Below are 72,089 nucleotides of genomic sequence, written 5' to 3'. Positions count from 1 at the left end.
AAATAAGATTTTATTTTGGTTTTATTTGCTATTTTATTTGAATTTAGGAAAAATGCGTGTTTTTCAAAATTGCATTCATCCTGTGCGTCTTGATTTTAGAAGCCGGGGAAATTTTATTTCACGACTTTTGGAGTCCGTTTAGTATTCCTTTTGTTTTTTTTCTGAGCGTAATAATTAAAAAAATGTGAACCGACCTATCGGGCCGTGTCCGACCCGGACACCTGGCCTGGCCGGCCTTATAAGCCGGGGGGGCCCAGCCCGAGCCGCCCCCAAACCCTAGCGCCTCGCCCCGCCGCCTCTGTCACCGCCGCCGCACCGCGCCGCCGCCGCCCTTCGCCGCCGCGGCGCCGCCCGCCGACCTCGCCGCCCGCCTGAGCGGCGCCGCCGCCGCCCCTCGCCACCCGCCAAAGTCGCCGCTCGCCGGAGGTTGACCCCGTCCCGCCGCCGGTTTTTCTTGAAAAACGTTCGGTTTTCCGTTCGGTTTTTCGTTTCGTTTTTTTTCTAGATCGGTTTTTTTTGGTTTAGTTAATTAGCGAGCGTTTGTTCATTTTAACGAACACGTTCATCGTTTAGATCCAGATAATGAACGTTTGTTCATTAATCTGTTCGTCGTTTTCTTTTTCTCGGATTAAATCCGCGATTTTTCTGATCGCGATTCTTGATCCGATTTTCGTTCTAGTATAACTTTTCACTCGTTTATCGGAATCAGGCGATTCAAGCGCCTGGAGTTTCGTCTCGAAACCATCTTTCCGTTTAACCAACTCAAACAAGTTTTTTCCTCTGTAAAAATTGCCCTAGATCCAGAATAGTAAACGAATCCTATTTCTTTTGCCGTTTGTCTTTCATTGCTTCGTTCGATTTGATTCTTTTTGCCAACCGGAGTTCTTAAGTTGAACTATCTGGTTAGATCTCTTATTCGAGTTTTACCTATGCATTAGTTGAGTACTTATTGTATGCTTGTTTGTTTGCGATAGAGTACCCGGAGTGCGCCGCTTGCTACTTTGAATCGCTAGGTTTCCCGGATCATCAGCAAGGCAAGTAACACTTTGATCATACTTCCTATTACCCAGTTTTTATTGCATTAGACCAATCCTCACACATTGCATGATTAGGATCTAATTAAATTGTGGGTCTGGGAAGTAGTTGAGGTAGTACCTATTACCTGTTTATTATCAAACCTTTGGGAGTTACTTCTACGTTTGCTTATTATGCCATGCTATGCTAGTAGACGTGGATTGGGTGAGTGAAATCCATGACAGATGTGAGATTGTTAAATTAATGGTTTATCTAAGGTGGCAACTTAAATACATATCTGGGTGGATTGAGGCACCTGGGTATTCCAGCGATTGCCTGTTTTTCTTTTGGACCGCCACCCAGACTCAAAGGGATCATGAGATTATTCATGCTAGAAACTTCCATGTGCAGCCACAAGCTACTATGGGCTCTAGCATAGTTGAGTAAGTCGTGCGAACTCTTACAGTGGTAGACTAGCAGATGCAGGGGTAAGTAGGTGTAACGGTCTACCCGGTCGTAAGGTGCTAGCGCTTCTGAAAGACTATGTCTCGGTCATCCGTTTCTCAAACACCTTGTAGTGTGAGAATCCCAATGGAGGAGATCGAGTCTTGTGGGGAAAAGTGCGCAAACCTCTGCAGAGTGTATAAACTAATCATGGTTAGCCGTGTCCCAGGTTATGGACATCTTGAGTATCTAGTACTTGGATTATCAAGTGAATCTCATCATGTTACTCTAATTAATTTTGTTGGGTTTTAATGTTGATGCTTAATTGGGATTGAGAGGGTGTCTACACTCTCAATGTTTAACAACTACCATGATAGTTAAATAAAATTTATTCCTTTGTAGTAGGGAAAAATTGGCTTTACGCAAAACTGTAACCATAGAGCTTTCCACCAGCCAAATATGCATATAGTATAGCCTATTTCTTTCATTGCTCTCTATGTGTTACATTGCCAGCATATTCCATGTGCTGGCCCGTTTCGGGCTGCAATGTTCATGTTGCAGACTTTTCAGACGACGAGTAAGGTGCTTTTAGGTCGTGGTTATATACTCAGTGATGCCGTTGGAGTTGATGGACTCACTTATCTTCCAAGCCTTCCGCTGTTATCGTTATTAGATGGCCTTAAGCCATATTTATTGTAATAAGTTCTCTTTTGAGACACTCGATGTAATAAGTGTGTGATTGCTACTCTGTTATAAATCCTTCAAGTACTGTGTGGTGTCAGCATTACTGATCCAGGGATGACACCTGAGCACAGAGATTGGACCGTTTGAGGTCTGGTCGCTTCAAGTAATGTATGGAGGAAACATCGATTGCACCAGCAAGTCAATTTTGCTTACCACCCCAGAAGGAAGAAGGATCAAGTATGTATCCCGACATGTGCTAAAGAGGACTCAAGTAAATTGCTTAACAGGAGTTATGCAGGAGGAAGTACCAGTAGTGAAGGATTACCCTGATGTATTTCTAGAAGAGTTGCCAGGCATGCCACCGGATAGAGATATTGAGTTTTTGATTGAGCTTTTGCCAGGCACAGGGCCAATATCTAAGAGACCATATAGGATGCCCGCAAAAGATTTGGTGGAGATTAAGAAGCAGATTAAGGAGTTACTGGAAAAAGGTTATATTCACCCAAGTTCTTCACCTTGGGGGTCGCCAGTACTTCTAGTGGAGAAGAACGATGGATCGTTAAGGATGGTTGTTGATTATCGAGGATTGAATGAAGTAACCATCAAGAACAAGTACCCACTACCGATGATCAATGATATGTTTGATCGATTGCAAGGAGCTAAGGTATTTTCCAAGATCAACCTGCGATCAGGATACCATCAGTTGAAGATTCGAGAACAGGATATACCTAAGACGGCTTTTACCACCAGGTATGGGCTGTACGAGTATACCATTATGTCATTTGGTCTGACTAACGCACCTGCATATTTTATGAACATGATGAACAAAGTATTTATGGAGTTTTTGGATAAGTTCATCATAGTGTTCATCGATGATATCCTGGTTTACTCGAAGAATGAAGAGGAGCATAAGGAACATTTGCGTTTGGTACTTGGTAAGCTCAGAGAACATCAGTTATATGCCAAGTTTAGCAAATGTGAGTTTTGGTTGAAGGAAGTTGGATTTCTCGAACACGTTATATCTGGAGAGGGTATAGCAGTAGATCCCACTAAGGTTGACACTGTGACAAATTGGGAAGCCCTTTCTTGGACTCGCAGGATACTACCGGAGATTCATTGAAAATTTCTCGAAGATTGCAAAGCCTATGACGGAGTTATTGAAGAAGGATACCAAGTTCATATGGACCGAGGAATGTGAGGCCAGTTTCCAAGAGTTGAAGAAACGTTTGGTTACATCACCAGTGTTGATTTTTCCAGATCAGACCAAGGATTATGAGGTGTATTGTGACGCTTCACGTCAAGGACTTGGAGCAGTGCTTATGCAGGAAGGAAGAGTTGTTTCCTATGCCTCACGACAGCTTAAGCCTCATGAGTTAAATTATGCCATGCATGATTTGGAGTTAGCAGCCGTAGTGCATGCATTGAAAACCTGGAGACATTTTCTCATTGGAAATCATTGTGAGGTGTACACGGATCACAAGAGTTTGAAGTACATTTTCACTCAGAAGGAGTTGAATCTCAGACAAAGGAGATGGTTGGAGCTCATCAAGGATTATGATATGAGATTGCATTATCACCCCGGAAAGGCTAAGGTAGTAGCCAATGCGCGGAGTCGTAAGAGCCTTGTCAACACACTAATGATGGGAGATTTACCAAGGGAGTTAGCCGAGAATCTTCGTGAGCTATGTTTGGAGATAGTTCCGAGAGGCTATGTAGCAGCATTAGAGATTCAGTCTACGTTGATGGATAAGATCAGAGAAGCCCAGAAGACTGATAAGGAGATTTCTTCTATTAAGGAGAAAATAAGAAAGGGAAAAGCTAAAGGATTTCGTGAGGATGAGCACGATACCTTATGGCTTGAAGACCGTGTTTATGTGCCTAATGACTCGGAGATCAGGAAGTTAATTCTGCAAGAGGCCCATGATTCACCATATTCGATTCACCCAGGAAATACCAAGATGTATTTGGATTTGAAGGATATTTTCTGGTGGACCGGAATGAAGAAGGATATTGTGGAGTATGTAGCAGTTTATGATGTATGTCAGAGAGTAAAGGCAGAGCATCAGAAGCCAGCAGGATTGCTACAGCCATTGGCGACACCCGAATGGAAGTGGGATAAGCTAGGCATGGATTTTATCACAGGATTGCCCAGAACACGTTCAGGCTATGACTCGATATGGGTTGTAGTCGATCGTTTGACAAAGGTAGCTCATTTCATCCCAGTGAAGACTACCTATACCAGTGCCAAGTTGGCAAAGATATACATGACCAGGATCGTATGTCTGCATGGAGTTCCAAGGAGCATTGTATCAGATAGAGGAACCCAATTTACCTCAAAGTTCTGGAATCAGTTGCATGAAACTTTGGGTACTAGGCTAGAGTTCAGTACAGCTTTTCATCCGCAGACAGATGGACAAACCGAGAGAGTCAATCAGATTTTGGAGGATATGCTGAGAGCTTGTGCGCTAGATTACAGATCTAGTTGGGATGAGAATTTGCCATATGCAGAGTTCTCATATAACAACGGTTATCAATCCAGTTTGAAGATGGCCCCTTTCGAAGCCTTGTATGGAAGGAGGTGCAGGACCCCCATTGTCGTGGGATGAAGTTGGAGACCGCCAGTTGTTTGGACCAGATCTAATTAAGGAGTCTGAACAGAAAGTAAAATTGATTCACGATAGGCTCAAAGTAGCCCAGTCCAGGCAGAAGAGCTATGCAGATTCTAAACGCAAGGAGACAGTTTACGAAGTCGGAGACCGAGTTTATCTTCGAGTATCTCCACTCCGAGGAGTTAAGCGTTTTGGAGTTAAGGGAAAGTTAGCGCCACATTTTGTAGGACCATACAAGGTTTTGGAGCGTATGGGAGAAGTAGCCTACAAGTTGGAATTGCCCAAAGGATTGTCAGGAGTTCACGACGTGTTCCACGTTTCCCACTTGAAGAAGTGCCACACAGAGGTGGCTGATATACCGCTGAGAGACACAGTGCCGCTGGAAGCGATTCAGTTGGACAGTGATTTGACCTATGAGGAGAAACCAGTCAAGATTCTTGAGTATGCCAGCCGAGTCACCCGCAGCAAGGTTATTAAGTTTTGCAAAGTTCAGTGGAGCCACCACACGGAGGATGAAGCCACCTGGGAACAAGAGGAAGATCTGTTGAAGGACCACCCTCACCTATTTTCTAGCCAACCCGAATCTCGAGGGCGATATTCATCTTAAGGGGGGTAGGTTTGTAACATCCCAAATTTTCAATTTGGAATGTTATACACTAGATCACCATTGCATATCATATTTTATTGCATTTTGGTTGATCCTAGAAATTCTACGCAACTCAAGGACTCTCGGAGACAGTTGGGGATTTCGTTATTTTCATATTTGAGTTCTCTCAAATTTTGAAAATAGGATCATTTTATTTTATTTATTTTATCTTCAATTATTTCATTACAAAAATATGAGAGAGGGAATAAAATGACTTTCCCAAAATAAAGAAATATTGAGGATTTAACAAAAAAATCAAATAAGATTTTATTTTGGTTTTATTTGCTATTTTTTTGAATTTAGGAAAATGCGTGTTTTTCAAAATTGCATTTAGGCCCCAAATAAATGTTCATCATGTGCGGCTTGATTTCAGAAGCCGAGGAAAATTTATTTCAGGATTTTTGGAGTCTGTTTAGTATTCCTTTTGTTTTTTTCTGAGCATAATAATTTTAAAAAAACGCGACCCGACCTATCGGGCCGTGTCCGACCCGGACACCTGGCCCGGCCGGCCTTATAAGCCGGGGGAGCCCAGCCCGAGCCGCCCCCAAACCCTAGCGCCTAGCCCTGCCACCTCTGCTGCCGCCACCGCCGCATCGTGCCGCCGCCCGCCGGAGCCCCGCCACTGCCGCCGCTCGCCGGAGGTTGACCCCGTCCCGCCGTCGGTTTTTCTCGAAAAACCGTTCGGTTTTCCGTCGGTTTTTCATTTTGTTTTTTTAGATCGGTTTTTTTTGGTTTAGTTAATTAGCGAGCATTCGCTCGTTCATTCGTTTTAACCAATGCGTTCATCGTTTAGATCCAGATAACGAATGTTCGTTTGTTAATCTGTTCGTTGTTTTCTTTTTCTCGGATTAAATCCGCGATTTTTCTGATCGCGATTCCTGATCCGATTTTCGTTCTAGTATAACTTTTCGCTCATTTATCGGAATCAGGCGATTCAAGCGCTTGGAGTTTCGTCTCAAAACCATCTTTCCATTTAACCAACTCAAACAAGTTTTTGCCTCTGTAAAAATTTCCCTAGATCCAGAATAGTAAACGAAGCCTTTTTTTGCCGTTTGTCTTTCGTTGCTTCGTTCGATTTGGTTCTTTTTGCCAACCGGAGTTCTTAAGTTGAACTATCTGGTTAGATCTCTTATTCGAGTTTTACCTATGCATTAGTTGAGTGCTTATTGTATGCTTGTTTGTTTGCGATAGAGTACCCGGAGTGCGCCGCTTGCTACTTCGAATCGCTAGGTTTCACGGATCATCAGCAAGGCAAGTAACACTTTGATCATACTTCCTATTACCCAGTTTTTATTGCATTAGACCAATCCTCACACATTGCATGATTAGGATCTAATTAAATTGTGGGTCTGGGAAGTAGTTGAGGTAGTACCTATTACCTGTTTATTATCAAACCTTTGGGAGTTACTTCTGCGTTTGCTTATTATTCCATGCTATGCTAATAGATGTGGATTGGGTGAGTGAAATCCATGACAGATGTGAGATTGTTAAATTAATGGTTTATCTAATGTGGCAACTTAAATACACATCTGAGTGGATTGAGGCACCTGGGTATTCCAGCGATTGCCTGTTTTTCTTTTGGACCGCCACCTAGGCTCAAAGGGATCATGAGATTATTCATGCTAGAAACTTCCGTGTGCAGCCACAAGCTACTATGGGCTCTAGCATAGTTGAGTAAGTCGTGCGAACTCTTACAGTGGTAGACTAGCAGATGTAGGGGTAAGTAGGTGTAACGGTCTACCCGATCGTAAGGTGGTAGCGCTTCTAAAAGACTATGTCTCGGTCATCCGTTTCTCAAACACCTTGTAGTGCGAGAATCCCAACGGAGGAGATCGAGTCTTGTGGGGAAAAGTGCGCAAACCTCTGCAAAGTGTATAAACTAATCATGGTTAGCCGTGTCCCCGGTTATGGACATCTTGAGTATCTAGTACTTGGATTATCATGTGAATCTCATCATGTTACTCTAATTAATTTGTTGGGTTTTAATGTTGATTCTTAATTGGGATTGAGAGGGTGTCTACACTCTCAATGTTTAACAACTACCATGATAGTTAAATAAAATTTATTCCTTTGCAGTAGGGAAAAATTGGCTTCACGCAAAACTGTAACCATAGAGCTTTCCACCAGCCAAATATGCATATAGTATAGCCTATTTCTTTCATTTCTCTCTATGTGTTACATTGCCAGCATATTCCATGTGCTGACCCGTTTCGGGCTGCAACGTTCATGTTGCAAACTTTTTAGGCGACGAGTAAGGTGCTTTTAGGTCATGGTTCTATACTCAGTGATGCCGTTGGAGTTGATGGACTCACTTATCTTCCAAGCCTTCCGTTGTTATCGTTATTAGATGGCCTTAAGCCATATTTATTGTAATAAGTTTTCTTTTGAGGCACTCGATGTAATAAGTGTGTGATTGCTACTCTGTTATAAATCCTTCAAGTACTGTGTGGTGTCAGCATTACTGATCCAGGGATGACACCTGAGCACAGAGATTGGGCCGTTTGAGGTCTGGTCGCTACATCACCGGTAACAAACCACAAGTTGGATACTTTCGAGTATTCGGCTCAAAGTGCTACATTCTTGATAAGCATTGTCGTTCTAAATTTGCTCCTAAGTCTCATGAAGGTTTCCTACTTGGTTATGGCTCAAACTCTCACACATACCGTGTCTACAATAATTTCACCCGAAAGGTTGAAGAGACAGTAGATGTGAAGTTTGATGAATCTAACGGCTCGCAAGTAGAGCAATTGCCAATTGATGTAGGAGACAAAGACCCTTCGGAAGCAATCCAAGACTTGTCTATTGGCAAGATTCATCCAACAGAGGTGAAGGAGAGTACCTCGTCCATCCAAGTGGAAGCTTCTACCTCACGACAAGGTGAACCAAGAGTTGATACGGAAGCATCCACAAGTGGGACACACCAAGATGAAGAAAACGAGGAAGTGCACCAAGATGAACGCCAACAACCTCCTCCTCCACCACGACAAGAGAACGACAACGTCAACAATGAAGAAGGCCAAGAAGAAGAACAAGATGAAGAAGATGTTCAACCAAGATCCAAGCAAAAGCTTTCACGAGTTCGAGCAAGAATTGCTAAAGACCATCCCGTCGAGCAAATCTACAATGATATCCAAACCGGGAGAATCACTCGCTCAAAAACTCGTTTAGCTAACTTTTGTGAACACTATTCATTCATCTCTAGCATTGAACCTATGAAGGTTAAAGAAGCTTTGGAAGATCCGGATTGGATAAATGCCATGCATGAAGAGCTACACAACTTTGAGAGAAATCAAGTTTGGACATTAGTTGAGAAGCCCGACAACAACCACAACATCATCGGTACCAAATGGGTGTGTCACAACAAGCAAGACGAAGATGGACAAGTAGTTCGCAACAAAGCACGTCTTGTCGCCCAAGGCTACACTCAAGTCGAAGGTATGGACTATGGTGAGACATATGCCCCCGTTGCTAGACTTGAGTCCATTCGCATCTTACTTGCCTATGCTAATCATCATGATATCACCTTGTACCAAATGGACATTAAAAGTGCTTTTCTAAATGGTGAAATAGAGGAGGAAGTTTATGTTGAGCAACCTCCCGGATTTGTCAATCCTAAGAAACCTAATCATGTTTACAAACTTCACAAAGCTCTTTATGGTCTTAAACAAGCTCCTAGAGCATGGTATAAATGCTTACCAAGTTCCTTATTGAAAAAGGCTTTGAAATTATAAAAATAGATTCTACTATATTTACTAAAAGGGTTAATGGAGAACTATTTGTGTGCCAAATTTATGTCGATGATATTATATTTGGATCAACTAACCCTCATTTTAGTGAAAAGTTTGGAAAGCTAATGTCGGAGAACTTTGAGATGTCGATGATGAGTGAACTCAAATTCTTTCTTGGTTTGCAAATCAAGCAAACTAAGGAAGGTACCTTTGTCTCTCAAACGAAGTACACCAAGGACTTATTCAAGAAGTTCAATATGCAAGAATGTAAAGGTATGACTACACCCATGCCTACTAGTGGACATCTTGATTTAACCAAAGATGGTGAACCGGTTGATCAAAAGGTTTATCGCTCTGTGATTGGTTCATTGTTATATCTATGTGCTTCACGTCCCGATATTATGCTAAGTGTGTGCATGTGTGCACGATATCAAGCCGCTCCTAAAGAATGTCATCTTAAGGTCGTGAAAAGGATAGTGAGATACTTAATCCATACACCAATTTTTGGCATTTGGTATCCAAAGAGGGCCTCCTTTGATCTTTTTGGCTACTCCGACTCGGACTATGCCGGTGACAAGGTTGATAGAAAGTCCACTTCGGGTACTTGTCAATTTCTTGGTAGATCTCTTGTGTCTTGGTCTTCCAAGAAACAAAACTCGGTATCCTTATCCACTGCCGAAGCGGAATACATTGTCGCTGGATCATGTTGTGCTCAATTACTTTGGATGACCCAAACTCTTAAAGATTATGGCATATCTGTAAAACATGTTCCATTACTTTGTGACAATGAAAGTGCTATTAAGATTGCTCGCAATCTCGTGCAACATTCTCGAACTAAGCATATTGAAGTTCGTCATCATTTCATTCGAAATCATGTTGCCAAAGGGGACATCTTAAGCATGTTCGCACCGAAAAGTAGTTAGCTGATATATTCACGAAACCACTTGATGAGAAAGTGTTTTGCAGGTTAAGAGGTGAATTGAACATCATTGATGCTTCAAACTTGGAGTAGGAACTCCATTTGATACATGCAAGGCATGAGCCTATGACTAATCCTTGATATTTCTCTTATGTTGACTATCTTATGTCTTGGATATATTTGCACCTTGCATGTTATCTAACCCGTGTAGGTACTTGGATGAATCTAAATCTATGAGATTGCAACTCACTCACATCTTGAGCAATTTCTATATCACCAAGTCTCTACACAATGGTGGATGAAGACAAGGAAGCACGCAACCATTCAAACATATCCTTTGACAAATTTTATGTTGAGTTTCATGATTGTCATTTTGGATGCACAAGTGCTCTTCCTTGCAAAAACTAACCCATGTAGGTAGATGAACTCCAACTCCAAGTGGTGCTCCCAACTCTTGATGAGCTACATCAACCTTGAGCAACCCACACAAGTTCAACTACATGATCATGATCAACGCCACCACCCAAGGTATGTTATTCCATCTTAGAGAAGCTTTACTCCAAGTCATGAGTCAAAGCAACTCGACAAGATGTGAATACATCAAAAAGCTTAAACAAAAAATGGTAACCCCATTTTGAGCTTAAACGATGATTATGACCTATGATCAAGTGATCTCACTTGACTCCTAAGTCAATATACTCTAACATAGGTGACTTTGTCGCCGACCAATTCTAGATGAAGTTCTCTTGTGTTCTTTTCTGTGCTCTTGGATTTTTCTCATGCATATTTGTTTCCCTCTTCAAAAAAAAACTTCATCTAGACTCCTTTTAGTTTCTTCTCTTTTTTCTGTTCTGCATTCCTTGCATCAAATTCATTGCAAATCTTTCAGTTAATTCCTTGCAAATCCTTGTGAGATCTTACTTGTCTAGTGAGCTGAGGTGACAAGTGTTTTCTCTGCGATGAACTCGATCTCACCGGTATGATGCTTTCGGTCCAACCGAATCCTCTCGGTACAACCGAACCATACAACTTGGTGTCGCCGATTTCACTACAGGAAAGACATCTTGCCACTTGTTTCTGCATTCTTTTTGATCCAGCTCCACTCAATGAATCTTGTCCTTGACCAGCATCCCATTCAACTTGTTGCTTTGTTCTATGACTCAAGGACCAAACCCATCATGACAAAAATCCAGAAGAACCCTTCTTGGAAATTGATGTCAAAGGGGGAGAGAGAGATCACATCAAAGCTTAATCATATCTATAGGGGGAGAGAATACTCAAGGGAAGAAAGAGTAATCATCAAGGACCCCAGATGCTTGGTGTTCAAGAGGAGAGAAGTCACATGTCTTCAAGAGGGTAAAGACATGTTCATATTTGCTCATCTGCATTAGCTCTGTTTATTTCCTTTGAGCTCTGATTTTGCTCTGATTTTCTGTTCCCTATCTTCTCCCAGTATCCCATGCTAGATTCAGGGGGAGTAAGACATCTATGGGAAGGAAATCCTTGAATTTATTGCACACCTTTACCTTTGGGGACATGTCTATATCCAATGTGGTACTTAGTACTCACTCTACATGTCATCCCATTCTTGGTACTCTTGTGGTTTCTTTTGTTTGCTCTGGTCAGTAGGTGTATCTGTGTTATCTAACCTTGTTTACGCAGGTTCATCCCATCCTAAGCCAACTCAAGACCACAAGGTAAGTATATGCATCATAGTCATGTGTATGAGAAATTCTTGCTGATGTACATACTGTTTGCAAGAAGGACTCATGAGCATGAAGGTACATTTCTTATATTCACATCATTTTCTCTGATGCATATAGCCAAGATACATGTAACAAATTGCTTACTCTGTCATGTTTATGCATTCACATGCTCCTATATTCCATATTCACATGATTGTATACATGTAGGGGGAGCCTATGCATGTTACATGTCTTTCCAAAGCTTTACTTACTATTCTCTATATCTTTATCTAAAGCTTTGATGTATGTTGTCATCAATTACCAAAAAGGGGGAGATTGAAAGCACAAGTGCTCCCTAGGTGGTTTTGGTAATTAATGTATCTCTTGTTGGACTAACACTTTTACCTAGTATGTTTCAGATAAGTTCAACAATGAAGTGGCATGGACTAGAGGATGTGGAACCCCTTCAAGATGCTAAGGACAAAGGATTGGCTCAAGCTCCAAGCTCAAGACTCTACATTTTCTATTTTAGTGATCCAAGATCACATTGAGTCTATAGGAAAATCCAATACTATCAAGGAGGGATGAGGTGTTGCTTAATGAGGCTCTTGCTCAAAGTGCTTAGTAATATGCTCCAAAGCCCTCAACTACTTTCTCACATCCACATATGACCTAAACCAAAAGTCAAACTTGGCCCCACCGATTCTTTCTATTCGGCGCCACCGAGTTCAGATGTCATAGCCACTGCCACAAACCCTAGGCAAATCGGTCTCACCGATAGGGATCTCGGTCTCACTGAGATGGGATTGCAATCTCTCTGTATGGATCTATTACCAAAATCGGTCTCACCGAGTTTGCATAATCGGTCCTACCGAGATTGCAATGTAAACTCTCTATTTCCCTTTTGTAACATTTTGGTCTCACCGAAATGAGCGAATTGGTCCCACCGAGTTTACCTGACCAACTCCCTGGTTAGCTTATTACCAAAATTGGTCTCACCGAGTTTGTGTAATCGGTCTCACCGAGATTACGTTATGCCCTAACCCTAACCATATCGGTCCTACCGAGTTGCATGTCGGTCCCACCGAAAATCCTAACGTTCACTAGATTTGCTGAATCGGTCCGACCGAGTTTATCAATTCGGTCCCACCGAGATTGGCAAGTTGTGTGTAACGGTTAGATTTTGTGTGGAGGCTATATATACCCCTCCACCTCCTCTTCATTCAAAGAGAGAGCCATCAGAACGAACCTACACTTCCAACTTACTTTTTCTGAGAGAGAACCACCACACTTGTGTTGAGGCAAGATATTCCATTCCTACCATATGAATCTTGATCTCTAGCCTTCCCCAAGTTGCTTTCCACTTAAATCTTCTTTCCACCAAATCCATATCCTATGAGAGAGAGTTGAGTGTTGGGGAGACTATCATTTGAAGCACAAGAGCAAGGAGTTCATCATCAACACACCATTTGTTACTTCTTGGAGAGTGGTTTCTCCTAGATTGGCTAGGTGTCACTTGGGGGCCTCCGACAAGATTGTGGAGTTGAACCAAGGAGTTTGTAAGGGCAAGGAGATTGCCTACTTCGTGAAGATCTATCGCTAGTGAGGCAAGTCCTTCGTGGGCGACGGCCATGGTGGGATAGACAAGGTTGCTTCTTCGTGGACCCTTCGTGGGTGGAGCTCTCCGTGGACTCGCGCAACCGTCACCCTTCGTGGGTTGAAGTCTCCATCAACGTGGATGTATGATAGCACCACCTATCGGAACCACGACAAAAACATCCATGTCTGATATTGCGTTTGAATCCTCCAAACCCTTCCCTTTACATTCTTCCGAGTTGCATGCTTTACTTTCCGCTGATCATATACTCTTTGCATGCTTGCTTGATATGTATTGTGTTTGTTAAACTTGTGCCAAAACTCCACTTCAACTTAAAGAAATTAAGAACTGCATCTTTTGGTACTTAGTGTCTAATCACCCCCCCACCCCCGCCCCCCTCCCTCTAGACACCTCTTCTCGATCATTTCAGAACATCTTCATCCTACACCTCCCACGGATTGATAAACCTTAGGTCATCCACTTGAGGGAAATTTGCTACTGTCCTACATAAAACTCAGTGCTTGGAGGCCCAAACACGAGTCTATAAGAACAAGTTGTGTAGTAGACATCAAGCTTTTTTTGGCGCCTTTGCCGGGGAGGTGAGTGCTTGAAGGTATATCTTTAGATCTTGAAATCGAATCTTTTAGTTTCTTGTTTATCACTAGTCTGGTTTATAAAAAGAAAACTACAAAAAATATGGAATTGAGGTGGCCTCATATTATTTGTCTTTATCATGTCTTTCTTGAAAATGATGGAAAGGAAAATTATGCTCAATTGATAGAAGAAGAATTTTATAAAATGTTTGATAAAAAAATCTTTGAATGATGAGCATGATTGCAATGTTGTTAGTATGAATTCTTTGAATATTCATGATGCTAATGATATGCAAAACCATAAACTTTGGGAAGCTATGTTTGATGAAGATGATAATTTTAGTCCCCCAAGATTTGATGTGCAAATTTTTTATTGCATGCCTCCTATTTATGATGATTATAATGATGAAAGTGAATTTGAAGAGGTCATGACTTTATTTAGTGATGAATCCACTATTTTGGAAGAGGTTGCAATTGACTATGATGACAAAGTTGCTATTTATGATGATTATGGTGATGACATGTATGCTATAAAGAATAATGATAATCATGAAACTTGTCATCATGATTTTAATTTTCAATCACATGACAACTATTTTCTTGAGTTTGCTCCCACTAATATTGATGAGAATAAATTTGCTTATGTGAAGAGTAACAAAATTTCTATGCTTATGTATCATGAAAAGAATGCTTTATGCGATGGTTATATTTTTGAATTCATTCATGATTCCACTGAAATTTTTTATGAGGGAGGAACATATGCTTGTAGGAATTGCAATAATATCAAGTTTCCTCTCCATGTGTTGAAAATCTTGAAGTTTTGCATGTTTTGCCTTTCTATGCTAGTTGATTCTTGCTCCCATAATTGTTTGCTCACAAAATCCCTATGCATAGAAAGTGGGTTAGGCTTAAATGTGTTTCCCATGTGTTTCATGATGCTCTTGTTATGTTTCAATTCTTATCTTTCATGTGAGCATCATTGAAATCATCATGCCTAGCTAAAATGGCATTAAAGAAAAGCGCTTGTTGGGAGACAACCCAACATTTTTACCTACTGCTTTTGCATCTTCACATGATTAAGCTACTGTAGTAATCATGTTTTATAGCTTTAATTTCAACAAAGTGTCAAGTAAGACTTTTGGGATGGTCTATGGTGATAGTTGATTTGATATTACTGAAAAATAGAAACTTTTGCGCCTAGAAAACTAATTTTCATTTTTTACAGAAGTGTGATAAAATCCTGATTATTTTTGCACAAGATTGATATACAAATTTTCCAGGTTGTCCTAATTTTTCAGAATTCTTGGAGTAGCAGAAGTATGGTTGTTGTCCAGATCATTACAGACTATTCTGTTTTTGACAGATTCTGTTTTCAATGCATAGTTTGCTTGTTTCCTAGCTTCTATGGCTTATATTGCTCAATCTAAATTATGAAAATTATAAGGTATAGTAGGAATTGTGTGAGAATAATTATGAATCTTGTCTTTGACAGTACCAAAGTGAATGATTTGCTTTATCATACTGACCTATCTCATGAAGTTCCGTTAAGTTTAGTTGATTGAAGTTTTCAAGTGCTGGAGAGACATTAGGTAAGACCCCAAGGTCGGCGCCGAACAGATGGCATAAACCTTTTGGATTTGTGTCCACCGTGAGTACCATGAGTGCAAGAAATTTGTGCCATACCAAATGCAAAGCACGCGCGGGTGGGTGTCCATTTCAAAGTGATGAAGGGTGATCCAACAAGAGTGCAACAAGTTTTGTGCCATTCTTGAGAGCATCAAAGGCACGCTCCGTGAGCGGCATCGGCATGTAAGACATGGTATGCATGCGGCCCTCTTCGTTTTCATTCCGTTTTATGCTCGCATGTCCATTTGCACACTCATTTGCCCATATGCTTGCATGCTATCCATTTGTAGGCGTTCCAAGCTTTGGAGGTTTTGAAGGTACAACATGAAGGCAAGTCCTTTAACCTCTCGCATAATGGGGAGAAGAAGTTCAAGGCGCAATATGCCGCCCTCATGGCGTGTGAGGGGAAGAAAGCCGTGGAGGAGTTTGGAGAGGGCGAGAAGCCATGACCGAGGGGGGTGATCAATCCGACCCCGTGCCCCTCTACTCCAACACCAGCGCGATCGGCCGGCTTCTTCATCGACCCGGTGGCCGTCTGCCCGCCGGTCGCCCCGACCCAGCGGCCTCACGCATCGTCCGCGCGTCTGCCCGTCGGTCGCCCCGACCTGGCGGCCTCGCGTCATGTGGCGACCCTTCACCGCCGTCGTTCGCGCGTCGGCTCGCCCGTCGATCTACGTCGGCCGTCACCGCCCTGCTCCGACCAGGACTCCTGCATCACTCCGACCCGGCGGCCTGGCGCCATGCGGCGGCCAATCATAGCCGCCCTACCGCCCGCCGTCGCCGGTTTCATCTCAAACTCCGATGCCACCTCGCCTCCGCCGAGCGATGTCCCCGACCTCGCGTGCGATCGGATTGATCACCCGCCCGCCGCCGCGATCCGCATCAGCTACGTAGTGCGACCGACCTGGCCCTTCGGTTGCGCGTGCCTTCGCAAGCCATGTGAAGATCGTCCCCGAGTTCAGCATGCCTCTCCACCGATCGAGCATCGGGCTGCCGCTGTGTCGCCCTGACGGGCCACAGCGCCGCCGCCCTGTGGTTCTCCCCGTGGCTGCATCGACCCATGTGCTTCCGCTGCGTCGCCCCTTTGGGCCGTAATGCCGCGGCCCGCGGTCTACCGCCGCCCCAAGTACGTCTGTTCCAGGTCGTCTCCGTGGCAGCACCGACCCTCACGCTACCGCTGCATCGCCCCATCGGGTCGTAGCGAGTGTGGCACGCGGTCTCCGCCGCTGCCCCAGGCTGTCCCCGTGGCTGCACCGACTCGCGCACCGCTGTTGCGTTGCCCCTTCGGGCCGCAGCGCCATGGCCCACGGTCCACTCCGCCGTCACGCGTGTCGACCTCCCGTGGTATGCATCGCGCCGTCTCCCTTGGCACGGGAACGCCACCGTCCGCTCCGGTTTTCGTCACATTGTCAAGGTTCTTCGCCTACTTCGAGCACCGCCGCCGCGTCCCTAACCTAGCCTCCGCTGCTGTCGTCAGGCCGCCACCGCTCTTCTTTGGCCGTCGCCGCCGCTACCCCCGTAGCCGCCGCCGCACGTCCACCTCCTTCGTCTTCGTCCAGCACCAGCCCGTCGCCAGTGTCGCCATCATCTACCCCGACCACTTCGTCTACTCCAACAACCGAGAGCGACATCGGCCACGCGTCGATTAGCGCCGCAAATGTCGTCAAGTCTCCTTCTCTACTGGCTTCTCCAACTTCTTCGACATGGCATACAGCTCATGCAGGTCCTAGCCTACGCATGTCCGGTGCTGGCAACACCGCCGCGTGCCTTCGTCCACGACATGTCCCCGGGCCTAGCAAGCCTGGAGCGGCGCTTCGTCAACTTCGTCTTTGTCCATCTACGCATGCCTGGTGCTGGCAACACCGACGCGTGCCTTCGTCTACGATGTGTCTCCGGGGTTGCCAACCCCGGCGCGACGCGTCGTGATACGTCTGCAACGTATCCATATTTTTTATTGGTCCATGCTATTATATTATCTATTTTGGATGTTTAATGGTCTTTAATATACTCTTTTATATTATTTTTGGGACTAACCTATTAACCGAAGGCCCAGTGCAAATTGTTGTTTTTTTGCCTATTTCAGTGTTTCACAGAAAAGGAATATCAAACGGAATCCAAATGGAATGAAACCTTCGCGGGGATCTTTCTTGGAACAAACGCAATCCAGGAGACTTGGAGTGGAAGTCAGAGATGCAACAAGGCGGCCACGAGGAAGGAGGGTGCGTCCAGGGGGTAGGTGCTACCTCTTGAGCACTGTGTTGGTTTTTCCCCGAAGAGGAAGGGATGATGCAACAAAGTAGCGTAAGTATTTCCCTTAGTTTTTGAGAACCAAGGTATCAATCTAGTAGGAGGCTACACGCGAGTCCCTCATACCTACACAAAACAAATAAATCCTTGAAACCAACGCGATAAGGGGTTGTCAATCCCTACACGGCCACTTACGAGAGTGAGATCTGATACATATGATAAGATAATATTTTTGGTATTTTTATGATAAAGATGCAAAGTAAAATAAAAAGCAAAGTAAAAAAGCAAAGCAAATAACTAGTATTGGAAGATTAATATGATGAAGATAGACCCGGGGCCATAGGTTTCACTAGTGGCTTCTCTCGAGAGCATAAGTATTCTACGGTGGGTGAACAAATTACTATTGAGCAATTGACAGAATTAAGCATAGTTATGAGAATATCTAGGCATGATCATGTATATAGGCATCACGTCTGAGACAAGTAGACCGACTCCTGCCTGCATCTACTACTATTACTCCACTCATCGACCGCTATCCAGCATGCATCTAGAGTATTAAGTTAATGAAAACAGAGTAACGCCTTAAGCAAGATGACATGATGTAGAGGGATAAACTCATGCAATATGATGAAAACCCCATCTTGTTATCCTCGATGGCAACAATACAATACGTGCCTTGCTGCCCCTACTGTCACTGGGAAAGGACACCGCAAGATTGAACCCAAAGCTAAGCACTTCTCCCATTGCAAGAAAGATCAATCTAGTAGGCCAAACCAAACTGATAATTCAAAGAGACTTGCAAAGATAACTGTCGATGTCAAAACCAGTGGATCTCGGGTAGGGGGTCCCGAACTGTGCGTCTAGGCCGGATGGTAATAGGAGACAAGGGACACAAAGTTTTACCCAGGTTCGGGCCCTCTCGATGGAGGTAAAACCCTACGTCATGCTTGATTAATATTGATGATATGGGTAGTACAAGAGTAGATCTACCACGAGATCGAGGAGGCTAAACCCTAGAAGCTAGCCTATGGTATGATTGTTGATGTGTATGTTGTCCTACGGACTAAAACCCTCCGGTTTATATAGACACCGGATAGGGTTAGGGTTACATAGAGTCGGTTACAATGGTAGGAGATCTTCATATCCGTATCGCCAAGCTTGCCTTCCACGCCAAGGAAAGTCCCTTCCGGACACGGGACAGAGTCTTCAATCTTGTATCTTCATAGTCCAGGAGTCCGGCTGAAGGTATAGTCCGGCTATCTGAACACCCCCTAATCCAAGACTCCCTCAATAACCAATCATACATAAAAGAATTCAGAGAAGATTCAAATATTGTTCATAGATAGACTTGATCATAAACCCATAATTCATCGATCTCAACAAACACACTGCAAAAAGAAGATTACATCGAATAGATCTCCACAAGAGAGGGGGAGAACATTGTATTGAGATCCAAAAAGAGAGAAGAAGCCATCTAGCTAATAACTATGGACCCGTAGGTCTGAGGTGAACTACTCACACTTCATTGGAGGGGCTATGGTGATGATGTAGAAGCCCTCCGTGATGGATACCCCCTCCGGCGGAGCTCCGGAACAGGCCCCAAGATGGGATCTCGTGGATATAGAAAGTTGCGGTGGTGGAATTAGGGTTTTGGCTCCGTATCTGATCGTTTGGGGGTACGTAGGTATATATAGGAGGAAGGAGTACGTCGGTGGAGCAACAGGGGGCCCACGAGGGTGGAGGGCGCGCCTGGGGGGGTAGGCGTGCCCCCTACCTTGTGGCCTCCTCCCTTGTTTCTTGACATGGGGTCCAAGTCTCCTGGATCATGTTCGGTGAGAAAATCACGTTCCCGAAGGTTTCAATCCGTTTGGACTCCGTTTGATATTCCTTTTCTTCGAAACCCTAAAATAGGAAAAAAACAGCAATTCTGGGCTGGGCCTCCGATTAATAGGTTAGTCCCAAAAATAATATAAAAGTGGATAATAAAGCCCAATAATGTCCAAAACAGTAGATAATATAGCAATGGAGCAATCAAAAATTATAGATACATTGCAGACGTATCAAGCATCCCCAAGCTTAATTCCTGCTCGTCCTCGAGTAGGTAAATGATAAAAACAAAATTTTTGATGCGGAGTGCTACTTGGCATAATTTTAATGTAATTCTTCTTAATTGTGGTATGAATATTCAGATCCGAAAGATTCAAGATAAAAGTTCATATTGACATAAAAATAATAATACTTCAAGCATGCTAACTAAGCAATTATGTCCTCTCAAAATAACATGGCCAAATAAAGTTCATCCCTACAAAATCATATAGTTTAGTCATGCTCCATTTTCGTCACACAAGAATGCTCTCATCATGCACAACCCCGATGACAAGCCAAGCAATTGTTTCATACTTTAGTAATCTCAAACCTATAAACTTTCACGCAATATATGAGCGCGAGCCATGGATATAGCACTATGGGTGGAATAGAATATGATGATGGGGGTTATGTGGAGAAGACAAAAAAAGAGAAAGTCTCACATCAACGAGGTTAATCAATGGGCTATGGAGATGCCCATCGATTTATGTTAATGGAAGGAGTAGGGATTGCCATGCAACGGATGCACTAGATCTATAAATGTATGAAAGCTCAACAAAAGAAACTAAGTGGGTGTGCATCCAACTTGCTTGCTCACGAAGACCTAGGGCACTTGAGGAGGCCCATTGTTGGAATATACAAGCCAAGTTCTATAATGAAAAATTCCCACTAGTATATGAAAGTGACAAAACAAAAGACTCTCTATCATGAAGATTATGGTGCTACTTTGAAGCACAAGTGTGGAAAAAGGATAGTAGCATTGTCCCTTCTTTATTATATTTTTTGACCTTTTTTGGCCTTTCTCTTTTATTGAGGACAATGCTCTATGAATGATGGTCATCACACTTCTATTTATTTACAACTCAAGAATTACAACTCGATACTTAGAACAAGATATGACTCTATATGAATGCCTCCGGTGGTGTACCGGGTTATGCAATGAACCAAGAGTGACATGTATGAAAGAATTATGAACGGTGGCTTTGCCACAAATACTATGTCAACTACATGATCATGCTAAGCAATATGACAATGATGAATGTGTCATGATAAACGGAATGGTGGAAAGTTGCATGGCAATATATTTCAGAATGGCTATGAAAATGCCATAATAGGTAGGTATGGTGGCTATTTTGAGGAAGATATAAGGAGGTTTATGTGTGAAAGAGCATATCATATCACGGGGTTTGGATGCACCGGCGAAGTTTGCACCAACTCTCAATGTGAGAAAGGGCAATGCACAGTACCGAAGAGGCTAGCAATGATGGAAGGGTGAGAGTGCGTATAATCCATGGACTCAACATTAGTCATAAAGAACTCACATACTTATTGCAAAAATCTACAAGTCATCAAAAACCAAAGCACTACGTGCATGCTCCTAGGGGGATATATTGGTAGGAAAAGACCATCGCTCGTCCCCGACCGCCACTCATAAGGAAGACAATCAAATAACACCTCATGTTTCAAATTTGTTACACAACGTTTACCATACGTGCATGCTACGACACTTGCAAACTTCAACACAAGAATTTCTCAAATTCACAACTACTCAACTAGCACGACTTTGATATTATTACCTCCATATCTCAAAACAATCATCAAGCATCAAACTTCTCTTAGTATTCAAAACACTCATAAGAAAAAAAATTATTAATCTTGAACACCTAGCATATTAGGATTATTTAAGCAAATTATCATGCTATTTAAGACTCTCAAAATAATCTAAGTGAAGCATGAGAGATCAATAGTTTCTATAAAACAAATCCACCACCGTGCTCTAAAAGATATAAGTGAAGTACTAGAGCAAAACTATATAACTCAAATGATATAAGTGAAGCACATAGAGTATTCTAACAAATTCCAAATCATGTATGGCTCTCTCAAAAGGTGTGTACAGCAAGGATGATTGTGGTAAACTAAAAGGCAAATACTCAAATCATACAAGACGCTCCAAGCAAAACACATATCATGTGGTGAATAAAAATATAGCTCCAAGTAAAGTTACCGATATAAGTAGACGAAAAGAGGGGATGCCTTCCGGGGCATCCCCAAGCTTTGGCTTTTAGGTGTCCTTAGATTATCTTGGGGGTACCATGGGCATCCCCAAGCTTAGGCTCTTGCCACTCCTTGTTCCATAATCCATCAAATCTTTACCCAAAACTTAAAAACTTCACAACACAAAACTTAAAGTAGAAAATCTCGTGAGCTCCGTTAGCGAAAGAAAAACAAAAGACCACTTCAAGATACTGTAATGAACTCATTCTTTATTTATATTGGTGTTAAACCTACTGTATTCCAACTTATCTATGATTCATAAACTATTTTACTAGCCATAGATTCATCAAAATAAGCAAACAACACACGAAAAACAGAATCTGTCAAAAACAGAATAGTCTGTAGTAATCTATAGCTAGCGCAAGATCTGGAACCCCAAAAATTCTAAAATAAATTGCTGGACGTGAGTAATTTATCTATTAGTCATCTTCAAAAATAATTAAATAAATATCACCTTCCAAATAAAAATGGCAGTAGTTCTCGTGAGCGCTAAAGTTTCTGTTTTTTACAGCAAGACATCAAGACTTTCCCCAAGTTTTCCCAACGGTTCTACTTGGCACAAAAACTTATTAAACAAAAAAACACAACCTAAAAAGAGGCTAGATAAATTATTTATTACTAAACAGTAGCAAAAATCAAGGAATAAAAATAAAATTTGGGTTGCCTCCCAACAAGCGCTATCGTTTAACGCCCCTAGCTAGGCATAAAAAGCAAGGATAGATCTAGGTATTGCCATCTTTGGTAGGCAATCCATAAGTGGCTCTCATAATAGATTCATAAGGTAATTTAATTTTATTTCTAGGAAAGTGTTCCATGTCTTTCCTTAACAGAAATTGGAATCTAATATTTCCTTCCTTCATATCAATAACTGCACCAATCGTTCTAAGGAAAGGTCTACCAAGAATAATAGGACATGAAGGATTGCAATCTATGTCAAGAACAATAAAATCTACAGGTACATAATTACTATTTGCAACAATAAGAACATCATTAATTCTTCCCATAGGTTTCTTAGTAGTGGAATCCGCAAGGTGCAAGTTTAGAGAGCAATCATCAAAATCACGGAAACCTAACAAATCACACAAAGTCTTTGGAATCGTGGAAACACTAGCACCCAAATCACATAAAGCATAAAACTCATGATCTTTAATATTAATTTTAATAGCTGGTTCCCAACCATCATAAATTTTTCTAGGGATAGAAACTTCCAATTCAAGTTTTTCTTCATAAGATTGCATCAAGGCATCAACGATATGTTTAGTGAACACTTTATTTTGACTATAAGCGTGAGGAGAATTTAGCACGGATTGCAACAAGGAAATACAATCAATCACAGAGCAAATTTCATAATTAAATTCCTTGAAATCCAAAATAGTGGGTTTAGCAACATCTAGGGTTTTAATTTCTTCGATCCCACTTTCATCAACTTTAGCATCAAGATCTAAAAACTCCGAATTCTCGGAACGCCTTCTAGGTAAAGGTGGATCATATTCAGTCACATCATTATTAAGATTCATATTGAAAAACAAAGATTTAATAGGGGACACATCAATAACTTTTAGATCTTCATCTTTATTTTCATAGGAACTAGAAGAACACGCTCTTATAAAGGCATCTTTCTTAGCACGCATCCTAGTGGTTCTTTTTTTGCACTCATCAATGGAAATTCTCATGGCTTTGAGAGACTCATTGATATCATGCTTAGATGGAACAGATCTAAGTTTCAAAGAATCAACATCAAGATAAATTCTATCAACGTTCCTAGCCAACTCATCAATCTTAAGCAAATTTTCTTCAATCAAAGCATTGAAATTCTTTTGCGAAGTAATAAATTCTTTAATATTAGATTCAAAGTCAGAGGGCATCTTATTATAATTTCCATAAGAATTTTTGTAGGAATTACCATAATTATTAGAGGGATTACTAGGATAAGGCCTAGGATTAAAATTTCCTCTATACGCGTTGTTACCAAAATTGTTCCTACCAACAAAATTCACATCCATAGATTCATTATTATTCTCAATCAAAGTAGACAAGGGCATATCATTAGGATCAGAAGAAACACTTTTACTAGCAAATAATTTCATAAGTTCATCCATCTTTCCACTCAAAACATTAATTTCTTCTATCGCATGCACCTTTTTATTAGTAGATATTTCAGTATGCCATTGAGAATAATTAACCATAATATTATCTAGGAGTTTAGTAGCTTCTCCTAAAGTGATTTCTATAAAAGTGCCTCCCGCGGCCGAATCTAAAAGATTTCTAGAAGCAAAATTCAACCCAGCATAAATTTTTTGTATAATCATCCACAAATTCAAACCATGAGTAGGGCAATTATGTACCATTAATTTCATCCTCTCCCAAGCTTGTGCAACATGTTCATGATCAAGTTGCTTAAAATTCATAATATCGTTTCTAAGGGAGATGATCTTAGCGGGAGGAAAATACTTAGAGATAAAAGCATCTTTGCACTTATTCCATGAATCAATACTATTTTTAAGCAAAGACGAGAACCAAGCTTTAGCACGATCTCTAAGCGAAAAAGGAAATAGCTTCAATTTAATAATATCATTATCCAAATCTTTCTTCTTTTGCATATCACACGAATCAACGAAGCTATTTAGATGGGTAGCGACATCTTCACTAGGAAGGCCGAAAAACAGATCTTTCATGACAAGATTCAGCAAGGCAGCATTAATTTCACAAGATTCAGCATCGGTAAGAGGAGCAATCGGAGTGCTAATAAAATCATTGTTGTTGGTATTGGTAAAGTCACACAATTTAGTGTTATCTTGAGCCATCGCGACAAGCAAGCAATCCAACACACAAGCAAACAAAAAGCAAGCGGGCAAAAAGAGGCAAAAGGGAAAAGAGAGGGAGGATAGAGAGAGAGGGCGAATAAAACGGCAAGGATGAAGTGGGGAAGAGGAAAACAAGAGGCAAATGGCAAATAATGTAATGCGGGAGATAGGGATTGTGATGGGTACTTGGTATATTGACTTTTGCGTAGACTCCCCGGCAATGGCGCCAGAAATCCTTCTTGCTACCTCTTGAGCACTGCGTTGATTTTTCCCCGAAGAGGAAGGGATGATGCAGCAAAGTAGCGTAAGTATTTCCCTCGGTTTTTGAGAACCAAGGTATCAATCAAGTAGGAGGCTATGCGCAAGTCCCTCATACCTGCACAAAACAAATAAATCCTCACAACCAACGCGATAAGGGGTTGTCAATCCCTACACGACCACTTACGAGAGTGAGATCTGGTAGATATGATAAGATAATATTTTTGGTATTTTTATGATAAAGATGCAAAGTAAAATAAAAGCAAAGGAAATAACTAGTATTGGAAGATTAATATGATGAAGATAGACCCGGGGGCCATAGGTTTCACTAGTGGCTTCTCTCGAGAGTATAAGTATTCTACGGTGGGTGAACGAATTACTGTTGAGAAATTGACAGAATTGAGCATAGTTATGAGAATATCTAGGCATGATCATGTATATAGGCATCACGTCCGAGACAAGTAGACCGACTCCTGCTTGCATCTACTACTATTACTCCACTCATCGACCGCTATCTAGCATGCATGTAGAGTATTAAGTTAATGAAAACAGAGTAACGCCTTAAGCAAGATGACATGATGTAGAGGGATAAACTCATGCAATATGATGAAAACCCCATCTTGTTATCCTCGATGGCAACAATACAATACGTGCCTTGCTGCCCCTACTATCACTGGGAAAGGACACCGCAGGATTGAACCCAAAGCTAAGCACTTCTCCCATTGCAAGAAAGATCAATCTAGTAGGCCAAACCAAACTGATAATTCGAAGAGACTTGCAAAGATCACCAATCATACATAAAAGAATTCAGAGAAGATTCAAATATTGTTCATAGATAGACTTGATCATAAACCCACAATTCATCGGTCTCAACAAACACACCGCAAAAAGAAGATTACATCGAATAGATCTCCACAAGAGAGGGGCAGAACATTGTATTGAGATCCAAAAAGAGAGAAGAAGCCATCTAGCTAATAACTATGGACCCGTAGGTCTGAGGTGAACTACTCACACTTCATCGGAGGGGCTATGGTGATGATGTAGAAGCCCTCCGTGATGGATACCCCCTCCGGCGGAGCTCCGGAACAGGCCAAGATGGGATCTCGTGGATACAGAAAGTTTTGGCGGTGGAATTAGGGTTTTGGCTCCGTATCTGATCGTTTGGGGGTACGTAGGTATATATAGGAGGAAGGAGTACGTCGGTGGAGCAACAGGGGGCCAACGAGGGTGGAGGGCGCGCCTGGGGGGTAGGCGCGCCCCCTACCTCGTAGCCTCCTCCCTTGTTTCTTGACATGGGGTCCAAGTCTCCTGGATCATGTTCGGTGAGAAAATCACGTTCCCGAAGGTTTCATTCCGTTTGGACTCCGTTTGATATTCCTTTTCTTCGAAACCCTAAAATAGGCAAAAAACAGCAATTCTGGGTTGGGCCTCCGGTTAATAGGTTAGTCCCAAAAATAATATAAAAGTGGATAATAAAGCCCAATAATGTCCAAAACAGTAGATAGTATAGCATGGAGCAATCAAAAATTATAGATACGTTGGAGACGTATCAGTAGGCGCCCCCCACCCTCGTGGGCCCCTCGTAGCTCCACCGACCTACTTCCTTCGCCTATATATATACTCTTATACCCTAAAAACATCCAGGAGAGCCACGGAACCACTTTTCCACCGCCGCAACCTTCTGTACCCGTGAGATCCCATCTTGGGGCCTTTTTCGGCAATCTGTCGGAGGGGGATTCGATCACGGAGGGCTTCTACATCAACACCATAGCCTCTCCGATCATGTGTGAATAGTTTACCACAGACCTTCGGGTCCATAGTTATTAGCTAGATGGCTTCTTCTCTCTCTTTGGTTCTCAATACAAAGTTCTCCTCGATGTTCTTGGAGATCTATTCGATATAATACTTTTTGCGGTGTGTTTGCCGAGATCCGATGAATTGTGGGTTTATGATCAAGATTATCTATGAACAATATTTGATTCTTCTCTGAATTCTTATATGCATGATTTGATATCTTTCCAAGTCTCTTGGAATTATCGGTTTAGTTTGGCCTACTAGATTGATCGTTCTTGCAATGGGAGAAGTGCTTAGCTTTGGGTTCAATCTTGCGGTGCTCGATCACAGTGATAGAAAGGGAACCGACACATATTGTATTATTGCCGTCGAGGATAAAAAGATGGGGTTTATATCATATTGCTTGAGTTTATCCCTCTACATCATGTCATCTTCCCTAATGCGTTACTCTGTTCTTATGAACTTAATACTCCAGATGCATGCTGGATACTGGTCGATGTGTGGAGTAATAGTAGTATATACATAATCGTTTCGGTCTACTTGACACGGACGTGATGCCTATGTTCATGATCATGTCTAGATATTCTCATAACTATGCGCTTTTCTATCAATTGTTCGGCAGTAATTTGTTCACCCACCGTAATATATGCTATCTTGAGAGAAGCCAGTAGTGAAACCTATGGCCCCCGGGTCTACTTTACATCATATAAGTTTACGATCTATATATAATTCTAGTTTACTTTTTATTTTGCAATCTTTACTTTTCAATCTATACACAAAATACCAAAAGTATTTATCTTATTTTCTTTATCAGATCTCACTTTTGCAAGTGGCCATGAAGGGACTGACAACCCCTTTATCGCGTTGGTTGCAAGGTTCTTGATTGTTTGTGCAAGTGCTAGGCGATTTGCGTGTAGTCTCCTATTGGATCGATACCTTGGTTCTCAAAAACTGAGGGAAATACTTACGCTACTTTGCTGCATCACCCTTTCCTCTTCAAGGGAAAACCAACACATGCTCAAGAGGTAGCAAGAAGGATTTCTGGCACCGTTGCCGGGGAGATCTGCGCTCAAGTAAAGACATACCAAGTACCCATCACAAACTCTTATCCCTCGCATTACATTATTTGCCATTCGCCTCTCGTTTTCCTCTCCCCCACTTCACCTTTGTTGTTTTATTCGCCCTTTTTCCGTCCGCTATTTTTTCGCTTGCTTCTTTTGTGCTTGTGTGTTGGATTGATTGTTTGTCACAATGGCTCAAGATAATGCTAAATTATGTGACTTTTCCAATACCAACAATAATGATTTTATTAGCACTCCGATTGCTCCTATTACCGATGATGAATCATGTGAAGTTAATGCTGCTTTGTTGAATCTTGTCATGAAAGATCAATTTTCTGGCCTTCCTAGTGAAGATGCCGCTACCCATCTAAACAACTTTGTTGATTTGTGCGATATGCAAAAGAAGAAAGATGTGGATAATGATATTGTTAAATTGAAGCTATTTTTTGTTTTCGCTTAGAGATCGTGCTAAGACTTGGTTCTCTTCTTTGCCTAAAAATAGTATTGATTCATGGAATAAGTGCAAAGATGCTTTTATCTCTAAGTATTTTCCTCCCGCTAAGATCATCTCTCTTAGAAACGATATTATGAATTTTAAGCAACTTGAGCATGAGCATGTTGCACAAGCTTGGGAGAGGATGAAATTAATGATACATAATTGTCCTACACATGGTTTGAATTTATGGATGATTATACAAAAATTTTATGCCGGATTGAATTTTGCTTCTAGAAATCTTTTAGATTCGGCTGCGAGAAGCACTTTTATGGAAATCACTTTAGGAGAAGCTACTAAACTCCTAAATAATATTATGGTTAATTATTCTCAATGGCATAGCGAAAGATCCACTAGTAAAAAGGTTCATGCGATAGAAGAGATTAATGTTTTGAGTGGAAAGATGGATGAACTTATGAAATTGTTTGCTAATAAGAGTGTTTCTTCTGATCCTAATGATACGCCTTTGTCCATTTTGATTGAGAATAATAATGAATCCTTGGATGTGAATTTTGTTGGTAGGAACAAATTTGGTAATAACGCGTATAGAGGAAACTTTAATTCTAGGTTGTTCCCTAGTAACTAGATCATCGATGGTGCGCGTTGCTGCGCCCATCTTTTTATAATGTTGATTGTTAAGGCTTGATGCAATTATCTGCAGCCTATCTGTAAGTTAAAATAGTAGTAGTCCTACCAATCGTATATAATAAGGTGTTTGATGTCTATTTTTTCTGAAGAGATACTCTTGCTAAAGAAAACAACTTAGCACTTTGTTTGTGTATTTATTTATAAAATACAAAGCTGCTCAGGTCATGGGTAGCTAGTAGGTACAACAAACTTCGACTACGGATCAGTAGATGAGAGAGAGAGAGAGAGATGGAATAACATACCATGTGAATTTGCATGTTTAAGATTTTTTTTCTTCTCACCATTCTTGATCCGACAAGCATGGTCAGCAAACTAATGCCATAAATTTCCTGTAGATGGTCAAATAAAAGTATAATAAGTAAACGTGAAGGGCCTATGTAGGAAAAAAAGTAATCTCATCGATGAAAATATAGTAGTGAAATAGAAAGCATCAGTCAGATGGATCATAATACACTGCTTGTAAGTGGTAACATTTGAATGGGGTCAAAATGGAATTAAGCTTTTCTTTCATACAGTGAAAGTAAAAAAAGTAGGTCTCACATTGGTAGATCCCAAGACATGTTTGAAGACGGTGAGAGTGGAACATATTGGTTCCTGTGTATCCAATAACCCAACACAGGTTCTAAAAGGTAGATACCTCGAGCAACCCCTGAACCATCAGAGGAACCAGATGCTGAATAAATGCAATCTGGAGATCATGTTACAGCTGTTAAAAAGATGCCCACTTTTCACATCATAATTGGAACGAACTTGATTCAACCTACAAATATATTCAGATAAAAAAACTAAATTTCAGTGTACAAACACGTAAGTTCTATTAGACTGAAAAAATCAACAAAAGCATAAGCCAAAATTCTATTTCGGTGATATTCCATAACTCTAAACCTAGTAATCAACCAATAGCAGAAGGTACATATGCTCATTCTTAGCCACAACTGAGTAATAGAACACTAAGTGATCTGTAAACGCTCTTATATATTTCTTTGTAGAACATTCACTTGAGTAGTAAACATCAGAGCTTGTCAAACTCAAAATATTGTTTCTGAACAATTGCTATCAACGAGCTTAGATAGGTGGTACTCTATGGAGACACCTCATAGAAATGTCTTGGACTAAGTTTAGAGAATTTATTAGAACATGCCATAAGCCCATAAAGACATACAATTTATGTGATGGATGATTACGAATTTTGGGCGACCACGGACTAATTACATTGGAACTGCACATGAACAAATCACCATACTGAAGAGCTTTAATACAATATGATATAATCATAATATTTAGATAAGAAATTAGTTAGAGAGGATCTGAACTCTACCAAGCCAATAAGAACATTGACTTCGAACCCAAGTTCATAAGAAATTGGTTGGGAGGAGTTCTAGTACAGGTAGCCTGAAGATTTATTGTCCCTTCCAACGTGTTCGAGTCCAGCATGGAACAAATCGCTGCAGTGGTATTATGAAGAGATCGCTGCAGATATACCCATCAGCGAGCAGAGAAGGTGGAGCAATAGTGGGAGTGGAGGCGACGTGTTGCACTCCCATCGTGGTAAGGTGGGTGGCGGGGTGGTGTTCTGTCCTCCTCCTCTATGTCCTACTCCTAGTGACTCTTGATGAACCAATATTAGCCCAATTTAAACCACCATGCATAGGACAATTAGGTGCAAAAACAAGTCAATTGTGTTTATTTCCTTAATAAGCAGAGCTTGAACAACAATGAAACATGCACCTGATCACTGCAATAGAAAACATCAGGGCATTAGTTCTCGTTTTATTCATGAGAATTATTTCAATGCACCCAAAATAAAATTTCATGAGAGAGCTATTAGCCGTACCGGCCGCTGTAGAAGTTACAGAAATCACTCGATGTGGATGATTCGAGACGACCACCAGTCCGTTTCAAAATTGTAGGTGCAGAAATCAGTCGATGTGCATGATTCGAAACAACTATTAGTCGGTTTCGAAACTGTAGGTGAGTATTTATAATCCTCCATGGTAATTCAATTATCTCAGCTTGTTGTATATCTTAACAAAGAATTGAACTTCTAGTACAATTTTGTACATCGCGATGGAGAAAGAAGAAAAAAAATTAAACCATTATAGCAAAGAAAGAAAGCAGAACAGACACAGCCAGAGCTCTTCACCTTTCTCCTGAAGTGGGTTTTCTAGGTGAAAGGCCCACGGGTGGTCGGATTATCAGGAAGCGGCAGGGGGCACACCATCTCCTCTTCATCCGTGGATCCTCGCCCAGACCCTTGTAACCACGCGCCCAACAAGATAAACGGAAAAGGGCGAATTACAAAGGGCTTCGGGGATCAGAGATAAAGGAAGGTGAAGAGCTTGCATTCACCTCATGTAAACCTGACTCTGTATCCTATCAGTCAGGCACAGCCATACCCGCCGAAGGAAGATCCCTTGTGTCCACCGGGAGGAGATTTCGCGACCATGTTGATGTGGTGTCGGCACGACGTTGAGAGACTCCACGCAGCATCCCGGGCGAGCATCGGGCACCCACATCCTGTGCGTCCGCTGGATTCCTCGTGCTGGATCTCCTCGTGGAAGACGGGAAGACGGCGCGTCGCCCGCAGCCCGATTTGTTCCTCTCTCGAGCGCCACAGGTAAGAGAAGGGAGGGCAGCTAGTACTGGGCAGTATGTGCTTGGTCATGTAAATGGGCTATCCGGCCCAGTGTATGAGATTGCTCGGTTTTTTCTTCTGGAGTAGCAGCCCCTTAGGACAGCGCATCCAGCGGCCAGAAACGTCTACATCATAAAAACGGACGGCCGAAAATACAAATCGCTGAGAAGGCTCGCTTCAGGTGCGGTTATACTGTCCTAAATTCCTTTAGTAATTATGGTAATTCCTACAACAACTCTTATGGAAATTTTAATAAGATTCCCTCTGATTTTGAGACTAGTGTTAAAGAATTTATGAATTCGCAAAAGAATTTCAATGCTTTGCTTGAAGAAAAACTGCCTAAGATTGATGAGTTGGCTAGGAACGTGGATAGAATTTCTCTTGATGATGATTCTTTGAAACTTAGATCTATTCCACCTAAGCATGGTATCAATGAGTCTCTCAAAGCCATGAGAATTTCCATTGATGAGTGCAAAAAAAAGAACCGCTAGGATGCGTGCTAAAAAGATTGCTTTGTGAAAGCCTGTTCTTCTAGTTTTCATGATAATAGTGATGAAGATCTAAAAGTGATTGATGTGTCTCCTATTAAATCTTTGTTTTCTAATATGAATCTTGATAAATATGGGACTGGAGATGAGTCAACTTTATTTAAAAGGCGTCCCAATGATTCGGAGTTTTTAGATTTTGATGCAAAAATTGGTAAAAGTGGAATTGATGAGGTCAAAACTTTACATAGCAATGAACCCACTATTTTGGATTTCAAGGAATTTAATTATGATAATTGCTCTTTGATAGATTGTATTTCCTTGTTCCAATCCGTGTTAAATTCTCGTCATGCTTATGATCAAAACAAAGCTTTTACTAAGCATATCGTTGATGCTTTAATGCAATCTTATGAAGAAAAACTTGAATTAGAAGTTTCTAACCCTATAAAAATTTACGATGAGTGGGAACCTACTATTAAAATTAAGATTAAAGATCATGAATGCTATGCCTTATGTGATTTGGGTGTTAGTGCTTCCACGATTCCAAAAACTTTGTGTGATGTGTTAGGTTTCCGTGAATTTGATGATTGTTCTTTAAATCTGCATCTTGCGAATTCCGCCATTAAGAAACCTATGTGAAGGATTAATGATGTTCTTATTGTTGCAAATAGGAAATATGTGCCCATAGATTTCATCGTTCTTGATATAGATTGCAATCCTACTTGTTCTATTATTCTTGGTAGACCTTTCGTTAGAACGATTGGTGAAATTATTGACATGAAAGAAGGAAATATTAGATTCCAATTTCCGTTAAGGAATGGCATGGAACACTTTCCTAGAAATAAAATTAAATTGCCTTATGAATCAATTATGAGAGCCATTTATGGATTGCATACCAAAGATAACAATACCTAGATTTATTCTAGTTTTTATGCCTAGTTAGGGGCGTTAAACGATAGCGCTTGTTGGGAGGCAACCCAATTTTGTTTTTGCTCCTTGCTTTTTGTTCCTGTTTAGTAAAAAATGAATCATCTATCCTCTGTTATGATTGTGTTTTTTATATTTTAATTAGTGTTTGTGCCAAGTAAATCCTTTAGGATCTTCTTGGGTGATTGTTATTTGATCTTGCTGAAAAAAACAGAAAGTATGCGCTCACAAGAATAATTTTCATTTTTTACCAGAGAGCGGTAAAATACCAATTCCAACTGCAGTATATCAATATAAAAATTATTTAAGACATCCTAATTTTTCAGAATGTTTGGAGTTACAGAAGTATTCGAAACTTCCAGATTTCTACAGACTGTTCTGTTTTTGACAGATTTTGTTTTTCGTGTGTTGTTTGCTTATTTTGATGAATCTATGGCTAGTATCGGGGGGTATGAACCATAGAGAAGTTGAAATACAGTAGGTTTAACACCAATATAAATAAAGAATAAGTTCATTACAATACCTTAAAGTGGTGGTTTGTTTTCTTATACTAACGGGGCTCATGAGATTTTCTGTTGAGTTTTGTGTTGTGAAGTTTTCAAGATTTTTGGTAAAGATTTGATGGATTTTGGAACAAGGAGTGGCAAGAGCCTAAGCTTGGGGATGCCCAAGGCACCCCAAGGTAAAAATCAAGGACAACCAAAAGCCAAAGCTTGGGGATGCCCCGGAAGGCATCTCCTTTTTCGTCTTCGTCTATCGGTAACTTTACTTGAGGCTATATTTTTATTCACCACATGATATGTGTTTTGCTTGTAGCATCTTGTATGAATTGAGTCTTTGCTTTTTAGTTTACCACAATCATCCTTACTATACACATCTTTTGGAGAGACACACATGAATCGAAATTTATTAGAATACTCTATGTGCTTCACTTATATTTTTGAGCTAGATAATTTTGCTCTAGTGCTTCACTTATACCTTTTTAGAGCACGGTGCTGGTTTTATTTTATAAAAATTATTGATCTCTTATGCTAGTAAAATGCACGGTGCTGGTTTTATTTTTTAGAGCACGCACTCTCATCCTTCCATCATTGCTAGCCTCTTCGGTACCATGCATTGCCCTTTCTCACCTCGAGAGTTGGTGCAAACTTCGCCGGTGCATCCAAACCCCGTGATATGATACGCTCTATCACACATAAGCCTCCTTATATCTTCCTCGAAACAGCCACCATACCTACCTGGCATTTCCATAACCATTCCGAAATATATTGCCATGCAACTTTCACCGTTTCATTTATTATGACATGCTCCATCATTGTCATATTGCTTTGCATGATCATGAAGTTGACATCGTATTTGTGGCAAAGCCACCGTTCATAATTCTTTCATACATGTCACTCTTGATTCATTGCACATCCCGGTACACCATCAGAGGCATTCACATAGAGTCATATTTTGTTCTAAGTATCGAGTTGTAATTCTTGAGTTATAAGTAAATAAAAGTGTGATGATTTTCATTATTAGAGCATTGTCCCATGTTAAGAAAGGATGATGGAGACTATGATTCCCCCACAAGTCGGGATGAGATTTCAAACGAAAAAAAGAGGCCATAAAAAAAAGAAAAGGCCCAAATAAAAAAATGAGAGAAAAAAAGAGAAGGGGCAATGTTACTATCCCTTTTCCACACTTGTGCTTCAAAGTAGCACCATGATCTTCATGATAGAGAGTCTTTTTTTGTCACTTTCATATACTAGTGGGAATTTTTCATTATAGAATTTGGCTTGCATATTCCAATGATGGGCTTCCTCAAAATGGCCTAGGTCTTCATGAGCAAGCAAGTTGGATGCACACCCACTTAGTTTTTTTGTTGAGCTTTCATATATTTATAGCTCTAGTGCATCCGTTGCATGGCAATCCCTACTCCTTGCACTGACATCAAATGATGGATATCTCCATAGCCCGTTGATTAGCCGTGTTAATGTGAGACTTTCTCCTTTTTTGTCTTCTCACACAATCTCCATTATCATATTCTATTTCACCCATAGTGCTATGTCCATGACTCGCGCTCATATATTGCGTGAAAGTTGAAAGAGTTTGAAAAGGCTAAGTATGAAACAATTGCTTGGCTTGTCATCGAGCTTGTGCATGATGGGAGTATTTTGTGTGATAAAAATGAAGCATGGTCAAACTATATGATTTTGTAGGGATAAGCTTTCTTTGGCTATGTTATTTTGATAAGACATAATTGCTTGGTTAGCATGCTTGAAGTATTATTATTTTTATGTCAATATTAAACTTTTGTGTAGAATCTTTTGGATCTAAACATTCATGCCGCAATAAAGAGAATTATATTGAAAATTATGTTAGGTAGCATTCCACATCAAAAATTTTGTTTTATCATTTACCTACTCGAGGACGAGCAGGAACTAAGCTTGGGAATGCTGATACGTCTCCAACGTATCCATAATTTTTTATTGTTCCATACTATTATATTATCTGTTTTGGATATTTAATGAGCTTTAATATACTCTTTTATATTATTTTTGGGACTAACCTATTAACCGAAGGCCCAGTGCAAAATGCTATTTTTTTTGCCTATTTCAGTGTTCCGCAGAAAATGGATATCAAACGGAATCCAAATGGAACGAAACCTTCGGGAGGATCTTTCTTGGAACAAACACACTCTAGGAGATTGGAGTAGAAGTCAGAGATGCAACGAGGCGGCCACAAGGCAGGAGGGCGCACCCAGGTGGTAGGCGCCCCCACCCTCATGGACCCCTCGTAACTCCACCGACCTACTTCTTTCGCCTATATATACTCTTATACACCAAACATCCAGGAGAGCCACAAAACCACTTTCCCACCGCCGCAACCTTCTGTACCATGAGATCTCATCTTGGGGCCTTTTTCGGCGATCTGCCAGAGAGGGATTCGATCACGGAGGGATTCTACATCAACACCATAGCCTCTCCGATGATGTGTGATTAGTTTACCACAGACCTTTGGGTCCATAGTTATTAGCTAGATGACTTCTTCTCTCTCTTTGGTTGTCAATACAAAGTTCTCCTCGATGTTCTTGGAGATCTATTCGATGTAATACTTTTTGCGGTGTGTTTGCCGAGATCCGATGAATTGTGGGTTTATGATCAAGATTATCTATAAACAATATTTGATTCTTCTCCGAATTCTTATATGCATGATTTGATATCTTTGCAAGTCTCTTCGAATTATTGGTTTAGTTTGGCCTACTAGATTGATCTTTCTTGCAATGAGAGAAGTGCTTAGCTTTGGGTTCAATCTTGCGGTGCTCGATCCCAGTGACAGAAAGGGAACCGACACATATTGTATTGTTGCCATCGAGGATAAAAAGATGGGGTTTATATCATATTGCTTGAGTTTATCCCTCTACATCATGTCATCTTGCCTAATGCGTTACTCTGTTCTTATGAACTTAATACTCTAGATGCATGCTGGATAGCGGTCGATGTGTGGAGTAATAGTAGTAGATGCATAATCGTTTCGATCTATTTGACACAGACGTGATGCCTATGTTCATGATCATGCCTAGATTCTCATAACTATGCGTTTTTCTATCAATTGCTCGGCAGTAATTTGTTCACCCATTGTAATATATGCTATCTTGAGAGAAGTCACTAGTGAAACCTATGGCCCCTGGGTCTACTTTATATCGTATAAGTTTTCGATCTATAATTCTAGTTTACTATTTTTTTGCAATCTTTACTTTTCAATCTATACAACAAAAATACTAAAAATATTTATCTTATTATCTTTATCGGATCTCACTTTTGCAAGTGGCTGTGAAGGGATTGACAACCCCTTTATCGTGTTGGTCGCAAGGTTCTTGATTGTTTGTGCAGGTACTAGGCGATTTGCGTGTAATCTCCTACTGGATTGATACCTTGGTTCTAAAAAACTGAGAGAAATACTTACGCTATTTTGTTGTATCACCCTTTCCTCTTCAAGGGAAAACCAACGCATGCTCAAGAGGTAGCACGTCGTCAACAACGTCTTCTTCCCGGCGCATCACTACTTCGACACCACTACGCCCATGACTTACTCGGCGCCTCCTTGCGCCCGCGGCTCCACGGCGACTTCATCGACACCGGCTACCCCGACTCGACATCGATCATGACATTTTTCGCACGGCTACCTCGACCATGGCTCCACCACCTACGCTCTCGGCTACCACGACAAACGTCACAAAGGGCTACCGCCTTGCTTGAGCAACCTCGTCGGTTGCCACTCCAGCCATGACTCCGTGATGTGTCGACCGTTACGGCTGTGGGGAGGGGGGTGTCCGTAGGCTTGCCTTCGGATTCTTCTCCAGTCTCACCGTCTACGTCGCTACCGTTGTGACTGCGGGAGGATGTTGAGTAACGTGATTGTATTAGGAAACATAGGTTAGACTAGGAATTATTTTGTCTTGCCTTGTACTCCAAGTAAATCATGTACTCCTATATATATGCCCACGAGGCTCAAGCAATACAACGAACAACTATTCCACCAAATCCCTCTCTCTCGTCTAACAAAGACCAACTCCAAGAAGGAGGACAAGCGGGATGCGGCGTCCATCGCCTTGATCACAACCGTGGAGGGCATGATGACCAAGGAGGACTCGAGGAAGGAGAAGCGCCGGCAAGACAAGGAAGAGCAAATGAACGCCTTCATGGAGATTCAAAGGAGGAGGCTTAAGATGGAGGCGGACAAGCAAACGAGGATGCTTGAGATGGATGCGGAGAAGCAAGCCAAGATGCTAGAGATCGAGGCCGCTAATGCCAAGACCAAGGCAAAAGAAGTGACTCTCGCTAGCATGATGACGGGGATGAAGATCATAAAGGTGGACCTCAACACCGTGTCACCGAGAAAGAGGCCATGGTTCGAGAAGATGCAAGCTGACATGCTCAAATTCGATGACGAGTGATCAATGGCGGCATGCGCCATCCTTTTTTGTATGCTGACAAGTGTGCTGGCATGACACGGCTGAAATGGCGTGGTCGAACTCCCGACCTTTTTTGTGTGTTGGCATGTGTGCCGGCCGCTGGCAACCGCGCCAGCAAGAAGGATGTGATGACTTTTTTAAAGGCTGGCATTGTATGCCGGTCGCTAATATAGTGTCAGCATGAACTTTGAACGATGACATGACTGGTGGCATTGATCTATGGCCGCAGTTTTTTTAAATTTGTACTTGAACATGAAATAGGTCTCTTGCATTAGACGCATAGCCGACCCAAAAAGAAACAAAACAAACGCCGAGCAAGCGACCGACGAAAAACGGACAAATTCACTATCCGTTTGGGTCGGTGTATGGAATTGCTCTAACAATCCTAACCGTTCCAGCATGGTGCCTTCGTTGAATAGAAAATCCCAAGTTCGACGAAGAAAAAGAAAAAAAAAGATGCGCCTGGCCTGAGCCGTTGTCGATTCCTTCTCGTCCGGCCCGCCCAAACCCAGTCAGCTCACCCAATTTTCCAGATCATACACAAGAGCCGCTGCCCATCCTCCTCCCCTAGATCTCTCCGGCCGGTAGGCAGCCATGCCGTCGCCGAATGACCCGCCCGCGGCGTTGCCCCTCACCCTCGACCTCGAGGACTTCAAGGTGCGCCCCCTTATTCGATTCGTTCTGTATCTCCCCTCCTTCCATCCAGACCTAAGCGCTGCGTGGTTTTGCAGGGGGATTTTTCCTTCGACGCGCTCTTCGGGAGCCTGGTGGATGAGCTTCTGCCGGAGTTCCACGGGGAGGATGCGGCAGGGGTACCCCCGCCGCCGCCGCCCCTGCTCGGGGCCGCGCCACCCGTTTTCCCCGCGGTCGACGAGCTTCTCGGGCTCTTCAAGCATTCCTGCAAGGAACTTGTCGACTTGCGTCGTCAGGTCGGTTGCCGCCGGTCCTGGTGGTAGCAGCCTGCGTGATTGGGTGTGTGGGTGGTTGTCCGGTGATGGTATATGCTGATGCTGGTGTTTCTTTTTCTTCCTTTTGTGGATAGATTGATAAGAGGCTCCAAAATCTGAAGAAAGAGGTGGCTACACAGGACGCCAAGCATCGCAAGACACTCGGGGAGGTTAGTTAGCATGCTTGCAAGTTCTCTACGTGTTGACTATATTGTTAATGTTAGTATATTATAGGAAGATAAATGAATGAGACCATAATGGAAAAACAATGCAGATGAGAAACCAGACGAGCCATATATAGAGATTGGAAGTACAATTAACTCTGATACGGTGAAGACATAATGCAAAGTCTTACCGTTTGGAATATTATCTTTAGGCGTTCCTTGTTTCCTCTGGTTGTGCTATTCACTGGGATGAAAGTGCCACTCTAGGCTCGTAGTTAATTAGTTATATATGCCATCAATTACACATAAATGATCAAGTTGGGGGAATCTTTTGTTACCTATATAGGTTAACTTTGTTCTTTTGTTTTCATCGTCGTATGGTACATGTCAACGTATGACGATGAGTAGGTTCCCAGTTTTAAGATCTTCACCCAATCGAATCTATTCAACTGTCTGTTAGATGTCTAAGACTTTATATATTATAATTTTTTCTTACTGTGTCTCTACCCCTCTTGTCCTGTTGGACCTGTTCAGTTGCTAAGAAGGGACATTTTCCTTTAGTAATACAGTTATACCCAGGCAAAGTTTACTAGGCCATTCTGTAGAGAACCTAATGAATAATGCTGAAAAGGGCAGTCCGTGGTGCGAGAATCCAAAGAGACATAACTATAGCAGAAAAAAGTGCAAGGCATGCATTTGATGAGCTTCTATAGAAGAATGACTGTCGTGTTTAATATTTGGTGACTTCTATGCTTCCATCAAATTTTAGTTATGAAGGAAATTTCTGACTAGGGAAATACGCAGAAGAGATTTGTATCCTGTTCACACATTTTTCTATTTGCATTTGGTTACCAGCATCTTAGGGTCTATCATTCTGTCAAATGCATCTCTGGAATGGGGATGCTGTTCGATTTTAGAAACTCAGCTGCATGTTTCGATACTTTACCATTTTAATGTGATCTGACTAGGCTTTTGTCAGTTAGGATCCTGGCAAATAGGATCATGTTGTCCCTTGAGAAATACTTTTTTGTAAGGTTCCCTATGAATTACTTTGCGCAATAATCTCCTTTCGAACCCTTCAGCACAAAGTGCCCAGTTGGAACAATTTTTTTGGATTGACCATAGATGCTGTTCAGTAAAAATAAAACACCTTAGTTCAACCCTTTAGCATAAAGTGTCCAGTCGGAACAAAATCTTTGGACTGACCATAGGCGCTGTTCAGTAAATAGTACACATTAGCCGCCCACATTCTGGTTGGGCAATCAGTGTTATAGTTCAATACCGGAACATTGTTTATAAGGCGTCCCGCCTTCGGCGCTTAGGCGGCAAGGCGCCCTGGCAGCGCCTTGAAATTATGCCTGCTTTAGGCACTTAGGCGTTGGTGCTCACCTTAGGGCGACTTAGCACCTTATAAACAATGCACCGGAGAGTCTGGCAGAAAAAAGAAAGAGCTACAAGAATCCATGTATTTGGTTTCCAAGTTGCAACTGATCACTTCTGTTTCCAGACTTGAGAAAAATTGCTCTTTTGAGAAGTTGTAAAGCTTAAATCTGGAGTTAATTTTAATTTTTTGTGGGTTCTTACATGGATATGGAATCATCAGTATGATTCCACACCAGTAATGTTCTTGTTCTGTAGTGAAGCAATCAAAGTAATTGGTGAAAATATTTTATATTTTAGCTTAATCATTGAGTGAACGCGAAGTTTGATGACTTCATTTTTTTTAGAAAAATGAGATATTCCAATTGTAACCAGATATTGCTGCCATCTTTCAACAGAAAACAAGTTTTGATTATGTGTCTTTGAATAAAAAAATACATGAAGATGGTTATTTTGTGCAAAACTTTCGTGAATTACTGCCAAATGTTGCCAGTCTTTAGTATGGCAGTCTGTTAGATGCACTTTCTATGCATGTCCAAGATCAATACGCAACTTTGTTCAATGTTGTTGTCTCATCAAATTTAAAAGAAGAGCTGGCTGTTTGATTTCTTGTCCCCTTAACTTTATGAAATATAAGTTACACCTATGCCATGGAATATTATTCTAATATTTGCAAGTTTTGCTGAACTAGTGATTCTGGTTCATTTTATATGTTCACTGTTTTATTGTTCTCCAGCTTGAGAAAGGTGTGGACGGTTTATTTGATAGCTTTGCTAGGTTGGATTCTCGAATCTCCAGTGTCGGGCAAACTGCTGCCAAAATTGGTGACCATCTACAGGTGATCATATATTATGCAGTATCTTTCTGTTATTATGTATATCCATTGACAGTAACTTTACTCTTTGGTTAGTTTTTCTGTTGCTCTCTCCAATCCTAACGTTAGAAATACTTTTCATCTCTCAGAGTGCAGAATCTCAGAGGGAAACTGCCAGTCAGACGATTGATCTCATCAAGGTATCGTAATCTAGTTTGAGGCAAATGTTGTTCTGTTTACTGGTATTGATTTCGTTAATTGAAATATGCTTCTTTTTAGTATTTGATGGAATTCAACAGCACACCTGGGGACCTTATGGAACTTTCTCCTTTATTTTCTGATGACAGCCGTGTTGCTGAGGCTGCTTCAATTGCACAGAAATTGCGTAAGCTCTCATAACTTGTTCCTTTCTTTCTAATATCAAGTGAACTACGTACAATTTTTTGTTGCACTTCACATTGTTTCGTTCATCTAGTAGCGATAGCATGTTTTTGTTGTTATGAATAGAGCTTGTTGTATTGTACAGCCCAAATGGCAACTATAACTATACAGTAGGACACTTGGGCTTCAGGTCAATTTACTAGACCTAGACCAATAGGAAACATACAATAAAAATCTAGATCATGGGAACTGTAATACACTCTTATACTATGTTCCATATCTTATCTGTACTACGCATTTATTTGCTTGATTTGTTTTTCATGCACAAACACCTTGGAAAGTTGGCATATAGTGTGGAGCTGAATTTCAATTTGTTCCTAGCCCTTGTACATGCTTACCTTTATACTGCTCGGATCAACAATGGTCAATTACCAAAATTACTTCAGTTGCCATGTAAATATCCTCTTCTTTTCTGGTGGGCATCATTTTTATGTAGAGAAGTGGGTGCACGTGTGTGCTGGTGTTTTCTGTGTGTGTGGGTGGGTGGGTGTGTGTTGGGGGGGGGGGGTTGCTTTGGAAAAAGGCCATCACGGTTACATATGTATATCTTAGTTCATTTTTTAACTTTATGCTATTTTTCATTTTTTATCAGCTAGACTTCACAACTATGTGTTATTTAGCAAGAGCGTCGGTTAGCAATAAATGCAAAACTATGTTGAGCTTCAGATAGTAGTTTTTCTGTTTATCTTTTGAGGTCTCTCGGCACTCATGTTTATCCTAATACAATGCACATATGCTAATGTAGGATCGTTTGCTGAGGAGGATGTTGGAAGGCATGGTGTCACGTCGGCAGTAGGTTCTGCTAATGCAAGCCGTGGTTTGGAGGTTGCAGTTGCAAATCTTCAAGAATATTGCAATGGTCTGTTTTCTTCCCATAAGTTCCCTTGGCACTTCCCTTAGCTATTATTTTTTGCATCTACTTACGACTTCTTATCTTATGTTTAGAACTGGAGAATAGATTATTATCTCGGTTTGATACTGCATCACAGAGACGAGAGTTGTCAACAATGGCAGAATGTGCAAAAATTTTGTCGCAGGTTTGTACTCGATGCAAGGGACATGGCACTGTTTTTCATGCTCAGTTTGGCTGGTTCAAAGAACTCCTTTTTAGACCATTGTGATAGTGTCCACGATGTAGCACCAGTCAAGGTTAAGATAAGGATCACTGTTTTGAATTCTTGATTTGATATTTCTGCCAAGTGTATGATTATGGGAGCACCTCTGCACCTTTTTGGCCTGTTCAGCGTTGCTTTGATATGCCCTAATGCTTACTGGGCTTGATGAGCTCAGGCACCTGATTATTAGATATGCCCTAAAGGTGTCTTGATAAAAGTATCTATAAGCCTCTGCAAACATACCAGCATGCGAGCATCTGCAAACATATCAGTTTGTGAGTATCTGTAAGACTGCAAACATGTCAGCCAAATAAGTAGACCCCCCACCAACTTTGAAGCTGTAACTTCTTTAGTTCTTTCTGGATAGTAGCTTAAGCTTATTGAGTTATTAAGCCTGAAAATAAGCTGGTTGTTTGGCCCCTGGTTATGGTTTCTCCCGATGATTCCACAGGTATACAATACTACCCCTGCTCCTAAATATAAGACGTTTTTGCAGTTCAAATTGAACTGCAAAAACGTCCTATATTTAAGAACAGAGGAAGTATTATTTAAGTTTTCTCGATTTAACATACTTTATCATGCTACATTGAATGCAGTTCAATCGGGGAACCAGTGCCATGCAACACTATGTTGCAACACGACCAATGTTCATTGATGTGGAAATTATGAATACTGATATTCAAGTTGTTCTTGGTGACGATGGTCCCCAAGCTGACTCCAGTAGTATAGCAGAGGGTCTCTCTATCTTGTACAAGGAAATTGCTGGTATGCACAAATTCTATTTTGACAGTTATTGTTTCTAAGTTGTAGAAGGGGAGCCTTGGCGCAGTGGTAAAAGCTGCTGCCTTGTGACCCTGGCTCAAGTCCTGGAAACAGCCTCTTACAGAAATGTTGGGAAAGACTGCATACGATAGACCCAAAGTGGTCAGACCCTGCGCAAGCGGGAGCTACATGCACCGGGCTGCCCTTTATTGTTTCTAAGTTGTACTTGGATGCTAATTTATGGTAATCTGATTGTCCTATTGCTGCTTCAGATACTGTGAGAAAAGAGGCAACTACAATAATGGCTGTCTTTCCTTCTCCGAATGAGGTCATGTCAATTCTTGTGCAGGTATGTTTTGGAAAGCAGTCCTCTCTGTGACCAACATTGCTTAGCTTATTGATAAAGCAAAAAACTAATGTACTCCGTTTCAGCGAGTGTTAGAACAAAGGGTCACAGCAATTCTTGATAAACTTTTGATAAGGCCTTCTCTTGCTAGCTTGCCTCCAATAGAAGAAGGTGGCCTTCTACATGTAAGCACTCTGTACACTATCTACTTCCAAATAGTTTTTTTTTGACATAATTCACTGAAGCATGAGATCTTGTTCCCGTCGAATTGTAATGGCAGTATCTGAGAGTTCTGTCAGTAGCATATGACAAGACAAAAGAGCTTGCCAAAGAGTTGCAGTCTATCGGCTGTGGGGATTTGGATATTGAAGGTACATTGTATTGCAATCTCTTAGTTGTTTCCCCTCTGATCCAAAATAAGTGTCGCAGTTTTGAACTAAGGTTAGTTCAACCTTGGTTCAAAACTGCGACACTTATTATGGATTGGAGGGAGTAATACTATATATTCATTTGGAGCAATTTGCCGTTCCTTTGCTTGCGAAAGAAATATTGACCCATGATCCTTGATTACATCTATTTTAGATCAAGTTCCATTTAATATATTGGGTCTAAAGCAGGATTTGGGAACCGGCAAGTAACTGCCCAGTTTTCGTGAAACTACTGGGCACATACTTATTTTTGGAGCCCTGGTTCACCGTTAATACCCCCAAATGCAAAACATAGCTATCAAAATAGGTATATGCTAGTTTCTACTGCATGTTCTAACATTATTACTGAAACTTTTTTGAAACAACAACAAAGCCTTTCAGTCCCAAACAAGTTGGGTTAGGCTAGAGTCGAAACCCATCAGATATGGAAACCGATTCATGGTTCTTCTGTAGCATTGATCCCAAATATCGAAAGGCGTCCTTCTGAGGTACTACCTGCCCATCAAGGCTAACTTCCTCCTCGTCGTGCCTAGTAGTACTGAAACCGCATCTCATGTACTCAATTTCAGTTCTGAAAAGCCTAAAACCTTTCGATTCTAAAGTCTGTCTCCAAAGCTCTAACTTTCTGTTAACCCCGTTCGACTATCGTCGACTAGCACCACATCATCCGCAAAGAGCATACACCATGGGATATTTCCTTGTATATCCCTTGTGACCTCACCCATCACCAAAGCAAAAAGATAATGGCTAAAATCTGACCCTTGGTGCGGTCTTGTTTCAATTGGAAAATCATTAGTGTCGCCACCACTTGTCCGAACACTTTTCACAACATTATCGTACATGTCCTTGACGAGGGTAATGTACTTTGTGTTTCTCCAAGGCCCACCACATGATATTTTGCGGTATTTTATCGTAGGCTTTCTCCAAGTCAATGAACAACATAAGCAAGTCCTTCTTTTGCTCTTTGTATCCCTCCATAAGTTGTCGTACCAAGAAAATGGCTTCCATGGTTGACCTCCCAGGCATGAAACCAAACTGATTTTTTGCCACGCTTGTCATTCTTCTTAAGTGGTGCTCAATGACTCTCCCATAGCCTTATTGTATGGCTCATCAGTTTTTTTTCGAGAAAACGCAAAAGCTTTGCGTTTCATTGTATTGAAAAGAAAGAGTGTTTTATGTTACAGTCCTCCTGGGAGGCGAATTACAGTCAGGGGACATGAGTTAGTGCACGTCCCAGGTCGGGGGCAAGACTACTCTGAGTCCAGCAGCGCCTGCCGTAGCCCAAAGTTTGGCTTCCTCCTTGATGCCGTGAACTAGCGCCCGGATGGAAGGGCGTGCGTCGTTGAAGACGCAATCGTTGCGGTGCTTCCAGATCATCCAGGAGGTAAGAAGTGTCGCGGATGCCAGCCCCTTGCGCATCGCCTTGGGCGTGACCTGCCGGGCATCATGCCACCAATCAAAGAGGGTAGCCTCGTTGCTCGGGGGCTGCATGTCATGCGCATCCAGGAAAGGATCTCGAACCAGACGTGCCTCGAGAAGGAACACCCAAGGAGGAGATGGCGCATTGTTTCAGGCTCCTGGCAGCAAAGAGGGCAACTGTTGTGGTGCTGCAGTCCATGTCGGGCGAGGCGGTCCGCCGTCCAACATCGATCCAAGCTGACAAGCCAGAGGAAGAACTTCACTCTGGGGGGTGCCCAACTCTTCCATGTGAGCCTCCAGTTGCCGCAGGTCATCGAGCCGTGGAAGGAAGCAGTGTATGCAGATTTAGCGGTGTAGATGCCCGACGCCGTCCACTTCCACACGAGCTGGTCAGGCGCGTCAGAGAGCGTTGTGCTCTCGATCAAGCGCCATAGCAGGATGTACTGGCCGATTTCGTGAATGCCCACAACTCCGTGGATGTCTCGCGCCCAAAGGTGCCCCGGCAAGCCGTCGGCAACCGACGTGACCTTCCTTCTCCTTTTGGGAATGCAGGAGTGCAGGAGAGGCGCGATTTCGCGGACAGAGCGTCCTCCAATCCATCTGTCCTCCTAGAACTTCGTGCTCTGACCGTTGCCAAGGACGGTGTAAGTGCTGGCAAAGAAGAAGGCGCTCCTCAGCGGAAAACTGCAGGTCCAAGCCACTCCAAGCGCGGCGATCGTTGGTGCGGCTGAACCAGAGCCAACGGACACGGAGCGAAAGGCCGTGCGCTCCAGGTCATGGACTCCCAGTCCACCTAAGGACAGTGGGTGGGCAACACGGCGCCAATTGACATGGCAGTGCCCTCCTTTGGCTTCGGCGCGGCCAGCCCAAAGGAAGCCGCGTTGGATTTTTTCAAGCAGCTTGGGAGTCTTCTTTGGAGGGGCAAGCACAAGCAACTGGTGGAGCGGAATCGCGCCTAGGACCGATTTTACTAGGGCGAGGCGGCCGGCTCGGTTCATCAGCCACGCCTTCCAAGAGGGGAGGCTCCTGGCCACCCTGTCGACGAGGGGTAGTGGTAGGACTAGGGTTCCTACCGGCTCTACTACGTAGGTTGTAGGGGCAAGGAGGGAGTGGACGCGGCGAGGAACGGGCGCGCCGGCGGCAGGGCGCCGTCGCGGCTTGGGTTGAAGGCGGCGGCGGCTTGGCTGCAGCGGCTAGGGTTTCCGGCTCCTCTAGGAGCCGGGCAACAAAAGATAATAATAGTCTTTATTGCTTGCCTCAAAACGATGTCTTACATGAGTATTTATAACTTTAGCCTAAGATAACTTTCCTAAGATAACTTGCCTAAGATAACTTGTGGGCCAAGCCCCTAATACTAATGCCCGTTGGGCCTTTTCCTAGAATAGACCAAGCCGGTCATAACATCTCTCCCCGCCTGCGCAAACAGCTCGTCCTCGAGCTGAAAGTCTGGATAGTGTTGACGGAAATCCTCACGCTGCTCCCAAGTAGCCTCCTCCGGAAGGCCCGCCCACTGAATTAGGACGAACCAGACGCCACGACGGAGCTGGGCCTGCAGCACCTTTGCTGGCTCTGGAAGAATGCGACCATCGGTGGTTGGAGGAAGCGCCGGAGGAGCCGCCGGTGGCTCGCCACGGAAAGGCTTGAGCAGCCCCACATGGAACACGTCGTGGATGCGGGCGCGGGCTGGAAGCTGAAGACGATAGGCCACCTTCCCAATGCGCTCCACGACAGGGAAGGGCCCGGCGTAGCGAGGGCCAAGCTTGCGCTTCGCGCGCGGGTCCAGTGACTGCGTAGAGCGGTGGAGAAGACGCAGCCACACCCAGTCACCCACTGCGAACTCCGCCTCGCGATGATGATCGTCGTAGTAGTGCTTGGCCGTCTGCTGGGCCTGAAGGAGACGCTGACGGACCTCAGCCAACATCTCATCACGGGAGCGGATAAGGTCACCCGCAACCGCCGTTCGAGCCGTCTCCGGGTCGACCGGAAGTATAGGCGGGGGTGGTCGACCATAGGCCACCTCAAATGGCGTCGCGCGCAGGGCGGAGTGATAAGAAGTGTTGTAGCAGTACTCCGCCCAAGAGAGCCAGTCCACCCAAGCGCGAGGCCGATCACCTGTCACACAACGCAAATACATGGCAATGACTGACTTTGTTAACCACCTTAGATTGACCGTCCGTCTGAGGATGGAACGCTGTACTCAGGCGGAGCTGGACACTCGCCATCCTGAAGAGGTCGCGCCAGACATGGCCCGTGAAGACTGGGTCCCGATCACTGACGATCGATGTCGGGAACCCGTGTAGACGGACTATGCCGTCGAAGAAGGCCCGGGCCACGGATGCCGCCGTGTATGGATGGCCAAGCGCGATGAAGTGGGCGTACTTAGAGAAGCGATCGATCACCGTGAGGATGACCGACTTGCCCCCCACCTTGGGAAGGCCCTCGATGAAGTCCAAGGAGATATCCGCCCAAACCTGAGATGGCACCTCCAAGGGCTGAAGGAGCCCCGCCGGCCTCAGGGTCTCTGTCTTGTTGCGCTGGCAAGTCTGACAAGACCGAACCCAGTCGCGGACTAGGGCACGATCGCCAGGGATGTAGAAGTCGGCGCGAAGACGATGGAGGGTTTTCTGCACACCCTCATGGCCCGCCGAGTGGGCGAGCTGCAACACCTGGTGACGGAGATCATCATGCGCCGGGACAAAGATCCGGCGCCCATGGAGGAGCAGTCCGTCAGCGAAGCGCCAGGGCTCCTCCAAGTCGCCGGCCGCGAGCTGCTGCTGAAGAAGTGCAACGTCATCTGCCGTCGCAGTGGCGCGGCGAATGTCGGCGAATAGACCGAACGATGGCCCGGAGCGGATGCACAGGGCCGTCCCGGCGGACGCGTCGGCGGTTGGCGCGAGGTCGGAATCGCGACGGGACAGCGCGTCGGCCACGGTGTTAAGACGGCCCGGCCGATATTCGACGGAGAAGTCAAAGCCGAAGAGCTTGCTGATCCACTGGTGCTGCGGAACGGTCGACAGCCGTTGATCCAGCAAGAACTTCAGGCTGTAGTGGTCCGTGCGAATGTGGAAGGTCCGCCCCCACAAGTATGGCTGCCAATGACGCACGGCCTGGACGAGGCCAATGAGCTCCCGCTCGTAAGCTGCCAACTTAAGATGGCGCGGAGCGAAAGGCCGGCTGAAGGCGCCCGAGGCGTCACAGTCCACCACGAACGGGCGGTCAAAGTCGGGCATCTGGAGGACGGGGCCCGTCGTGAGGGCCCCCTTGAGGGCCTCGAATGCCGTCGTCGCCTCGTCGTCCCAGGCGAAGGCGTCGCGGCGAAGCAACCGCGTGAGGGGCGCCGCGATGAGTCTGAACTCCCGGATAAACTTCCGGTAGTAGCCGGCGAGTCCGAGGAACCCGCGGAGAGCCCGCGGCGAGTGGGGCGTCGGCCAGGCGGAGACGGCCGCCACCTTATCGGCGTCCATAGCCACCTCGTCGGCCGAGATGACATGGCCGAGGTAGGCGACGGTAGGCGTCCCGAACGAGCACTTCGAGCGCTTAAGGTGGAGGTGGTGCGCCCGAAGCTCGTTGAAGACGATGGCGACGTGCTGGAGATGTTCGGCCCAGGTGGCGCTGTAGATAAGAATGTCATCAAAGAAAACAAGCACAAACCGCCGTAAGTAGGGTCGAAGGACGTCGTTCATCAGGGCCTGGAACGTCGCCGGGGCGTTGGCGAGGCCGAAAGGCATCACCAAGAACTCGAAGTGGCCATGGTGGGTGCGAAACGCCGTCTTGGCGATGTCGTCCGGATGCATGCGCACCTGATGATAGCCCGACCGGAGATCGAGCTTGGTGAAGAAGCGTGCCCCATGGAGCTCATCCAAGAGCTCGTCGACCACCGGTATAGGGAACTTGTCCTTGAGTGTGAGTGCGTTGAGGGCGCGGTAGTCGATGCAGAAACGCCATGTGCCGTCTGACTTACGGACGAGAAGCACCGGCGCCGTGAAGGGCGACGTGGAGATCCGGATGATGCCTGCGGCGAGCATCAGGGCACACTGGCGCTCCAACTCATCCTTCTGCAGCTGGGGGTAGCGGTAGGGTCACACCGCCACCGGAGTGGAGCCTGGTACGAGGTGAATACGATGGTCGTACACCCGGGCAGGCGGAAGACCCCGAGGATCGTCGAAGAGGTCGCTGTGCTGCTGCAGAAGAGAATCCAGCAGGGGGTGCTCGGCCTCCGAGGACGCGGCAGCCAGCTGGAGGTGTGGCATGGCCGGCGCGGCGCCCCCAAGGCCGTCCCACCGGATGCGGCGGCCCTGCCGCCAGAATGTCATCGTGAGCGCATCGAAATCCCATAGGATGGGGCCGAGGGTCCGGAGAAAGTCCACCCCGAGGATGAAGTCGAAGCAGCCCAGATCGATCCCTGCACAGGTGATGGAAAAGTGTTCGCCGCCGATGGAGATGGGAATGTCGCGGGCGAGCCCATGGCATCGGAGGCGATCGCCGTTCGCCACTGTGATCCGCAGGCGCTCCCCGCCCGTCGTCAGGAGGGCTAGCCGACGCATGGTCGACTCGGGCAGAAAGTTGTGTGTGGAGCTCGTATCCAGCAGGGCCACCAGTCGCTCGCCATGGATCGTCACGGGCAGCAGCATGGTTCGCTCGCCCCGGATGCCGGCCAGGGCGTGAAGGGAGACGACGCACGCCGTCGCTGCGGAATCCGCGGCCGCGTCCTCGGTCGCCGCAGGCGGATGTAACGGGTCGGGTGAGTCGTCCTCCTCGGTGTAGTCGACCGTCTCTAAATAAGAGAGGCGGGGGCAGACATGGGTCGGCGTGTAGGGCTCATCGTAGTTGAAGCAGAGACCCTGACGGCGACGCTCCTGCTGCTCGGCCGGTGACAACCGACGGAAGGGCCGTGTGGCGGCCGGGGGTGTGGCCGTCGCGGCTGGAAGAGGCCGACCCGAGGCTGAGGAAGTCGGCGCTGGCCGACTGGGCTGGCGACCACTCCGTCCGAGTGGCTGCTGCAGTGCCTGGGCCCGTTGCTCGAAGGCCCGGGCGTAGTACATGGCCGTCTGGAGGTCGGGGGGATCCCGGAGCTCGACGTCCACGCGGATATGGTCCGGCAGACCGCCCACAAAGAGCTCGGCGCGCTGGGTCGCGGAGACGCCCGGCGCGTGGCACGCCAGGGTCTGGAAGCGGTCGGCGTAGTCCTGCACCGTAGATGTGAACGGTAAACGACCGAGGGCCACCAGTCGGCTCCAGCGGATAGGAGGCCCAAAACGGAGGAGACAGAGCTCCCGGAAGCGCTCCCAAGGTGGCATGCCGCCCTCGTCCTGCTCGAGGGCGTAGTACCAGGTCTGCGCTGCGCCTCGGAGATGATAGGACGCGAGCCAGGTACGATCCGAAGCGAGCGTCCGCTGCCCTCGAAAGAACTGCTCGCACTGGTTGAGCCAGTTGAGGGGGTCATCCGTGCCCTCGTAGGTGGCGAAGTCCAGTTTGGCAAAGCGAGAGGGTGTCGGCCCGCCGTGCCCGGGGGCGGCCGCAGTCGCCGCCGGCGCGTATGCTGGGTCGGGAAGCGCCGGGGCGTGGTTCGCCGAGCTGGAGGGTTGATCAAACCGCAGTGAGGGCGTCGGGTGTTCCGGCGCCGTGGAGTAGACCGGGCCCGGAGACGAGCCGGTTCCCAAGCGGGGATCGGCGATGGTGACGGTGGAAACTGCACCTGGTGCAGGGGCTGACCCGTAGCCCTAGGCGCGGGTGGTGGTACTGTCAATGGCGGCGGCGCCTGGTGGAGTTGCTGCACCGGCGCCTGCGGCGTGGGGGCCGGCGGTGGCGTCGGAAGAAGCTGCTGGGTCGGGCCCCCCAGCGGCGCGGTGGAGGCCGACCATGCTGGCCACGGCTGTCCCGCAGCCGAGTAGTGCGGCAGCAGCAGCGGCGGCTGGGACGCCCCTTCGTAGGGTGCCTGGAAGGCCGGGGCGGGCCACTGTAGCGACGGCGGCCCGTAGGCGGTGGTGCCGGCGCTCGGTGGCGGGGGCTGGTTCCCGGCGAGGTAGAGGGTAATACCCCTGACCGCCTGGACAAGCTCCCGCAGGGTGCCCGACACCTCCTCGGGCGAGAGGAGCGGAGGCGGGTCCGCCGTGATGGTGATGGGCGCTGTCGGTGTGGTGGCGGTGGTGCCAGATGCGATCTCCGCCATCGCGGTGGAAATGGCTGGCGGCAGCGAGAGTGGGACGGAGGTGGATGGTAGCGGCAGCGGTGATGGAGATTGTGACATGATTGGCTTGGTGTCTCTGGATACCAAATTGGTAGGACTAGGGTTCCTACCGGCTCTACTGCGTAGGTTGTAGGGGCAAGGAGGGAGTGGACGCGGCGAGGAACGGGCGCGCCGGCGGCAGGGCGCCGTCGCGGCTTGGGTTGAAGGCGGCGGCGGCTTGGCTGCAGCGGCTAGGGTTTCCGGCTCCTCTAGGAGCCGGGCAACAAAAGATAATAATAGTCTGCCTCAAAACGATGTCTTACATGAGTATTTATAACTTTAGCCTAAGATAACTTTCCTAAGATAACTTGCCTAAGATAACTTGTGGGCCAAGCCCCTAATACTAATGCCCGTTGGGCCTTTTCCTAGAATAGACCAAGCCGGTCATAACAGGTAGCAGCTGCGCGGCAGTAGGTCGTCGGATGGTGAGGGGGATGCCTAGGTAGGTGAGGGGGAACTCGACGATCGGGCAACCCAGGAGCTGGACGGCGGGAGCAGCCTCGTCGGCCTCACAGCAAATGAGTGTGGCAGCGCTCTTGGCGTAGTTAACATGCAGTCCAGAGGCCTGGCCGAACAGGTGCAGGATGGCCTTGACCGCTTCCATGTCGTCAGAGTGGGGATGGCAGAACAGGACGACGTCGTCCGCATACAGCGAGGTTGGCGGGACGGATCTTGTGGGATGCAGTCTGCGCAAGACTCCCATGTCCGCAGCACGCTTGAAGAGTCGCCCAAGAATGTCCACGGCGAGGACAAACAGCTGAGGTGAGACGGGGTCGCCCTGGCGCAGGCCCGGTAATTAATACAACTTCGAACACCCCCCGTGTCCTTGAGGATTGGTACTAATATAGTCCGCCTCCATCTTCGGGCATCTTGTTTGACCGAAAAATGAGGTTGAAAAAGCTTAATTAGCCATGCCATTGCCGTGTCTCCAAGGCCTCTCCACACCTCAATGGGGATACAATCAGGGCCCATTGCCTTGCCTCCTTTCATGCTATTTAGAGCCTCACTGACCCCGGGCTCCTGGATTTGTCGTGCAAAACATGTGTTCGTATCATCAAAGGAGTTGTCCAGCTCAATGGTAGAGCTCTCATTCTCTCCATTGAATAACTTGTCAAATTACTATCGCCATCTATTCTTGATCTCCTCCTTAACCAGAAGCCGATCTACTCCGTCTTTGATGCACTTGACTTGGTTGACATCCCTCGTCTTCCTCTCTCGGATCTTGGCCATCTTATAGATGTCCCTTTCATTTTCCTTCGTGTTTAATCATGGGTAGAGGTCCTGACTCCTTGCGGGGCATACACGCTGATAACATTGAGAACCAAGTCCCCAACGACCAGCTTGGATAATCCGCCCTCTTGCCTCTTGACGTCTACCACTCCATATTTGAGGCTCTTGTTGATCAAGGTGCTTACTTCATTTCTGTTTGTAGTTGTCCCTGTATTACCGCAACTTGAAGCCGGTGTCCTCTACCTCCTTCGCCGTCTGTCCCTTCCATTTGGCTTCTTCAACGCATGGGATATCAACGCCTCTCCTCACCGCTGCATCCACCAACTCCCATAACTTACCCGCCGGGGACCCTACGTCCAGCTACCAATGCAGATCCTACTAGGCTCAATTAGCTTCCTTAACCTTCACACTCGTCGAGTCAAATGCGAAGAGCCTAGCTCATTTTTTACTACACTCGGGCGTCAATGTAGCGCACCACTAAGGATGCGGCGACCTGATCCTTGACCACATATCACTGTATCCAGATTGAGATACGGGCGTGTCACCAAGGGGGTGATGGCCGGTCCTTGCCCATTTAACACCACACTCGGGTTCCGATATGGCACGTTGCTAAGAGGATTACGCCCCAATGATGTACTTCTGGGTTTCATCTCCATAAGAATGGCTGAGTTTTGATGTTAGCTCGCCAAGCTTATCACAACCCTCCTTTACCTGGGTTTGGGACCGGCTATGTTGAGACCACGTAGTCGGAGACTTGGAGTTATAATTTCGGAGAAATGGTTTCTATCCAGAAAGCCCAAGGTTTTGGTGAAATTTCTGACAACAAAAATGCTAGCAGTAGACTGTTCGCAAAATCTTGGCCTGAACAATGGTAAATATGTTGGATAGTACATACCTTTAGTATCGCTTGGATATTTGGTTTAATTAATTTCTGCATGCAGTATCATTAATATCTACTATATTCCTGAATGAACTTGTCTTTTGGCGTGGTCTGTTGTGGCGCCCTAAGTAAATATACCAAGTTAAAACATGCTAATTTCTTAGGTTAGCAAACTGTTCTTTCTATCAATGCATCCAGAGATAAGTTTTGTGTTTTCTCAAGAGAGAAAACCCTTCATATGCAATCACAACCAAACACCCAAGATAACGACTCATGGTTATAGACGAGTATAACAAAGGATGCAACCAACACAATCACCGGCCTTAACTCCACCCATCCACACCATGCCTTTACACTGTCGATGTGTTTAGGCATTGGCCACCTAGACTCCTGAGCCATGCCGCCCGCCATGAGCCCATGACAAACGGTAGGTAATCCTTGGCAAGGCGTCAACCATGTCACCCTAGGTTGCAGTTTCAACATGGCGCTGGCGCCCTGGAATGTATGTGCGCCAAAGTCATGAGCCGACGATGGTATCCACAATATTCAGTGAGCCTCCAAATGGTGGTCCCCATGGGCGCAGCAGCAAGCTTGCCTTGCCGATTCCCTGGCTGGTGTCAAATTTGCAACAACCACGTCAAGACACAGCAGCGGACCGCCAGGATCGCCTGCAGCCATGGAGGCGGGCAAACCTTGCTGACCCACCGGCCACCGCATGCTGACAGAGGACACCACTCATGTGTCCAGAGTGTGCCCGGAGGAACTGCTTACGCTTTTGAAGCTGTGGCCCTGTGCACAGGCCTTCCGCGAGTAACTCCCGAAGAAGTTTGCTCGCGGCCAGTTTAGTGGTGGAACGCTGAATCTGCGGCATGCCATTGGCGTGGCCCAGGTGCTACTCATGAGCTTGGATCCACCGGCGGCTTTCCGCCTGGAAGGGCAGGAGCTGCCGCAGCTCGGTGGCTGCCCGCAGCAAGGAAGGACAACACCACTCCATGCATGCACAGCTTGCCACTGAAGGTGGCGAGGAGCCACCCTGCCACCACCGCCACGCCACACCAACTGCGCCTGCGACAACCATCCCGGGGAGCAGGGGCAGTGTGAGGACGAGGAGAGGAGCCACCCTGCCACCACCGCCACGCCACACCAACCGCGCCTGCGACAACCATCATGGGGAGCAGGGGCAGTGTGAGGACGAGGAGAGGACTCATGGGAGAGCGCAGGAGAAGCCCTACTGCCGTCACCAGCAGTGGCGACGGTCACAATGAGAGGGAAGGAGGAGCGGTGCCTATGTGTTGGCCCGTGAGCCGCCTGGGAGACCGAAGTTTTTTTCTCCTCCTACCCGCATACTTTAATTGAAGGTTCTCTAGTCAGAACCATTCTCTTACATCTGAAGCGCACTTGCAGATATGTGTAGTACCATCATGATTATGTCCATATTTCTTGTAGGTCTCACTGAGTCTATATATGTTTCCCACAAAGACGAGTACACGGAATTCGAGCATGCATCACTCAGACAGCTATATCAATCAAAGGTTATAATTTTGCTTTTATAGATTGTATTATTTTCGAATATTGTTGTTGGTCACATTGATGTACTTGGCAGATGGCTGAATTAAGAGCCGAGGCCAAGCAACAATCTGAATCAACTGGGTCAATTGGCCGTGCAAAAGGAGCATCCTTGAATACCTCACCCCAGCAGCTGATCTCAGTTACTGTAGTGACCGAATTTGTTCGTTGGAATGAGGAAGCAATATCGAGATGCACACTGTTGTTTTCTCAGGTGAAACTAATTTTCCTTGTACTAATTATTAATATGTTCCTTGGTAAATAATTTCTGTGTTTGCATTAAGCTTTTGAAAATTGATATCCAAAATAGTTTCAAGAATAATACAATCTATAAAAGCAAAAGAATAAACATGTTATTTTAAGCCACAAGGCCTTGGCCTGTTATTGGCAAGGCCATGTTTCTCCTATAATCTGGAAGTTAATTTCATAGTTGTTCAACTGTGTTCTTTTATTACATAAAGAGACCAATGTATTGTTTTCTGTTTGAACCTACTCTACTTTTCTCACAGTTATAATCTTTTGCAGCCTACTACTGTTGCAGCTAATGTCAGATCCATATTTGCGTGTTTGCTTGATCAAGTAAGTAAAGAACCATGGGCCAGTAATAACATATGGCAGTCTTCAAAGTATGATGCTAGTCTAATGACAACGTTGTTTTGTTATATAGGTCAGCCAATATTTAACTGTTGGGCTTGACGGTGCTAGAGAGAGTTTGAACGAGGCTGCAGCTATGAGGGATAGATATGTTATTGGGACAAGTGTTAGTAGAAGGGTTGCCGCGGCTGCTGCTTCTGCTGTATGCCTTCTTTTCTGTTCTTTAATCTACTTCTAGTTTTTGGCCACGAGGCACATCTGGTCATGGACATTATCCGTGGATGAAGGAGTTAGCTAGATTTAAACTATTTGCAGGCAGAGGCGGCGGCTGCTGCTGGTGAGAGTAGCTTTAGATCCTTCATGATCGCTGTGCAGCGTTGTGCCAGTAGTGTAGCTTATCTTCAACAGGTAATTTGGCTAAACATGCAACCTAGATTGCTAGGTGATGAACCATGCTGATTTTATCCTTCTCCTGTGTAGTACTTCTCAAATACTATATCACGTCTCCTGCTGCCTGTCGATGGTGCCCATCCATCTGCTTGTGAAGATATGGGATCGGCAGTATCTGTTGTGGAGGCTGCTGCTCATAAAGGACTGTTACAATGCATTGATACAGTCATGTGTGAGGTTTGCACCTTCTCTTTTCCCTTTTCATGTCCAAACAAATTTATGGTGCCATGGGAATTATACGTACTGTAAATCAACTATGGAATAACAAAAAGGTACTGTGAACAAATAATGAGGAAAACTTGCGAACTGTTATTTATGAGTTGATTAAACTATTGAATCAACAGACTAATGGACAATGGATGATATTATTTCAAATTGATCCCATGCATGTATTGTAGTTTGGTGTGAGAACTTGCTTGTGTATGGTTCTGAGGAGTAATGGCAGGGGGCTCACCTTGATCAGTGTCATGCCATGCCACCGCAAAGGCTTCCAGTATACCGGATTTCGGACATTCGGACTGGTCTGCGGACACTTTAGGGACTTGGTTGGATGGCAAAAGTGGTCCGGACACTGCGGTCCGGACATACGGGAGGTTTGAGGGTCCGCTTTGGAGATGTCCTTATACCTTGAGCAACTGTCTCTTCCACCGTAGCTTCAATGGAATCTGTAATCTGTTCTTCCACTTGTTCATCTGGCATAAAATTTGCATTCTCTCCTGCTGCATAATTCACTTGATCTTGATGAGCGGTCTGTGCCGAAACGTTGCCACTTTCACGAGTACTTGGATTAGAACTAGTGCCACATTTACGGCATTAAATTGTCACTCAAATCACTACATTGCATATTATTACAAGCTATTCTAAAATGCTACTAAAATTCAGAAAATATACCTCTCCCTTTGTATTTGCTAACCCCTTTCCCTTCCTTTCCATTTTCTAAATGCTAGTCTGCTAGTGGCACCGTGTGCCACTGGTTTCTGGTGGGTGGTGGCGGAGCGCTGAGAGGCCGAGCTGCCGAGCTCCACCCTACAGCCGGGCGGTGGCAAATAGCCAGGCGGTGGTGAGTGGGCCAGTAGTGGCGGCAGCGCAGTGCACCAGTCGGCGGTCGCTGCCTCACTGGGGCAGTAGAACTGCGACTCAGGGTGGGCGGCTGCATCGATTACTAAGTCTCTGGATGAGTTCTCTGGCGACGATGAGGTAGGCAACACTAAGAATCGGCGAGGGGAGGGGAGCAGGCGAGCGGTGGCTTGCACACGTCGGGCGGGTGTTGTGCATCGCGTGCACTGAACAAGCGGTAATGAGGGGAGGGGAGCGATGTCGTATACTGGTCGAGCGGCGAGCGGAGGGGAGTGGCGGCTTGCACTAGTCGTTGTCGAGTGATTCAGGTCTTGCTCTCTCGCCGCCAGACTCTTACTCATGGGGATGATGTAAAGAGACGTGGTCATGTGGGGGTTTAGGGCCAAAATAGCCAGCTTATTATATGGTAGTATTTTTTTTCTTCTGAAAATTCTGGGTGGCAGCCAGACTCTTACTCATGGGGATGATGCAAAGTGACATGGTCATGTGGGGGTTTGTGGGCCAAAATAGCCAGAATATTATATGGTAGTATTTTTCTTTCTGAAAATTCTGGGTGGGCCATGACCCACCCTCCATACCTTCCACACTCTCTAGGTCTGCCAATGGTGGATGAAACAGCTGATGGAGAGGCGGTGGAGCTGGTTGACTGGTTTTCCAAGGATCTGGAAGAAATCCGCAACTAATCAAGTTCATGGCGCCTAGGACCAGTCCCACCAGAAGGCCTGTGCGTCGATCCTGAACACAATGGGACACACTGGAAACATGAAGAGAGGTGCCATTTGCTGCCTGAACATGGAGAGGAGTATCAGGAGAACTAGGAGGACAGGTGGAGTTCGTTGTTATGTGAAAAGAAGCACCAGAATCTGGAACCCATGGCGCTGATATACTTGTAGGTGGTGGTGGTGTGAGGAAGACCTGTGTGCAGAGGCAAACATACAACGAACCAACGCAACCATCTCTTGCTCAGTGGGGAAGATATGAGGGCCTGACTGAGAAGAGTCAGTGGAGCTCTGCTGACCTCTCTTCATGTTTACCTGAGCCCGTTTATTATTGTAGCAGTTCCGAGAAGTGTGCCCTGGTTTACGACAGTAGCCACAGAAGAGACCGTAAGGAGTGCCAGCTCAGGTAAAGCCTCCAAAAGCGATGGTCAATGTCTGCTGACCTCTCTTCAAATTTAGGATGAAGGCGTCGTAGAGACAGATCATCTCTGTCTGAGCTCGCTGCAGCTTACAGCGATGACAAGTGTGACAGACATCAACACCCTGAGAGTCAAGCTGACGTCATGCTGTAGACATCAGGCGAAAGAAGTCACCCATGGTAGCATACATCTGCTGCAGCGACTGAATCTCCCTGAGAATGCAACGGAACATTGCCTCGTTGTGAGGCTCACACTGTTGCTGAAGACAAGCCCACATCAGCTAGTAAGTAGCAAGGGACACAATGTTCATTGAAAGAACATCATCATGCTAGTAACAACAGTGGCCTTAGTCTGAGCATTATCAAGCAGCCAGGTTCGTCTAGGTCTCCAACGCTGAAAGACAAGGATGTTCTCCCGAGCGGCATCATCGACATCCGGCTGGATGACATGCTCAGCTGGTGGCAAAGTGGGTCAAGGCGGACAGGGGCGGTCGACCATAAGAAAGGCCGAAGCCGCTGGCCAGCCATGTGAACTTGCATTTGCAGCCCATACTCTGGGAAGTTATTGCCATTGAAGATGGCCAGTGGTCGCGGAATTGTAATCATGCCTGTACGGGAGGCACCATGGAGCCAAGAAGGCTGGGGGGCAGCACTTGGTGCTGCTGATTTGGGATCTGCAGGACGTGCTGCTGTCAGGGAAGCAGCCAGCTCGAGGACGATGGATGGCGGCCGGGGTGTCAAGCACAGTGGCTGCCGGGCAGCATATCTGCTGCATTGTAGAAGCAAGGGCCGCACACTCGGCAGGGTGCAGCAGGTGGGGACGAGATTTCCCTTGGGTGCACTGGCGGCTTGATGTGGAGCCACGAGGCGACGATTGGAGGGTCCAGGGAGCGATCAGTGGAGAGAAGGGTGAGTTAAGAGGCTACAGTGGCACAGCTTTGGTGGGCCGATGGAGGCTGGGCAGTGCTGTAACCCTAGCCCTGAAAATATACACTTCAGTACATACGAAAATAGAACCCTAGAAAGGAGAAACTACACAGCTAACAGTTACACTTGACAATAATTATCAATACCATGGGCAAATAACGAACGAAAGGAAACTAATGCTCATGGTACAGTTAATAATGTTTTTCGAATTGATCGTGTACCGTATTTTTATTAACTCGGGCATGGCTCAGAGGTGCGAGATTTGAGCGCTCACCCTAGATTGGTCATCTATGCCTCCAACCAAAGCTAAGAGGGCTACATGTAAATGAGTGAGCTCTTGAAAACTTCGTTTATTTCTTGATTTATGATGAAATTAGACCTAGCTGGCATATGCAGAACGAAAACAAGTACTCCCTCTGTTCCGAAATGAACCACAACAAGTATTTCGGAACGGAGGGAGTACTTTGTTTCTTCTTTAAGTGATTGCACTATAATGAAATAATTACATTATCTTTAAGGGATTGATGTCCAATGCTACCTTAATCTTTTATGTTTAACTTTCTTCTAAAGAATATCACTTTTTGTCGATTTGGTTTGCCAAGAGTAGGGCCGACTGTGCTGCAGCATGTATGCTACAGTATTTGCACCAATAACATAATCTGTCAAACTGTATTCATGTTGGAAGCTATGAGTTGATACGGTGAATTGATGAATATAATCCCCAATTGCCTCGATAATTGAATGATTTACACAATTGACTGGTGTCACAGGGTATTTTTCAGTAATTTTTAGTTCATAAGCATAATGCCTTTTGCTTTGCTTCCCAGGTTGAAAGATTGTTATCTTCAGAACAGAAAGCAACAGATTATCGGTCACCAGATGATGGAGCTGCACCAGATCATCGGCCAACAAATGCTTGCATAAGGTGCTCATTTGTATATTTGTGCTTCGCATGGTCCAAGATAACTAAATTAACTAATCTATCGTTGTTGGTTTATGCCAGAATTGTAGCCTACCTTTCTCGTGTTCTCGAGGTTGCATTCAGCGCCCTGGAAGGTCTAAATAAACAGTCCTTTTTGACTGAATTGGTATGTCACTAAATGATAATTCTTCACTCTCAAGCGATTGGTTTTCTTTTGTGTACGAATATGCAAATTCACAAGGTCATGCAGAACTAATATACTACGGATTCAAGAAATAAGGATAGGACATGTTTTTTTTCGAGAAACTGGATAGGACATGTTTTTGCATATTGCATCGTGATGCATGCACATGGTTTTTAAGGTGGGAATGCGAAATGGTGTGATGCCTTAGGGTGTGTTTGGCTTTTAGCCCAACCTTGCCTTGCCAAAATTTTGGTGAAAGTTTGCTAGCCCATTATCTGCCAACATTGGCAAGAAAATTGAACTAGTGTGGACAAAATAGTATTGGCTTGCCAAAAAATCAGCTATGCTCAAAACAAATACCCAAGTTTTTGGACCAAAATATTGCTAAGGTATCTTTTGGGCACAATTCAAACATGCCCTTAGAATCCTAGGAGCAGAGCAGTTAGCAGGGTGAGGGGCAATTTAATGATGAATCATGAGGGAAGAACCAGTGAGTGCAAGCGGAGCGAATCCCAAACAGCAAAAGAGCAGGACAAAGCATGAAATATCATGCACCAAACAGAAAATAAGGAGCACCACCAAGTGCACACAAAAAAAGCAGTGCACGGTGCTGGACCTTTGAGCGCTTGGCGCGCCGTGGTCTGCAGCGCGCACCCTGTTACATCTTCTGTGATCAGACTATGGAGACGATGGCTCATCTCCTCACAGGCTGCTCCTTCTCGCGCATGGTGTGGCATGAGGTGCTTTCCTGGATCTGATTGACGGCTCGGCCTCCCGAGGCAGGGGATGTCTCCTTGGACTGGTGGCAGGCTGCTTGCCTCTCGGTCCAGACCTTGGTCCGAAAGGGCATGTCCTCAACCATCATGCTGGTTGCTTGGTGCATCTGGAAGCACCGCAATGCGATCACCTTTGATAGCGCACAACTCAGCCTATCCAGCCTCCTTGACACGATTAGGACGGAAGCCAGAGCATTGGGCGACTGCGGGCGCGAGCGGCCTAGCTGCGTTGGTCCCGGCTGCTGATATGGCTGGCATTTAGTGGCATTGGGTGCTTGTCTGTGAGCTTGTACAAACTCTTCTTCTATCAATGAATCAAAATGCAAGGCTTTTGCGTTTTCTCAAAAAAAAAGCAGTGCAGAGAAGAAACACAACACTAAACACACCACACAGCACAAGGCAACAAAACGACCCGGAGGCTCAGATTTGAGAGGGATTCATGGGGGCTCAGATTGATTTGAGATCTGGCAGCGGTAAGCTCGAGGTCACCATGGGAGGACCTTGATGGCTGGCGGCAGCAGCAGGATCTCGACTTCCTCTTCTCCTATTGTGTCACCTCTGCTCCAGGAGCAGCCACATCAATAATGCGGCGGTGAATGTGTGGCGGTAGTTACTTACGCTGCCGCCATATGATATACTGCTAAGTTGAGGGCAAGACATTATCATCTTAGGTCCTAGTACGCCTTAACACTGAAGCGACGCCTTGAAAACCATGTGCATATTCAGTACTCCCTAGCATAACTATGCTAGATGTGTCTTTGAATCTGTTGTATGTATTGAATCAAAACTCGGGCAAAGGGCATCTTGATGTTGACATAACATGTTTCACTCTGCAATTTCTGCACTGGTCATCATATCAAAATTTATGATAGCAACTGGGTGTTTTAAATTTTTATTACAAGCAAACACATGGAAGTGCCTGAGACATCTCGTGCAAGCACTATACTGTGATCTAATATACCAAGTAAACACATGTAACAGTGCTCCAATATTGATAATGTTCATCTGTTTGTGATTCTTTACTCAATGTTATATTGGCATGGTAAATATGTACCATAAATAACTGAGCTGTGCCTTAGGGAAACCGCTTGCACAAGGGTCTGCTTAATCATTGGCAGAAGTTCACATTTAGTCCGAGGTACTCTTCTATCATCATATGAATTATCTTTACCTTTTGATCTTTTTATTCATATGACTCTTATGTTTAGTACTGCATTTTGTAACATCAGGAAGGCTTGTGCCCTATCAGGAACAACAACAACAAATTTCGCAGCACCATCCTCGCAAAAAGAAAAAAAAACATAACACTATGCGATGTCAAAACTTGGGTCAAACTACACATTAGGAGAATTTATGCCTCCCCACCCCTCCAAATTTAATAAAGTCAAGGTGGACGATGTGTGGGTGGCATAACCATACTTGTCTGTATTGCTAGATCCCATCAATTAAGATCTGTAGTATCCGTTTTAGGGTGATTTTGCCATCAAATACAAAATTTACTCTGCAAAGGATATTAGAAGTTATACAGCTGAGTATGTAAACTTATGCCAGGTAATATTAGCTTGAACAAATTCATGCTAAATCACTAGTCAATTACCTATATTTGTATGGATAAAGTTGGCACCCTATAGTCCGAGATAGCCATGCCTTATAACATCCTTATATATGGTCTAACATATTGTTGTTCACTGCATATGGACTATTGGCCAATTGCCCGGTCAGCCCAGGTTGGTGTCTAAAAGGTTGTCTTTCTTGGCTGAGCTGATTGTACAGAGCAATGTTTGTTTTTGCAGTGGTGGGCTACGGTTGAAACGTGACATTACTGAGTATGGTGAGTTTGTCCGTAGCTTCAATGCCCCTTCCATAGACGAGAAGTTTGAACTGCTTGGAATGTAAGTGTGTTTTTCTATAGTTCTTTTCCCCCCTGATGTTTTGTCTGAATTTTGTCCTTGACGTTTCTTTGCATTATGTGTTTGCAGCATGGCTAATGTCTTTATTGTTGCTCCGGAAAGTCTAGCTTCCTTGTTTGAAGGAACCCCCAGCATCCGGAAGGATGCTTTACGGTAGGGACCTGACTCCCTGCATATATAGTGAGACGTCTCTTTTATACCACTGTTTGATAAACTTGCGGCTAAAGTTGGGATCTGAATTACAGGTTCATTCAACTCCGGGATGACTACAAGACAGCAAAAATTGCTTCGATGCTTAACAGTATAATGTCTGAATAAAATTCACTTGAAGGTTGATGATTGTCAAGCGGTGGAACGCTATGAAATGCTGCAGGGTCATCCCAATCTATTTTGACCATCAGTGTAGCCTGTATAATTGAGCTTCAATATTATGTTAATTCTTTTGGTTCCCTTTGTTTATCTGTTTCTAACTTGTTCTGCCTTGCTGAATCTTAGTTTTACATGTGCGGGTCCATGAAACCCTTGTAGCAAACTGGATAGACAAGCATTATTTTTGTCTAGTAATAGCATTATGTTTGCGAAATGCCTATGTTAGTTTTACCTCAGACTGGTCACAGTCGATGGTCAAGCATAATTAGGTATCGTAACATTGTTGGTTTTTTTTTGAAAGAACCGGTGAGCCATCGGCATTCATATATTAAGCAGGTAGAGAGCGGGAAACATGTTCATGATCAAGTGATCATGGGTGGTTACAAGAGGTTGGTTTCGAAGACCCTGAACACCAGGGCTGAGGAGGGATATCCTGCTGTCTAGCCTGGATCTCCTAATGGCGTTGCCAGGCATTTGGCCCCTGCTAGTTTCCAACTCTCTGCATCTCTTCTTATCGCTGTGATCACAGAGCAGATTTGGCTTGGCTCGTGTCTGAAAAAATTCTGTTGTTTCTCTCCCTCCAGATGTGCCATGTGACGAGGAAGATCATTGTCTTGAGCTTTTCTCTGAGTCTTGGTCTTGATTGTTGAATGAGGCTGCGCATGATGCAAATGGAGGAGGTACAATGAGGCTGCGCATGATGCAAATGGAGGAGGTGCTGTGATCTGAGGGGGCGGCAAGGCGCCGTAGCCTGTCACATTCATTCCAGGCCGAGATCCTTCGCCATATTTCCTTACTGACCGGGCACTCCCAGAAGAGATGTACTGACGTCTTAAGATTTCTTGTGCAAAGAGCACAGAAGTAACCATTCTCCCATCCTCTGTGTTGGAGTTGATCGTTGCACCAAAGACGGTTTTTGAGCAAGAGCCAGAAGAAAACTTTTAAGTTTCCAGGTGCCCATGTTTTCCATATCAGGTGTTTGTCGTCTGTCTTCTGTAAGCTGCCGAATTGCTCTTTGTAAGCAGATTTTGCACTGTACACGCCCGCGCTGTGAAGATGCCAGGAGATTTTATCATCCACTTGTGGTTGCAGCGATATTGCTTCGGCCCGCAGTGCTCTCCATAGGATGATGAAGCTGTGAATCAGGTTCTCATTGGGTCGTATCTTCATGTCCAGCACCCATTTGTCATTTTCAAGCGCATCAGCAACGCATCTGTTTTTGCCCCGTGATTGCTTGAACAGTCCTGGAAACAGAGTGACAAGGCTTGGAGAGGTGATCCATGGGGATTGCCAGAAGGAAGCTGTTCTGCCGTTTCCAAGAGTTACAAAGGTTGCATGGTCGAACAAGGCTTTGTCATCCTTGTCACAAGGTAGGTCTGAGCCCTTCCAAGGTCTGTCTTCAGTTTGCCATGACAGCCACAACCATCTGAGTCGCAAAGCGCGAGAGAAATCCTGTAGGTCATGGATCCCTAGGCCTCCGTATTCCGTCGGCGTACAAACTTGCTTCCAGGCAACCTTGCATTTGCCACCAGTAAGCTCGTCTTCTTGTGTCCAAAGAAATTTTCTGCGGGCTTTATCAATCTCTCTGAAGAGAAGCTTTGGTGGCCGAAGAACAAAGAGCGCAAAAGTTGGGATCGCCGAGAGAACGCTCCAAACAAGCACTCTTCTCCTTGCGATATTCATCAATTTATGCTTCCAGCCAGCTAGACGAGCTCGGATGAGGTCCAGGATGAACTGAAAGTGAACCATTTTGGCACGTCCGAGGCTTATTGGTAATCCCAAGTAGCGTATTGGGAAGGCAACAATCTGTCCGCCAAACGCATGCAGAACTTCCTGAAGGTTAATGTGATCACAGCGAATGGGCGTGATGGTGCACTTGCTGATGTTGAGGTGCAGGCCTGAGACTTCCCCAAAGCTGGTGATGATCTGAAACTGTCAAGCTCTTCCCGAACTGGGTTTGCGAAGATGACAACATCATCAGCGTACATGCTGGTGCGCAGTTTCAGTTCTCTTCCAGGCAACGGGGCAAGAATGCCGTCGTCAGCAGCTTTTGTTATGAGCCGGTGGAGGATGTCAATGGCAAGGATAAACAGCAGCGGGGACAACGGGTCTCCTTGCCGCAGCCCACGGCGGTGGATGAGAGGGATGCCAGGGTCGCCGTTTAACAGGAAAGCGGATGAGGATGATCTGAGCAGCATGGCAATCCAGTCCCTCCAGCGGCTGCTAAAACCAAGCTGCTGTAACAGTTCAAACATAAACTCCCAGGAGACCGACTCGAAAGCTCGAGCAATGTCCAGTTTAATCAGCAAGGCAGGCTTCTTTTTTCTGTGCAATGATCGAACTGAGTTCCTGACATAGAGGTAGTTATCTTGCAGGCATCTTGACTTGAGAAAAGCGCTCTGAGCTGGTGGTAGCCTTTATTTTATATAGAACAAGATTACTGCTGTGCTGCCCTTGCGTTCGCGTTGCCCACTGCTGGTGGCACCGGGGAAACCCTAGCCACGTTGCAGCACTCTTGCTCTCCCCACCCGTTGCGTCGCCATCGAAGGGGATGCAGGCGAAGCTGTGCACGCCCTATGAAGGTGCCGGTAGGGCGTCTTTCTTTTGGTTGGTAGCTGTAACGAATCTCTTGTGCTGCTTGGCGAAGCTGTGCACGCCCTATGAAGGTGCTGGTAGGGAGTCTTTCTTTTGGCTGGTAGCTGTAACGAATCTCGTGTGCTGCTTGTGGGCCGGCGTCCCTTGCAGCAGCAGGTTTTTCCTTGGGCGGTGCTTGGTGGTGGTTGGCGGGATTTGGGATCTTGCATCTCGCTTTAGGGGCTCGATCGCGGTTGTGCTGCCTTTGGCCGTAGGAGCATGGTGTTGAGCAGGCTTAGCTTCGGTGGCGCTGGTGGTGCCCTGCCTCTTCTCGAGTGGGTAGACGTCGGCGGTGGAGGTGGCTGGAGATGGTCCTGGCGGAGGTGGGCCGATAGTGGACGGACTCGGGCTACTCCTGGTCGGCCTTGGTGTGCGCCCTAATTTGTTGCTTTTTTCCTTTGGGCAAGGCGGTGGTGGTGCTGGCTCGATCCGGGTGGTGCTGTGTTGCCTTGTTCTAGATTTGGCTGGCCCGGCGGTGGCGGCTGCTGTGCTATGATGCGACTCCTCCCGCTGCGGTATTTGGCATGCTTGAGCAGCTTTGATGGACGTTGGGTTCTATTATCTTGGGTTGGGAGAAATACATGCTTCGCGATGAAGCTAACAATGACGACCTATCTTGGGTTGGGAGAGATACATGCTTCGCGATGAAGCTAACAATGACGACGCCCGCGAGCGTTGTCCCCTTCATGGAGGTGTTGTCTTTGGCCTTGATCTAACTCCCTTGCTCGTGCTCGGGGGCCTTTGCTTTGACCTCCGGACCAGGTGGCGGTGGTGTCATGGTGTCGTTCCCTTCTAGAAGGCGTCGTCTTGTTGCTTGAGTAGATGTCGGTTATTGTTTTGGGCGTGGTTCTCCGGGACGCAATTTACATAATCAACGACGCTCTCAACAACACCTTCCCTATGTTTGCCTAGGCCCTGCCGCCCACCTACCGACTTCTCTTGGCAATGGGTGGGGGTGCGTTGGTTTGTGTGTCCTTGGGTCTTGGTCACGCTGTATAGGTCGCGGCATTGGTTGTGGCTTGGTTGCTCTGTGGCTTGCCTCATTGCCATTGGCACGAGGTTGGACTACGAGAAGCTTGTATCATAGTAGTAGGCATGGTGGGTGTGTGGTGGATGTGGAGGCTAATTCTTGAGATTAGTGTTGTAATGGTCCAAAGATGTTGTACCCGGCTTCTTTGCCACTTCTTTAATACAATGATACACATGCTTTTGCGTATTCTAAAAAAGGAGATTACTGTCGTGTGGAAGGCTTGCAGTGTGACGGAGACATTTGCATGTATACAGAGATAAAATGATTGCCAAAGATAAACGAAGAACGGTATGGATTTAGTGTTGGGGTAGAACGCCTAGCACACTATAATACAAGGATCATGTGGTTGTGGCGGATAGGGTGAGAAGGAGGAGATGGAGGAGGCTCTCGTGTGAGGCCCCGGATGGGGTTCGAATGAAGAAATCAAATTGGTGAATCGAAACCACTCACAACTATTTAATTTCACTCACATACCTCGAATTGGTCCGGTACCGTGAAGAGGAAGAATCCTTTTTTTTGAAATAAAACAAAACTTTATTCATTAGAAATAACCAATACATCGTTTGTGAGGCTGAGTACAATTTCATTGATAGGTTCCTCGAACCAATCCAAAGTTGAAGAAAATCTAGCTAATCTAGCAAGTTCATGTGAAGAGGAAGAATCCTAGGTAGACTAGAGATAGCTAAATGTTCATCCTTCTTGTGGATCTGGTCCGACTGCGTCCTATTTGTATTACAACGTTTTATAGTACAATGTTTTTTAGGGTATTTATATTACAGTAGTTGAAACCGCCGAGTAACAACAACTTCACGATAAATAGTGACAGGGAACTCGCGGGTTGATCTCCGTCTTCAGTGTTCACTTGGGAAGCCATTGGTTAATCTGAACCGTCTTGTGTTGTCTGTGCTTCAGGTGTTAAACCACATTTAGTCTTGGACTGTCTTCAGTTAGTCTTGGCCTTGGTCCTAGAGAGCGACATTGTCCTTAAGATGCAACAACTTGTGTCCTAGTAAATGAGTATATAGGAATGTGACATGTTCCCAAGTCTCATGGCTCTTTGATAAATACCGAACCTCGTGGTGAGATCCAATCTGTTTTGCGGTCTGATCTTTCATGACTCTCCATCTTCAGCAATAGTAATCTCTCACCCACACACGGGATGCACGTGAACTAGAGGGATTGAAACTTATGGCTCAGCACGAGAAAACCAATCTCGACAATGGTACTCGCGCGCAAAACAATTACCCCAAAATTTGATACGAATATTAACCCCAAAGAACACATCATGTCTAGTTTTTAAGAATAACCACATTATTTAATTATTACAAGGGGTCATATCATCATCTCCCCCCTTGAAATGAAACCATCCTTGATTTTGAGTCGATTTGTTCAACAATATTTTTGTGCGTAGACTGAACGACGGTTGTAGAAATATCATCAGCTTTGTCCTTTTTTGCTTCTTCATGCTCTTTTATCTTTTCCTGGTGTTCTTTCCCCCAAGCAATAAAATGTTCCTCACCCACGGGCACGAGGTTGCACTTATCCTTCTTGATGGTATATCTGCGTGTTTGACAATAACACAACATCGTGCTATTTGTACCATGGCTTGCCTAGCAACAAGTGACATAAAACCATCGGTGTCGGAATCACGTCGCACAAAACCTCACAGAATAATTTCCCAACAAAACGGCGCACAAAACCATCGGTGTCGGGACCCAGCAGGTCAGCGCAGCAACCCCTCCAGCTGCGTCGTGTAAGCCGAGTGTGGGGAAGGATTTGGAGCCCCCCGTGGCCCAGGCAGAGGACGCCGGGGCCTCCTCTTCCATGATGACTGCGAGCGCAGAGGCTCTGCCCCCTCGCCAGGACCTCGCGCTTGTGACTTGGGGCACCCTGATCTGGCGCTGGGCATTGGCTGACGCTCGGGCCGCACTCGACCGGCTCGGTGCAGACCTTCAGGACAACGAAGAGCGCCTCGCCCGGGAGCGCTTGAAGCTCGCCTCGGGGTGGCGTCAGCTTGACATGACCACCAGGGAGGCCCAGGTCCGTGCCGCCACCGCCGTCACGGAGAGCAAGAAGGAAGCCGCCGAGGCTAAGGCTGCTTGGGACAGCGCGCTCGTCGAAGCGGGGGAGGCTGCCAAGAGCTGCGGCGAGGCGGAAGTTAGCTTGAAGGCGCTCCAGGAAGAACAGGCCGCGCGACCCCTGGTTCAAGTCGGCTTGGTCGTAGGTCAGATCACCTCTGACTTATGTGGCTGCTAGCGGCCTCTAGCAAGGTGTGCCGACCACCAAGTAGACAAAGAAGCCAGTTGGCGAACCTATACACATGTCACACTTCTATTCCCTTTGCCACACGATATATGTTGTCGGGATTAAGGCGAGTCTGTCATCCTTGTGCTAGCCCAGCCTCTTTCTCGTTCCAGTGATGCCGATCACAAACCGGATTATCTCATAATCCTTGTCACATGGCTATACTTATCTTGGTCGGATCACATGAGAGGCCAAGAGTATAGCTCTCCTGACCAGAGGGGCAAATCCCATCTTGCTTGACCATGTCTTGCAGCATGGGTCTGGACAAGCCCGAAACCTACCTTTATAACTACCCAGTTACAGAGTAGTGTTTGGTGACCCAAAGTAGGCCTGTCACCATCCCGAGTACATGCACCGGCTCAGGTCTTAGGACGTAGAACGTATGTTGTACTAGAGACTCCCAAATGACCTATCGCTGCATCTCATAGTTGGCTCTATCCGACTCAGACCTTATCTCGACTCGGTCCGACGAGATCCTTCTGAGTCTGTATTATCCGGCTAGCATGCAACGCTCCATGGCTAGTGCGACCGAGCCATCCATCATGTGATATGCTAGTCTAGTTGGCTGCATGTCCACATAGCCCTTTCGACTAGGGACCTTTTAGGACAGTCATCATACAATACATAGTCCTCCAAACAAGTCGCGTACCCACTGATACACATCATTGATAATGTCTAAGGACTATCTTTATTCATAAACACATTATAACTGAGGAATTTTCGTGCCCTCTCAGGCCATTAGTTCTCCCAGCCGTTGGATCTTGAGATTTGAGTGTTTTTGGTCGTCCAATTGCTTCTAATCCCACCTCTGCTCGCTAATGTTCGTTGCGACCGAGTAGTCTCCTTCACGGGCCGCTGCTCTGTGAAATTTCGGACGCCTAATGTAAATTGGGCCTAATGGGCTTCTATCTCTGTATCCGCACAACCAAGAAAAAAGGCCTCTACCCGACACTCTCCTTTCATTCGCACGGACGCAGCAGCCCTCGCATGGCAGAGGGAGCGACTCTCTCTCATGGCGGCCGCCCTTGAGGACGCACCAAAATGCGACCGACGGCGTCTTCCGGTGCGAAGCGCCTCTCCGGACAACCGCATGTGGTCCGTTGGGTTGCCTAGCCGGTCAAGCTACGGGATGGTGGCTGTTGGCCTGGGTGTGGCGAACAACCGACTGTCGAATCAACTCTGTCAATTCATTGACAAACTAATTAGAGCCCATCAATAGCAATTGATGAGCTGCCTGATGATAACTGCAGGTCAGTTACAAATGCCTTTTCATGTTTTTCATTTATTCACGCACGCCCATATAATCCCCACGATGGGGCTGCTCCTTCTCCACTCACCTCACTTCCGCAAACCATCGTCCGGCAGCCATGGGTGATTCTTATAGGTCTCTAATTCAATATGATCCTTTTTCCTTCCTAATGCTAACCCCCTCTGTCCCCACTATCTAGATTTAGACTTTGGTTTATATTGTTCTTTCTGCTCACAAACATGTTCTATAGGTTGATGTATTTCAGCTCCGTTCTGCTGGATAGAAGATTTACGCCTTACCCATTTGGAAGGTGATGCATGAACTAGGAACATTCGAATTATGCAAGTAGATCTCATTATTACAGCTATGTGTTCCTTCTCCTGAAAAAGATACACTGCAGATTCTCCATAAGACGAACTTTTCGACTGTGTACGGGATTTGATAAGACTTCAACTTTAACCAATTGCAAAATCTGCAACGACTAGCAAATTGAGGTATCTTTTTTTACCAAATAAATATTTATGTTGCTCAAATGGTGCTTGACCACTTCTTTGATAGTGAATAGGGAAAAACTTATTGAGTTGGTCATACTGTTATTCAAAATTGCATCTAACAATTTTGTTAAACCAGGGGATTCAGTTCTATCTTGAATTTCAAACAAATTTTATTTCCCTTGTGTGACATAACTACGGATGAAACTACTCGTGAGGACTACCTCCAAACTAGAGATTAATCATGTTATTTTAGGAGTGAATACGAGACTCCATCAAATTAAACATGTGTGTTGTTGTTCAGAGGGAACATGTCCTTC

At 45.2% G+C, this 72,089-nt stretch overlaps 1 protein-coding gene across 1 annotated transcript; it reads left to right on the top strand.

The window, feature by feature from the left end:
* Positions 1–38,451: 38,451 nt before the first annotated feature.
* Positions 38,452–64,275, top strand: LOC125508532 (exocyst complex component 5). Its single transcript, XM_048673258.1, has 24 exons — positions 38,452–38,654; positions 38,729–38,926; positions 39,040–39,114; positions 41,225–41,326; positions 41,452–41,502; positions 41,582–41,687; positions 42,489–42,602; positions 42,689–42,780; positions 43,455–43,623; positions 43,893–43,969; positions 44,053–44,151; positions 44,247–44,337; positions 55,596–55,681; positions 55,753–55,929; positions 56,241–56,294; positions 56,383–56,511; positions 56,625–56,717; positions 56,790–56,936; positions 60,728–60,825; positions 60,904–60,988; positions 62,862–62,920; positions 63,576–63,674; positions 63,762–63,845; positions 63,938–64,275. Exons 1-24 carry the CDS (start codon positions 38,592–38,594, stop codon positions 64,008–64,010), a joined length of 2,421 nt encoding a protein of 806 aa, XP_048529215.1. The 5' UTR covers positions 38,452–38,591; the 3' UTR covers positions 64,011–64,275.
* The last annotated feature ends 7,814 nt before the right edge of the window (positions 64,276–72,089 follow it).

Source organism: Triticum urartu, chromosome 5 (genome assembly GCF_003073215.2).
Source record: "Triticum urartu cultivar G1812 chromosome 5, Tu2.1, whole genome shotgun sequence".
Lineage (NCBI taxonomy): Eukaryota > Viridiplantae > Streptophyta > Magnoliopsida > Poales > Poaceae > Triticum > Triticum urartu.
The sequence above is the reverse complement of the archived record's forward strand: the minus strand, read 5'-3'. Positions and strand labels throughout refer to the sequence as shown.

Bases quoted from the DNA above. Each gene is read 5' to 3' on its own strand.
- LOC125508532 (XM_048673258.1), top strand. From the start codon at position 38,592: ATGCCGTCGCCGAATGACCCGCCCGCGGCGTTGCCCCTCACCCTCGAC. The intron at 41,688-42,488 runs GTAAGCTCTCAT...ATGCTAATGTAG, and splicing joins TTCAATTGCACAGAAATTGC to GATCGTTTGCTGAGGAGGAT. The intron at 56,937-60,727 runs GTTTGCACCTTC...TTTGCTTCCCAG, and splicing joins TTGATACAGTCATGTGTGAG to GTTGAAAGATTGTTATCTTC.